Below are 56,519 nucleotides of genomic sequence, written 5' to 3' on the forward strand. Positions count from 1 at the left end.
AATGAATACATTAAGAATTTAGAAACACTTTGCAGTTGGATCCAAAAGGCAACTACAGTGCTAAATTACATCCTGCTAACACACGCCCACAATTTATGAGGAGGTAGTCCCCAGGATTCTCAAAATCTTAAACCACTCTCCTCGGGCAGCTGTCGTGAAACAGTTCTTAAATGCCATTTTAAGCCCAATGAGCTCAAGTCACCTCCAAGCTGCTATCTGAAATTAAGTTCTCATTACATGCAAAAGATGGGAGCTTTGGGAAGGGCTGGAGAAAAAGCATGAACCTCTAGGGTTGTGCTCCTACCAACCCCCTTGCTCTCTGCACCATGCCTGGCATCCAGTAAGCGCTCGACTGTGGGCTCAGGGAGTGAAGGATCTCCAACCCATGCTCGAGCAACTGCAGCTGAGCTCAGACCTCAAGCACCTTTCTGCTGCTGGGCCCCAGCGTGACCACGTGACATGCTCAGGCCAATGGGCGGGCCGCCCACGACTCGTCTCCTATAAAGGCGCCTGTCGCAAGCTGCCAGCCGCCGCCATTAGGGGGAGAGCTGGCGGCGACGGACCGTGGGGGAACCGCTGCCCTGCACCACTTCATCTCGTGCAAGCCAAAGGGGACGATCAGATAAGATCCTTTTGCAAGAGGTAATAGAGCTAATGCGGGGAGCACTGTCCTGGGATCTGGGCCCCTGGTGAGACCCTGGGTGGGGAACAACCGTTTTTCCCTCCCCTCCCCCACCAGCATCGTGAGAATGGCAAGGCAGTTAGGGAGGCCATCCCCGTGCCTGCCTAGAGCCCAGGTGAGCTGCCAGTTGCTTTCCTTTGGCCTTACCAACTGCAAGCTCATTGCCCCCAATGAATCCTTTAAAATTGGTGGAGGGGGCTTTTTTCTTAAACGTATGAGTTTGTGGGGTTTTTGTTTTGTTTGTAAGGAACGGGTGGGAAGAAAGAGGTTGGGGTGAGGGGTTGGGGGTCCATTTATGCAACCGCCTCCTTCTTGTCGAAAAACACTCACGGTCTTTGTAGTTCTCTTAGGTCTTGGATTGGTGGATCGCTGCTTGTACTGTTGTTTTGGGAATGCAGGAGAGAATATGGAGCTTTGGCTGTAGCTGGCATTTTTGATGTGTTTATTCTGGGCGTTATCATTCGGGGCAGGGAAATTCCCGTCCTTGATTCATGTATTTGTTCTGCTAACACGCCCTTGGAACATGCTTAACCCTCCCTTGGGTGTTGCAGATTTAGAGGTGGGCCTGACCTCAAGGCGCTAGCTTGTGTTACGTGAATTAAGATGAGGTATGTACGGGGTGCTTTGGGACCCGTGGGAAGGGCTTGGGTGGATGGAAGGGAGGGGGTTGGCTTCTGGGTAAAGGCGGTAACAACTATGTCTTGAGAGACAAAAAGAAGTTAGACTAAAGAGTGATGAGGGGGACACTGGTCAGGAGAATATATTCAGAGACATGGACATGTGGGAGCACAGAGTAGCCTGGTGCAGTGGAGAATGCAGTTTTTTCTTTCTGGCTAGCCCAGTGTTAGTAGTTGGGAGAGTAGCAAGAGATGAGTCTAGTGAGACAGACAAGGGGCCATAAAAGGGTTTGTATATTTGTATATCATGACAGGCAGTGGGTTGAACAGTATGATCTTAAATTGCTGAACATTTTGAACGCCATTGCATTAATTCAGATGGGAAGTGACAAGTGACTGAACAAAAGGAGTGGTTTGGGGGACGGAGAATGGGAAACACAGTAAGTATTCAGAATATGTAAGTTTATATTCAGGAGTCATTTGTGTAGCGGCATTTGATATCTTGGCAGTGGCTGAGATCTGCAATAGGGGAGTTTGTAGATGGAGTCAAGGAGTAAAATAAACAGGACAAAGGAAAAACAGTAAAATTAATGGAGTAACAGAAGATAAGATTATGAAGGCAATAACTTGGAATTCCACTCTGACCCTCCTATTTGTCCCTCTATTAACCCCTTGTTTTTACCTTTGGCACGTATCATGTTGTAATTGTCTATAAGTTTCTGTAAAGAGACTATCCCCAATTTCTAGCCCAGTGCTTGGCACCATTGTAGGTGTTTTATAAATATTTACTAAATGAACAAGTAGAACCTGGGTAAAAATGTATCCTGGAAACGAGAGGAGAGTTTCAAGAGTCACAATAGTCTAGTGACAGATGATATTGTTGAGAAGTCAAGTAAGATAGGATTCAAAAAGAATCCAATGGATTTAACAACTAGGCATGGTAAGTATTAACCTTAGAATAAAGAGAGTTTTAGAGGAATATCAAGAAAAGTCAAATGTGAGGTAGAGTATAAAGACAATGTCATTTTTAGGATGCTCTGGTGTGAGGTATAGAAAAGAGAAGATAAAAGCTACAAGAAGATGATAGGATCTAGAGAAGAATTTTATGGAGACTTGAGAAAGTTTAGATGGAGCATAAGCTAGTATAGAGAAATGTTGAAGAGAGCAAGGACCTTTAGGAGGGGGCATCATTATCCAGAGTACCTGAAAAGGGTTCTAGACAGGAAGGGTACGGCATTCTTAGATTGAAGGAGGAAGCAGGTGAGAAGATCGAATCACTGAAGAATATACATTTTCTACAGATTTCCTGTCTGATCTTAATTGAAGCCTGATTTTATTTTGAAGAAACCATTTTCTCGCTTGAATTGGAAACACCTTATTTGATGATGCAGGATTTGGAGTATTTAAGCTCATCACAGGGTAGCTTACTTTTGACCTTTCTAAGCCCTAGTGCTATCAGGTATCCAGAAACCAAACTGATTTTAGTTCTGTGTTGTACTGCTTCCCTGCATGTGTAAGATCTATTATGAAATCCAACCAGAAGTGACAGCACAAAGCAGAATAACTTTTCTGCCATTATTGAGGTGAATGAAAAATATTTTTTAAACCTTTACTCAAAGCTTCAAAGTTTAATTACATTTAAAATTGAGCCTTCTGGGCTCAAGCTATGTTAACTTATATTATTTTTGTTTTTAACCAGCTTGATTCTTTGAGACTTCCAGTGTGCATATAGGGCAACACAATTTAATACCTGCACCTCTGAGGTATTAATAATTGAGGAATTAAACACTTTTTCTTGTCAAATCCAAGAAACTAGTCCTGGTAGTTTTGAAAAGGGGAAACCTTTGCCAAAGAGGTTAGACTCTTCTCATATGACTGCATCCTTTGAATTAGAGGTGAACTATTATGTTTCATGTAACATTTTGGAAATAATTTTTAGCTCATTTTGGGAAGTCTGCTGTTTGTACATGTCAGGGATGACTTTGAAATATTTACAACCATCTCAAAGTCTCTCTTTTCCTTAGAAGTTTAACATTTTAGACTTATCCATTTTTGGTAGAAATATAAGTTGGAATAATCTCAGGAGTTGTTCCAACATCTAGCATACATCTAGCAAAATTTAAAAACACTGGTCCAGAAATTAATAGAAATATATCCAATAGGCCAGGCCAAATATATAGTAGGTATTGGCATATATATGCAGTGATGTATCTGTGAAGATACTTGTAACGTTGTATGTAATATCCATATGTCTTTATCCGTATGACACATGCAGCCATTAAAAGGAGGTCTGCTCTGGGACATTTTTTAAGGTGAATTAAGGTCTGATAATTATCAGAGCTCTTCTATAAAAAGTAGATCATTTGCATAAGAAATTGGTAACAGTAAGGAGGGAGTTTGGTTGCCTGGGGACAAGAACAGGAAAGGAAACTTTGTTGTATACTATTTTCATCAAAATTTTATGCTACATGATGTTAAAATTCAAATAAACTTCTTTATTTTTAATAAATCCATTATGACTCATCTTTAAGACTTTCTCAAGATTATTTTGTAATGAGCTATTGAGTAGGCAAGGAGATCTGATTTTCAGGCAACTTATTCATGGAACCACAGAATGATTTGACAAGGCGATGCTACATTATTATGTGATTATATTCAAAACAAACAGGAACTTTTCTAAATCATCTATGATACATAGTTTGAGTAATTGTAACCGGTGATTATATAACATTCAGTTCTTACTGACATAATATTCATCTGTCCATGCCATCTTTTTTTTTTTTTTTTAGAACTATCCATGGGTAAAAATTGTTTTGAAAGCATAAATAAAACAACAACCCAACCACCATACATTACAAACAACAGTGGACTTAGAGAGGATAGGCTACAGGTTATATGTAGTTGCCAGTATATTTGTAACTCCATACTTTAGCATGTTGGAGTGTTAAGTAATTTTAGAGAAAACCTCGAAACAAGCTATTTAAATGACAAGGTATTTCTGACACCTTATAACTGATTCTGACTCGCCATTATGCCATGAGAAGGTGAAAATCTCCAGTGTATTGCTGGGTCCTCATGCTAACATTTTGTTTTCTATTAATAATAAAAGTTAACGAAAAAGCTTTAGAGAAAATAAAAACTAGTGAAATGGGCAACTAATACAGAAATTTACTTAGTATCATAAAAAGCCACATAAGCTTTAAAATTGTTTTAAAAATAAACAGAAGACTAAAATACTCTGAACAATAAGACTGAGGTTATTACAAAGAATATTTTGTAAAGAGGTGAATCTGTAGTTCTCTTGCTGAACAGAGAATGTTACCTCACTCTAGAAACCAGAGCCTCCAGCCAAGCAATGAAGATCATTTACTCCTGAGACTGTCAGACCATTAATATTACATATTCTTTTTCCCAATGTTAGTTACTTTGCCCATGGTCAGTCTGTTTGCAGCTCTCAATCATAGTGCACTTTATTAAAATTTTTAACATGGAAAAACAAAACAGTACAAAGAGTACTATGTATCAACAATTGTCAACATTTTGCCATGTTTGCTTGTCTAGTTTTCTCTAAAACCATTTAAACATACTTTACAGATATGACTATTCAGCACCAAATATTTCGAGCATACATTTAAACATTTTTCCTGAATAATCACCATACTATTCTTATGCCTATCAAAATGAACAATTTACCAAATTCCCTCTCCCCCAAAATATATATTTAGTCATTTATATCAAAGATCTGATATAGAATGATAAGTTGAGTTTGGTTATAACTGTCTAGAGCGGTTTCTTCTTAGTGGAGCATATACATAATCTGTGACCCAACAATTTCACTCCTGGGTTTATAGCCAACAATGTGTACACCTGTATGTTACCAGCATGTTCATAACAGCACAATTTGCCATAGTCAAAAACTGCAAAGAACACAAAAGTCCAAAGAGGAACTGATAATTACGGTATGATTCTATAGTAGAACATAACAATGAAAATGAACAACATAGTCAAGAACATGGATAAATCTCACAAATATAATATGATGAAAGGAGGTCAGACAATGTAATACATAGTAAAACTATATGTAAAATTCAAAATAGTCATTAAACAAATCTATGATGAAAGAAGTCATTGTAGTGTTATCCTTGTGAAGATAGTGATTCTTTGAGGATGTAGTGATTGGGACACTCAAAAAGTAGGCCAGCTTTAATTATAAAGCAAAGCCATGATCAGAGCCATTTTCTTTTGTAACACTCTAGAATATCTTTGTTCTCAATGGTTTTTTAAGAGTTCTAGATCATATATATATCACATGAGAAGAAAAATGAAATCTTGAGATGAAGTAAATTATAAGATTGGGAATCGCCTCCCAAGTTAATACATTTAAATGTAGTGGTTCTTAAGCCTGGCTGCACATCAGAAGCACCAAGGAACTTTAAAAAGCCAACAAACAAACCTGATTCCAAAGCCCTAACTCCAGAGGTCGGGACCTGGGCATTGCTATTTTAAAAATGATACACTTTCATTAGAAGTGAGCTGAATATGTTTATTTAAGTGTTTTTCCACAACAAAAAAATAAAAATGACCACAATACATCACACCCATTAGGATGACTACTTTTAAACAAAACCCAGAAAATACCAAGTGGTGTGTGGGCATGGAGAAACGAACCCTATAGACTGCAAGTGAGAATGTAAAATGGCACTGCCACTATGGAAAACAGTTTGGGATTCCTCAAAAAAATTAAAAATAGAATTACCATATGACCTATAATTCCAATTCTGTACTTATGGGGATATAGCCTTAAGAACTAAAAGCAGAATCTTAAATATTTGTACACCCATGTTCTCAACACTTCACAATAGCCAAGAGGTAGACTAAAGTGCCCATCAATGAATGGGTAAACCAAATGTGGTATATACATATAGAGGAATATCACTTAACTTTATAAAATGAAGGAGATTCTGATGTGTGTGCTACAATATGTATGAAACTTGAGAGCATTATATTAAGACAAGGCAGTCACAAAATGACAAGTACTGTATAATACTACTTATATGAGATACCTAGAATTGTCACAGAAACAACAGATAGAATGGTGGTTGCTGGGGGCTGGGGAGAGGGGAGAATAAGAAGTATAGAGTTTCAGTTTTGCAAGATGAAAAAGTTCTGGAGATTAGTATGCTCAAAAATATGAATATTCTTAACACTACTGAACTCTATGCTTAAAAATGGTTCAGATAGTAAATTTTATATTTATATATATTTTATATATTTTACCACTATTAAAAAGATCTGCAAATGATTAATTAATATGCAAAAAGTTGAGAACTAACACTGCTTTAATGCAAACAAGATATATTGGTTAAATGTAACACTGACCTCTAAAAATGAATAATTTGATAATCATACTCTTCATTGGCTGATGTACTTGGTTGTACCATTGTTCTTTTATCTTTAAAATAATGCTATCTAGTTATGTTAGATGCTGTCTTTTTTAAATACTTGTGAAGTTTTAAAGTATTTTTCTTAGTGTAGTAATATACACTAAAGAGTAGTATTTTAACATGTCATTTTTCTTATATTTGTCTTAAAATAAACCATTTTATTCACATTAGCCAGAAAAAGCCTTTATTTTGCCTTTCTCTCTTCATCAAATTAATAATTGAAGACTAACTAGATACTAATATAATCTTTAACATTCCCTGTTATTTTTTTAACCAGGAACTTAACAGACTTCCTACCAGACTTCAATTTGTGTTTTAGAAAAGCAGAAGGTAATACTGTGAAAGACTGAAATAACTTAAATCATCCAAAACTAAGGGAAACAATGAAACAACTTTTAGTACTTGTATAGAAAAAGGTTTGTATTTGTTTAAAAATGAATTCACTTATCATTTGGCTTTTAAAAAACCATAATGTGCTTTAAAATGCGGTTTTCTTGAAATAACACTTTTCAGTTCCTGTAGGTACCATTTTAAAAGTATTTTGAAGGTAACTCAGTTTTGTTTTGTTTTGTTTTTTCTTTTAGGATATATACTCGTAGAAAACATTAGAATATCAGGATTTGAAGCAGTTAAGAATGTCTCTGCCAAGTAGACAAACAGCTATTGTTAACCCTCCACCACCAGAGTACATAAATACTAAGAAAAATGGGCGATTGACAAATCAACTACAGTATCTACAAAAAGTTGTCCTGAAGGCTTTATGGAAGCATAGTTTTTCCTGGCCTTTTCAGCAGCCTGTGGATGCAATGAAACTTAAATTGCCTGTAAGTGTGTCTTAAAATTATATTAGTTAAAATAAGAAAAAGAAAACCCTGTAAAACTCTAAAAGAAATAAACTAGTCTTTAATATTATACAATATATTTAATAAACACCTAATTTATTCGGTACCACTGAAGAATATTCTAATGAGTATTTTTTCCTAAACAATGAAACTCATTCTTCTGAGGACTGAAATTCTTATTTTAACAATGTGTGGTAAATTGTGGTTTCTTGTTATAGCTTATGTCACTTGACCTTTTAATGCAGGGTTGCCTGTCATGAATGTCACCTTCTCCATGGAGTCACTCTTGATACTTCCTGACAGACTTAGTTGCATCATACACAGAATTCAACTTTGGGTCTTAGGTTAGGTCTTAGCCATCTGATAACAGTATCACTAAGTAATTTGTAATATAGCTATTAAACCGTGGAGTTAAATTGTACTCTGGATCTGTCAAATTCCATAAGTACTAGTTTATTTTTCTTCATATCCTTCATTTTTTATTTTCCAGGATGGTTCTATTCTTATAATCTTGTGTTTTCCTTCCTTTGTCCTTCCTTCCTTCCTTCCTTCCTTCCTTCCTTCCTTCCTTCCTTCCTTCCTTCCTTCCTTCCTTCCTTCCGCTCTGAAAAATAATGCTATGGTGTTCAGCTAGGTTTCTCATTATTAATGGTTTTGGTTTCCAGATTATGGCTTTTGAAAGGTAACCAATTGTTCTCTCTAGTTACAGGTGTATAGTTTCTTAATTTTTTTGTGTGTGCCAATACTAACATTTATAATGTCTTCTTGAAAACCATAGGATTATTATACCATTATAAAAAACCCAATGGATTTAAGTACAATTAAGAAGCGCTTGGAACATAAATATTATGTGCAGGCTTCAGAATGTATAGAAGACTTCAATATGATGTTCTCAAATTGTTATTTGTACAACAAGGTATGTAAGCCTTATGTTATACTTGCTAATTCTATGCTGTTACCTGTAGGAGGCATGTATAAACAGGGGTGCCGATTTCAGATTTCAAGTCTTGATTTGGGGTATTTTAATACTTCTAAGGATAATGTTTTTTCACCAAATTTCATAATTTTCGTATGTCAATATTTATTCATTCTATTTGTTGCATTTTTGCCTGATAGCTATAATGACTTACTATGTTTTAGAAAATGAAATACCAATGATAGCTGGTTTCTGAGTAAAGAATCATTTCAAAATGTTCCCTATAGTACTTCTACCATTTTAGTTATAAGATGATAAACCTATTATACACTAATCTTCCTTAGGTTTTCATGGTACAGATCCCAGGTCATAACCTAAGAAGCTGAACACATTTCATACTTCTGAACTATAAAACAAGCTAATTTAAAGATCAGGCATATTATCTGTTATATCCCAGTAGTAGTATTTGCATTTGTGCTAGTGCACTAGCCTGTATGATAATGTATGTGGCCATTTTGAACATAATTTTCATATTTGCTTTCATCCAAAAAATTGGATTTTAGTATTCAATTTTTCTCCATGTAATATTTCTTTTCCAGGAATAATGCATCCTTTTCAGGCTCTTCTATGATATCTAAACATTTAAAAACTTATATCCCATTTATTTTTTTTAGTTCCCAAGGTAATTAATTTAATTTAGTTCCCAAGATAATCAGTGCCCCTATATGTGTGTGTGGGTGTGTATATACACACATATAATTTAAGACATATTAGCCAATGTGAATTTTTAAATAATCAGAACCAATGGTACTCTCAAAGTACCATTGGCCTCTTCCTTCTAATTTAACAATTCCAAAGGGTCCTTTCACATTTAATATTTTAAAGTTCAGTAATTTTTTTGAACTACCTCACTTAGAAATGTGTTCTCTGTTTTATGCCTTTGCTTTATAATTTACTTAGTTTTTTTGTTTTTTTTTGTTTGTTTGTTTTTCTTAGTAGTAAAGTAAAGCAAAGGAAGACCTCTAAGCAGGTAGTTATGATTTTGAAATTTAGTTAGTTCTGTAGTGTCATTTAATAGCTTAGTTAACTGAAAATTGAATCAGGTCAAATCAAACTATGAAGGTATTTTGCATATCCATGAATAAGTTTTGTTTCAACCTATTTGTGAAGTAGAAAGTCTAATTTCTAATGCTTTTTGTTTTATAGTAGAATTGGTTGGATTGTAACTCTTGAATGCTTAGAAGGCACCTCGAGTCCTTTTTAGAAGTTAAAGGGGTAGGATGCTAGAATTTAAAATGTGAGCTGTGTCACTATTTTCTAAACTTAATTTAGAAGAGTTAAATACTGTTTAATAAATACTGTCTAAGAAGTACTATGTTCTAAGTTAATGCTTTCTGTAAGATAGCCTCAATTGTAGAAACTTGGTACAATGACCATGCTGTGTAACCTTACGGTATATTTTATATATTTTCTAGCCTGGAGATGACATCGTTCTCATGGCACAAGCTCTAGAGAAGTTGTTTAGGCAGAAATTATCTCAAATGCCACAAGAAGAGCAAGTTGTGGGTGGTAAGGAAAGAATAAAGAAAGGTAAGCCAGAAAAGGTTTATGTTGGTTTGCTTTTGGACCACAGCTGTAGACCCTTGGTTAAGTCCTTTACCATTCCACCATTCCATGTTCATTTTATCATCTGCAATGTCAGAAAAATATTTAGCTTTCATGGTTGTAAATATAAAGTATATAGTTAAGTGACTGGGATATAGGAAACTTGTAGTGGGGTGATGGTAGAGATTGTTTCTTTTAAATTTTTATTGAATTTAGTTAGTTAAATTTTTTAAAAAGTTCACCCATTTCTCCTGTCTTGCCTCTTAGCACCACCAATCTGCTCTTTGTATGTATGAACTTGTTTTTGTTTTGTTTTGTTTTGTTTAGATTCCACATATATGAGAGATCATATGGGATTTGTCTTTCTCTGTCTGATTTCACTTAGCATAATGCTCTCAGGGTCCATCCATGTTGTTACAAATGGCAAGATTTTATTCTTTTTTATGGCTGAATAATATTCCCTTGTATATAAATGTAGCACAATTTCCTTATTCATTCATTCATCCATGGAGACTTAGGTTGTTTCCGTATGTTGGATTTTGTAAATAATGCTTCAGTGAATGTGGGGGTGCATGTATCTTTTTGAATTAGTGTTTTTGTTTTCTTTGGATAAGTATCCAGAAATGGAATTGCTAGATCATATGGTAGTTCTATTTTTAATTTTTTGAGAAACTTCCATGTTCTCTTCCATATTGGTTGCACCAACTTACATTCCCACAAATAGTGCATGAGGATTCCTTTTCCTCCACATGCTTACTAACACTTGTTTCTTGTCTTTTTGATAATAGCCATTTTGACAGGTGTGAGGTGATATCTCACTGTGGTTTTGATTTGCTTTTCCCTGATGATTGATGACACTGAACATTTTTTCATGTACCTGTTGGCCATCTGTATGTCTTCTTTGGAAAAATGTCTATTTGAATCTTCTGCCCATTTTCCCCCTCTTTAATCCCCCCCACCAACTTCTACCCTTGACCCATGGATGTTGCCATTTCCCCTTAAGAACTGGATCTCTGAAGGTGGGGCGACCCCTCTCACACGCTCATGGTGTGCACCCGGGGCCTGGCACCCCCAGTGCACTCGAGGGGCCTGGTGCACCCAGGGTATGGTCCATGGCTCCACCTGGGGTGCAAAATCAGGACCTTCTGCGTGCAAAGCAGACATGCTAACCACTACACTGTGGTTAGCCACCCCTATCTTCTGCCCATTTTTAAATTGGATTGTTTATTTTTACTATTGAGTTCTACAAGTTTTTTACATATATTTCCAATATTGGCCCCTTATCAGATATATGATTTGCAGTTATTTTCTCCCATTCAGTAGGTTGCCTTTTCATTGTTTGATGGTTTCCTTTGCTGTGCAAAGGCTTTTTAGTTTGGTGTAGTCCCACTAGTTTAATTTTGCTTTTGTCGCTTTTGCTTTTTGTCAGATTCAAAAAATCATTGCCAAGATCTATGTCAAGGAGCTTTTCACCTATTCTAGGAGCTTTATTGTTTTAAATCCTATATTCAAGTCTTTAATCCATTTTGAGTTATTTTTGTGTGTGGTGTAAGACAGTGGTCCAGTGACATCTTTTTTTGCATGCAGCTCTCACATTTTCTCAGCACCAGTTATTGAAGAGACTGTTCTTTCTCTATTACATATTTTTGGCTCTTTGTCATAAATTAATTGACCATATATGCATGGGTTTATTTCTGGGCTCTATTCTATTCCACTGATCTATGTGTCTGTTTTTATGCTGGTAACATACTGTTTTAATTATTGTGGCTTTGCAATATAGTTTGAAATGAAGAAGCATGAAGCCTCTAGCTTTCTTTTTATTTCTCAAGATTCCTTTTGTGGCTTCATATAATTTTTAGAATTTTTTGTTCTATTTCTGTCAAAATGCTGTTGGTATTTTGATATGGGTTGCATTGAATCTGCATAATGCTTTGGGTAGTATGGACATTTTAACAATATTAATTCTTCCAATTCATGAGGATGAAATATCTTTCTTTCATTAATGCTTTTTAGTTTTTTGATATATAGATCTTTTATCTCCATGGCAAAATTTATTCCTAGGTATTTTTTTATTTTTGATGCAATTGTAAATGGGATAATTTTCTTAATTTCTCTTTTTGATAGTTCATTATTAGTTTAAAGAAATGCAACAGATTTTTGAGTATTAATTTTGTATCTTACAACACTGTTGAATTTGCTTATTTGTTCGAACACTTTTTTTGGTGGGGTGTTTGAGATTTTTTATGTGTAATGTCATGTCATCTGCTAATCATGACAGTTTTACTACTTTTCCTATTTGAGCGACTTTTATTTCTTTTTCTTGATTAATACTGTCTAGGACTTCCAATATTGTGTTAAATAGAAGTGATGAGAGTGAGCAACCTTGATTTGTTTCTGATCTTAGATGAAAAGCTTTCAGCTTTTCACCATTGAGTATAATGTTAACTATAGACTTATCATATATAGCCTTTATTATATTCAGATGCATTCTTTCTATAACTCACTTTGTTGAGATTATTTTTAAATCATAAATGGCTGTTCAATTTTATCAGATTCTTTTTCTATATCTATCGAGATACCTATGATTTTTATCTTTCATTTTGTTAATGTGGTAGATCACATCGATTTGCGGATGTTGACTCATCCTTGCATCTCTGGAATAAACCCTACTTGATAATGTTTTATGATTCTTTTAATGTATTTTTTATTTGGTTTGCTAATATTTTGTTGAGAATTTTTTCATCTATGTCCATCAGGGATATTGACTTGTAGTGTGTGTGTGTGTGTGTGTGTGTGTGTGTGTGTGTGTGTGTGTCTGGCATCCTTGTCTGGTATTAGTATTAAGGTAATGCCAACCTCATAAAGTATATTGCCAGATTTTGCCCCCTCTTTTATTTTTTGGAAGAGTTTGAGAAGAATCATATTTTTGTTTTGTTTTGTTTTGTTTTGTTCTGTTTTGTTTTTAACGTTTGATAGAATTCACCAGGGAAATCTGGTCCTGGATTTTGGTTGGGAGGTTTTTGATTACTGATTCAATCTCCTTTCTAGTAATCAATCTGTTCGGATTTTTTATTTCATCATGATTCAGTCTTGGTAGGTTGTATGCTTTTAGGAATTTATCCATTTCTCTAGGTTCTTCAATTTGTTAGTAGTCTCTCATGATCTTTTGTATTTCTGTGGTATCACTTATAACATCTCTTTTTGATTTGATTTATTGGAGTCCTCTCTCTTTTTCTTGCTGAGTCTAGCTAAAAGTTTGTCAGTTTTATCTTTTCAAAGAACCAGCTCTTATTTTCATTGATTTTTCTATTGTCTTTTTAGTCTCTATTTCATTTATTTCTGCTCCAATATTTGTTATTTGCTTCCTTCTAAGTTTAAGCTTCCTTTGTTCTTTTTCCAATTTCTTGAGGTGTAAAGTTAGATTGATTAAGACTTTTCTTGTTTCTTGAGGGTAGGCATTTATCGCTATGAACTTCCCTCTTAGAACTGCTTTTGCTGCATCCCATAGATTTTGTTTTTTTTCATATCAATTTTCATTTGTCTTAAGGGTTTTTTGATTTTTTTAAATTTCCTTTTTGATCCATTAGTTGTTCAGCAGTATATTGTTTAATCTCTACATATATGTGAATTTTCTAGTTTTCTAGTTTCATACCGTTGTGGTTGGAAAAGATGTTTGATATGATTTCAATCCTCTTAAATTTATTAGGTCTTATTTTGTAGCCTAACACGTCATCTGTTTTGGAAAATGTTCATGCGCACTTGAGAAGAATGTATTCTGTTGCTTTCGAATATACTGTTTTGTAAATATCTGTAAGTTCATTTGGTCTAACATCATTTAACGCCGGTTTCCATATTTATTTTTTGTCTGGATGGTCTGTCCTTGATATAAGTGGATTATAAAGATTCTTACAATTATGGTATTGTCTATTTCTCCCTTTATGTTTGTTAATATTTGCCTTATAGATTCAAGTGCTCTTATGTTGGGGGCATAAATATTTACAAATTCTATTTTCTCTTTTTAGTTTATTCCTTCATCATATGTAATAGCCTTCTTTGTTTCTTATTACAGTCTTTGCTTTAAATTACAGGTAGTTAGAAATAAAACTTATTAAAAATAATAAGACAATATATTATGATAAACATCGGGTGAAATTACACATAGTATGTGGTATGGTTCAAAAGAATGAGAAATTGATTTGTGCTGAAAAAGCTGGGAAAGGCTTTAGAGGTGATAGAATTTGAGTTTGGCTTTGAATGGTATGTAAGAATTGGCTTAGAAGTGAAGGTCTAGGCTTGTACATTACTTTTTGTAGAAGCATTCCACTGCTTGAGTTTATGCATAGTGGTAGGGAAACTGTCATATGATGGTAGTCTAAATATTGTGGTTACATATTGGTCATTCTATGGCAAAGAAAAATTTAAATTTAGTATGTTAAAATTGGTATTGATTTATTGATTCAACAAATATTCGAGTACCTCTTACCAGCCATTGGGATATGTCAATGACAAAAAAACAAAATCTTTTGTTATCTTGGAGTTTACTTTAGTAAGGAGAGAGAGACAAACAAACATGATGGGTTCAAAGTACATCTCATTGAGAAATTGAGATATGTACAAAGAACATTCCAGGCAGAGGGATCACTAAGGCAAAGGCCTATATAACAAGATGTTATAGCAAGTGGAGACCAAAACAGAGTCCCCTTCCCCTCACAGAGCTTTTTATCCTACTTGAGGAAATAAATAAAATTAAGTAATGTAAGTATTCCTTATTACGTATCTGTTTAGCTCCTGAGTTCAAAGAGCAACAGTTGGGAAGATATCAAAAAATATGAGGATGTCTGAATCTTTTTCATTCTTAAGATTTAGTTAGTAAGTAGTGAGAACTCATATTGAGGCATACCAGCCCTATGTTAAAATATATTCAAATCTATCTAGTTCTTTAGTTTGTTTAGCAAGAATTTGGAGTCAAGGATACCTTTATACTGTATGTCAAATGTGATAAAGGTGTGGTAAAAAATAAGAATAAGAGAACTAGAAAGTGGTGGGAGTAGAAAAAAAGGGTTGTTTTATGTGGGCTGGTTTGAGAAGGTGACATTTGAGTAAAGGCATAAAGGATATGTTGGAAAACCATGAAGATATGTGCTTCCAGGCAGAGCAAACAGCCTGCTGCTTATGCTTACCAGATCTGAGGACAGCAAGGCCAGTAGGTTGGAGTGAAATTAGTGGAGAGGTGGGGAAAGTGATAAGGAAGTGAGGTTGGAAAGATGGCAGATGTAGGAAGAAGACCGAGAAATCATACAGGGATTTATAAGTTATTGGCGTTTACTTGGAGAAAAGATTAGAAGTCAGTAGGCATTGAGCAGAAATGTCATAATCTGATTTGAATTTTAAAAGATCACTTTGATTATTTTGAGAATAGATTATTGGATGAAAAAGGAGAAGGAAAGCCTCTTAGGATGAAATTGTAATATTCCAGTTGAAAAGTGATGATCCTGAACCAGGGTGATTGCTATTTGTAAGGAGTGTAAAGCTGGATTTTAGATACAACGATAGAGCCAGAAGGGTTTACTGAAGGATTGATATTGAGTTTGAGAGAAAATGGAGTCAAAGATAACTCCAAGTTTTTGGCTAAGCAATTAGAAGAATGGGGTTGCCTTGGTAAAAGAATAGACTTTTGAAATAATAAATTTCAGAGTGATATGATCCAAATATCATAGCATTCTCTGGGAATATACAGGACAGAGCATGCATAATTGTTCTTTTGACAGAATCGTCCAAGGGATGTATTGGTAAGAGAATCGCATTCAGACCTGTGTCAACTAGTGATAGACTATCCGTAACAATATTGAAGCCCTTTGATATTTATAGAGTATTCTGAAGACCTCATATAGTACTATATAGTTTGTCTCCAGAGTGTCTGAAATTTTTGCTTATGTCTACACTACCTGTTTGTTAGAAGCCTACCATTAGTAACAGGTTTTAAAGTCTTCAATATTATACCTAAATTGGTCCAACACTATCAACAAGTGTATGTGAAAGGATTTCAAAGGGGAATGGGAGTCTACCATGTTTATATTACTAAAAAACTGAACTAAATGAATTAAAATAGAATACTAAGAAAAGTGTGTTAGTTTTATATTTTACTCAAATGTTGACTCTGGTTCACACTTTACTAGGCACTCAACAGAATGTAGCAGTTTCTTCTGTTAAAGAAAAACAGTCCCCTAAAGCATCAGAAAAAGTATTTAAGCAGCAAGTGATTCCCTCTTTATTTCCTGAAACATCTGTTTCTCCTTTAAGTATGACACGCGGTGCTCCACCCAGCTGTACCTCACAAACAATTACCCAGGTAAGTCTGCTGTAGCTTTAAAATATTTCAATGTAAGTTGGGTTGTTGTGATGTCTATACATTAAGTTGATATGAAAATTGGTCTTCAGCATGCCGCAGTCAATCTTTTTGTCTATATACATTTTGTGAACAGAGACTTAGGATGTGAACTAAATTTTAGATTTCTTAGGTAGACTTTGAACTGGTTTATTATCTTTGTAGTTGTTTTTTTCTTCCTTCCTTCCTTCCTTCCTTTCTCTTTCTTTCTTTCTTTCTTTCTTTCTTTCTTTCTTTCTTTCTTTCTTTCTTTCTTTCTTTCTGCGACATAACTTGTATTGACTCACAATTTGGTGGGTCAACAACATTTTAAATTTGTGTAGCCTAGCTGACTTCAGCTATTCAAAAACTTTTTTTGGTATAACCATGCTGGGTCCCCCCCCCCCCACTGGGGTATGCAAGCAAAAGAAAATATTTGAACTATTTATTTTACCTTAAAAGAGAAATTAACTATACAAATGTTTAATATGTGGAAGACTTGATGATAGGAATCCTTTCCTTGTTTTTTTAAGCAATTAAAGTAATGATCGAAAAGCTTTGAAAACTGTTGCTCTGAATGTCACATTAATTGTAGATTTTGTTGTTGTTGAATTATTTGGGTTTAGGTTACAAGGGGTGTGAAGAGGAAAGCAGATACAACAACTCCTACAACTTCAATAGTCAAAGCAAGTGGTGAATATTCCCCAGCACTTACAGAAAAAAAATCAGCAAAAATGCCACCTATAAAAGAAACTGTGCTGAAGAATGTTTTGCCGGATCCTCAGCAACAACATAAAGTTGTAAAGAGTGGTAAAGTAACTGAACAATTAAGGCACTGTAGTGAGATTCTTAAAGAAATGCTTGCAAAGAAACACTTTTCATATGCATGGCCCTTTTATAATCCTGTTGATGTTAATGCATTGGGACTCCATAACTACTATGATATTGTGAAAAATCCAATGGATCTTGGAACTATCAAGGTAAATGCTGTCTTAATAGAAGGGTCTTCTTTTCTTCATTATAAAAGTAATTTTGTCCTTGTAAAGAAATTTAAAATTCATAAAATGATAAAGAAGAAAATTGAAATCAGCAGTAGTCATACCACCTGGAGTATATCATGGGGACATTTAAAAATGTGCCTTTTTATTTTCTTCAAACACATCCATGATTCTTTACCACAATATTTGAGTTACAGTATTTATAACTTTATACCATGAATTTTCACATAATATGTTGTGGACAATTTCTCATATATTCAAGAATATTTTTTTAAAAATACACACTTCTAATGTAAAAAATATTTTTTTAAAGACATTTATGCAGTTTCTAACCCTCTCTGTATTTTTGTTTGTTTTCTGCTGGATTGGTAAATTTTCTGATTTGGAAGCTTTACATTATTGGCAAAATTTATTTTTGTATGTTAACTTTAAAGGAAGCTAGTAAAAGTACCATAGCATTTACAAAATTATTATTAGTCTTCCTAGTGAATGACTACACATTGTACTCTATATCCTTTTTTATTGTCTGAAAGTTCGATTCTTCTAAACAGTTTTGTTTTATTTTTTATCATTAACATTGTTTGTTAAAATGTGCTCACTCTCATTTCTTTCATCTGACTTTTTCCCTTGTTTTGTTTTTCTTTTTGCTGAAGTACAAACTTTGTGGCTCTCCCATGAGCGCTTATGTGTCTGTATTTCATCTTTATTCTCAACTCTGTTCTTGAATGATTCTTTAACTGACTGGAATTTTAGAATGACAGTTATTTGCTTCAGAGCTAGGAAGATATCTTCTGGCAACTATTGTTGCTGATAAGAAGTCTGCTGTCAGTCTACTTCTCATCCCTTTGTAGGTAATCTGTCTTTCCTCTCTCTAGTTGTACATTTAATTTTATTCACTTTGATTGGAAATTAGCCCTTACGAGCTGAAGCTCATGTTTAAAGTTCTTAAAAAAAAACTTTAACTATTATCTCTTCAAAATATGCTTTTCTACTTTTCCCTGTATACTAACAGACTGAGAGGTCATGAAATAGTACCTGGACTAGGTATACCTGAACTGAGTATTAAAGGGTAAATAGGATTTAGTAAATTATAGGACATTCCAGGCAAGGGAAGCAACTTGGAAGGCCTTGAGGTGAGGAAAGCATACTCAGAATACTATATTTAGTCCAACATAGAACATGGAAAATCTGAAGCAATGAGTAGGGGAAAATTGAGACTGGAAGGAAATGGGTTTGAACATGCAAGACCCTAATTGTAAAGAGGCCAAGAGCGTCCATTAAACATGAAAATTATGTCCTCATATTTGGTTCTTAGAATGATTTCTTTAGCAGCAATGTGGAGACTGGTTAGGAGACTATTATTCAATTCCAAGGGTAAAAGGTTGGTGACTTTAATTTAGTTCTCTGAAATCATTCCTAATTATGTTTCATGTTTTAGTTTGCATTACTTTAATTACAAATGAGAGGTCTGTCATGTTGCATTTGTTGGTTGGCCTTTTTTATTTGTTTATTTATGAATTATCCATCAAGATACACTTTTTGCTCTGTGGTCTATAGCAGGAATCCCTAACCCCTGGGCTGTGGACTGGTACAGTCTGTGGTCTGCACAGCAGGAAGGTGAGCAGCCTGCCTGAGCTAAGCTTCATTTGCAGCAGCTCCCCAGGGCTGTCATCACTGCCTCCGCTCCACCTTAGCTCATCTGCCATTAGATTATCATAGGAGCACTGGTCCCTGGTGCCAAAAGGTTGGGGACCATCGGTCCATAGTATTTTCTTGTCTGTTTGCTTGTTTTACTTTTTATAGTGTTTGCCTAACTGGCTATCCTACATCCCATTTTTCTATCTGCTTTATATGCAGCTACCTAAAAATGTAACCTATGCTGATATTTCTTTTCTGTTCAATTTTTAATGTTTTTTCTTTCCCAGAAGAATTTTAATATAAATCTTACATTGAGGTGTTCAGTGTTGGTTTGAGTTATCTTTTCATTGCTTTCCTATGATCAAACTTGTCTATCCAAGATTATCTGGAAACATCCTGTTTTCTTGCTTTTGTGATTTTTTTTTTTTACTTGGAATGCTTTCCCTTATCTCTACTTGTCAGAATTCATTAGGCTATTTCAAAGTCTAAAAATATGAAACAGCAGAATTTTAACATTTGTCAAATCTCTGTGATGGGTCCCTGTTTTGGTATTATTCGTATTCTTCGATATGTTTGAATTCATACTATAAACACTTAATATAATGCTTAATTAATTATTGAACTATATTGTTTGTGAATCCTGTATTTTTCCTTAATTTAGAGAAAAATGGACAACCAAGAATATAAGGATGCATATGAATTTGCTGCAGATGTTAGATTAATGTTTGTGAATTGCTACAAATACAATCCTCCAGATCATGAAGTAGTGGCAATGGCAAGAATGCTCCAGGTGAGTTGTTACGTGTGCTCTGAAAGTGAATTTCCTCTGATCATAATTTAGAAATTTTAGAACCATAATTCAAGAAATAAAGAATAACACCTCTCCCCCCACGTAGTAAAGCACAATTTATAAATTATACTCTTAAAATTGAGGGGGGGGTGGTATTTGTTTTTTGGAGGTATAGCATCATTTAGTAGCTACATGAAATAAAAAATGCAGAAAACCTTCACAGTCTAATTTTCCATTATAGGATGTTTTTGAAATGCATTTTGCAAAGATCCCAGATGAACCCACTGAGAATATGCCTGTGTGTAATATCAAAACGGATACCACAAAAACCCTTGGTAGAGAAAGCAGTAGTGAAGCTTCCTCTGAAGATAACTCTTCTGGTGATTCTGAAGATGAACGAGTTCAGCGTCTTGCAAAGCTTCAGGAGCAGGTAGCTAATTGTATTATAAGTTTTTATATTCTTTCTATAAGCTGTTACTGCTGATCTATTATAAAATCCTTTTTGTAGAGTAAAAGCTGTTTTATTTAGATCATTTAGAAACATAGCTTTATTTACATATTGGTACATTTATACTGTTTAATAGTCTTTCCTACTAAAAATTCTATTTCCTAAAATTCTTTTATATTCCTAACCACAATTAGTTGATTTTATTGATTGAATATTTGCTACTTTTTGTGATAACATGTTAACCTAAGCTCAAGCTCAAAAAATCAACAATTAAAAACTTACGAGTGCCTGGAAATGTTCATTATTCTTGGTCTGGTTTTAGATGAATACTTAAGTTTATGGGTTGAGCACATGAGGGTGTTTGTAATTTAATGTATGCCCTTCAAAATAATGAATTTGTGAAATCAAATAAGAATCTGAAGGAAATGTAACATGAAATGAATTTCTCAAAGGACACTCTTGACTTTTAAGTGTGTCATTTTTTTTTTAGTATCTTTATTTATTTAGAACCATGATGTTTAAAGAATTTTCCCTTTATCAGCTTAAAGCTGTTCATCAACAACTACAGGTTCTGTCCCAAGTACCTTTTCATAAGCTAAAGAAAAAGAATGAGAAATCTAAAAAGGAAAAGAGAAAAGAAAAGTTTAACAACAGAGATGAAAATACAAGAAAAAAGTTTAAGCAACCGAAATTAAAACCCAAGAGCAAGTAAGTATCTTTTATGATGTCTTATTAAAATAACAGTATTATCTAAAATAAATTCGACTAATTTAATTTCTGTTACAGTCAGCCAAAGAAGAGTGTACAACAGCCCTTTGCTCTGAAATCTGAGGATGATAATGTTAAACCTATGAACTATGATGAGAAAAGGCAGTTGAGTTTGGATATAAACAAACTCCCTGGAGATAAACTTGGGAGAGTTGTTCATATAATACAATCAAGAGAGCCTTCATTGAGAAATTCCAACCCTGATGAGATAGAGATAGACTTTGAAACACTGAAAGCAACAACACTAAGAGAACTAGAAAAATATGTGGCTGCATGTCTAAGAAAAAGACCACTAAAACCTCAGGGTATGTATTTCTGTATGTTAGTAGAAATTGATCTGATATTCATTAGTTTTGAGTTATATTCACTCTTTTTTTGTCCTAAATCACACAGGTAAGAAAATAATGAAGTCCAAAGAAGAACTTCATTCACAGAAAAAACAGGAGTTGGAAAAGCGGTTACTGGATGTCAATAATCAGTTAAATTCCAGAAAACGTCAAATAAAACGTAGGTGGCATTTTTCAAATGTTCCTGTGACTATTTAATTCTTTTGGCATTTTAATGTGTTTCCCTATTTCGTAGCTGAGAAAACTCCGTTATCCAAGGCTGTTGGAAGTGGTTCCCGATTGAGTGAAAGCAGCAGCAGCAGCAGCAGCAGCAGCTCATCAGAGTCTGCAACTAGTAGCAGTGATTCAAGTTCTTCAGACAGCAGTGATTCTGAATCAGGTTAGCTGTCTGTCCCCTTAAGTTCACCTCCGTTTGTGGGAAAACATTTCCTGTAATATTGAGATTTACATTTTGAAGAAATGTTTGTTACTTACCCAGAACCTATGGCTTGGATGCCTCACTTATTATTTAATTGCATGTTGATGATCTCACTAGTTTCCTTAAAAGAAATACTGTGTAAAATGAAACTTCATATTATATACATATGTCACTTATAGGCTTGTAATGTCTAAAATTATTTTACTAAAGGTGAGATAGTCTCTTAATATATAATAGCAGATCATAATACCAGAAAATATCAAATAATACAATGCTGATCTTTTTATAAAAGATTTTTCGAGGACATCTTTCACTTTACTCTTCATGTTAGATCATTCTAATGTTGCAAAGTATGTCTTGTTGTGACAATATATTCTGAATTGAATAACATTTTCAATTAAGAAATCGGTCATTCTAGAAACTGTAAAGCAGATTTTTTTCACGTTTATGTTTTCTTCGCTGTAGAATATTACCCTCCATTAATGGAAAAGTATACTTTAAATTCAGACTCAGTTATGCTAAAGTACCATATAACCTTGTATATAGTTTATTGTCGGCTGTATCAAACTTAACTCATTCATGTTTTCTTAGTGCTGTTTCATTGATGGTTATATAGTTGACAGGTAATCACTGTCCCAATGACACTGACTTGACAGTGGCATTCTATCGTTGTTCACCAAAAGGCAAATTCAGAGTATAGAGCACTTTCGTGCCTAAAACGTTGCCTTATTTTGAATGAGATGTTTCTTCTTTGTCATGAAATTCAGTTCTCTTTTTTAAAAAGCATCCACACAGAATTTTGTCACATCAGGATTTCTAACTATTTGTAAGAATATCTTTCTTATTTCAGTCTGGTAGTAAGGGTCTGCTGGCTGGCACTACCTTCTGTTCTCACTTTTGTTTCTGTTTAGTTTGCATTTATGTGGTGCTGATTACTGCATTTTGTTTTTATGTTTATAAAGTACATCGTGGTAAACGTTTTTGTTAGAATAAACAGAACTTTGAAATTTGTTGAAATTTCTCATACTAGAAAAATTTTAAATTAATTTAGGGCTCTGATTATACATTATTTTCTTATATTTGACTTTTAAGCTTGAAACAATGCTGGAAAAACTAAGCTGCATTTAGTATTTTAAATTGTAATTAGCATTTGTAATTTCATCTAATAAAGCATTTGTGGCCTAATAAGTTAGAGCACTTTGTCTTTTATTTGTAGGATAAAACTCTTTATTACTGACATTCTTGTTTAATGTCATCTTTTTCAAGTAATGGGCTGCTTTTTAAACCATTATTGTTAAAATCCAAGTAGCAAATTTTTATATTTCAACCTACATTATGATGGTATATAGGTTTGTGGCACTTAATAAAATAAATGAGTAAATGAAGCAAAAAGGTCAGTTTGTTTTCTAATATGACAGCACAAGTTATCCTTTCTCGTCGATATTTTCATTGTTTTATGAACATTCAAACTATACTTCATTGGAAAAGCACTGTATATGTATATTATAAATTGCAAATGCAATGCCTAACAATGGAGAAAAACAATTATATTTTTGCTTAATAAAATAAATTAGTAAATGAAGCAATAAGATCTTTTGTCCTAAATATTAACTTTAGGTGTACTCATTAAAATACTCTAAGGCTCTTAATTTCTAGGGTGTAAGCTACAAGCATTTTTTATTTTCCTGAGAACAATAAAAACTATAAATAAATGGATTATGAATTATGAAAAATAATTGTCAGACCATATCAATAATAGTAACTATTGTAAAAATAAGTAAAGCATCTACCATTCAAATGAATTATGCATTTGACATTCTAGAGGAGCAGATGACCAATCCCAAACTTGAGTTTCAAGGTAGGGGAAAGTGGGGCTATTTACTGAGAAAATGTAATTTTTGAGAATTAGATATTAGCAAAAACTTTATTACATTGGTAAAAATTAACTGAAAATATAAATTAGATTTTCCAGCTTTAAAATTTATTATAATTTCAGTTATCAGGAATAGGGCTTTAAATTAACTTTTTAAAATTCCTTGATATTATTGACTCTTAAGGTTTTTCTTACAGCTATCCTGTATTATGAGTTACTCTCTCTTTACTGTAATATCATTTTGTTTAGGTGTACCAAAATGTTTTAAGGGTAAAATCTATGAAAAAGATTTAAGTGTTGTACATAGGGTTAGAACTGTTAATTCCACATTACTTAAATACTTATCTTCTATGTATTCTCAGACCTTATTTAGTGCATCTTTAAGAAGCATGGACTTAATTCTGCTTTGTTAAATATAATAAATTAGTGGCAGAGTGGTGATTTCCAAAGAAAGTTTCATATAAAAAAATTCTTGATCATTTCAAACAAGATATTGTCAGTTCCAAGATAAAGTTGTAATGAAATCCCAAATCTTGAAAAATTTAAATTAGAAATCTGTGGGCTGGAAGCAGTACTTAATTGCAAACTTCACTGTGATTTGATCTTATATTTAAATTATATTCTTGACTGATAGCATATGCAAATTGTCATGTGCAGATAAGTCAAGAAAATTTATTAAACATTGGTGTAAATACAAAACCTTTCTAAACTATTTTTCATAGCCATCAAAAACTAATTAAATGTCAGATCAAAGATGTAAATGAGGCTTGCTAGTCGGTGCTAGTACGTACACATAAGCTCTGGAGAGTTTTCTAATGCTCAACAAACTTGGCTATGTTGAGTGATGTAATAGGGAGGAATATAATTAGTAGATTTAATCCTGTGACTAATAATATTACTGAGAAACAAATAAAGCAGTTCATTGGTAGTACTTTTTAATTTTTTTTATTCAATTAGAGTCAACATTCAATATTATTTTATATTCGTTTCAGATGCATAGCATAATAGTTAGACATTTATATAGGGTAATAGTGCTTTTGATTGAAACTTTATAGGAAATTACTTCAGAAACTGTCTAAATGTAAGCTCAGTACTTGATTAGTGTGGAATAGAATATTTTTCAGGAATATATATAATTTCAATTGCTAAACCATTACACACAAAGAAATTAAATGATTACAGCATCAGTTCTTTACCTGGTTAAGACAAAGTGAATTTGTCACTTATACTTTGGACTTTTTGAAATTTTTTTTAAATAATTTTTTTTTTAGTTATAGGTGAGAGGGTAAAAGAAAATAAAAATTTCTCCTTTTAGTACTACAATCTAGGTTTACTGTAGATATGACAAGGATGTGATTTTTTTTTTTTCATACAAGGGAAAAAGAGAAAAAGGGCAAACATCATTTGAGTCTAGATTTTGTTTTACCTTTTTAGGGAATAAGAAAGGACAGTTTTGAAGTAATTTTTGCCTTTCAAGCTAGAAAGTTTAAGAGAATGATTAGATTTCATCATTTACAAATTTTAAACTTTTATTAGGTTCTCATCAAAGTGTTTTCAAAGCACCAAAAGGATAAATTCAGGCTTGAGCCACGAGTCATATAAATTGTGATGGATCAATCCTAATGTGCTGCCATGTTTAAGAACTATCAGTCTAGGTTTATTTCTTTTGTTTGTTTCCACTTTCTAGCTCCAGTTAAGATGACCTTGGTAAAAGGAATGGGTAGTGTTACAATCAGTTTGTTCTTCTATACTAAAATAAGCACCTAGCAATTCAATGAAAATTGCTAAAAAATTCTTTAAATGGAGCAAATTTTTTCAGTTCAAAAACAAATCGCTGATTTTAATCAGTAGAACATAGCTTAGGTGACAAGGTTGGGCAAATCATTTAACATCTCTGGACATCTTTTCCTATAAAATAAGGTAGCAGAACCAGGTAGTGACTTCCAATCACTTTTTTATACCCTGTCCTATATAAGCATGATTTGTTTTTCTAATTTAAAAATCTTCAGTTATTTTTTCTGCTATATATGGCATTACATTCTGGTTTTGCATTATAGTATTATGTTCATTTTCAATTTATCTAATTTTTATGTCCATATTGATTTGCTGGTAATATTTGGTATATCTGGAGCATTTATCTCAGTGCTTTGATAGGTGATGGGTATTGAACAAGCCCTTTAATCAAACATCTGTTTCTAGCTCTTTATTTAATTCTTTGATTAAATTTTTTGCCTTAGTTTAAAATGAGAACTTTCCAATTAAAATTTTATATTGGGGCTTGGGGAAAATGTGAGAATAGAACACATTACATAATCTGTATAATATGGGTTTATTTAGTAGTTCACATATATCCAATATATCCTCATAAGGTAGGTATGCATGCTATCACATGTCCCTGGAGAATGTAGTTGACACAGTATATGTTGTTACTGTAACACTCAGTTTTGTTTATGTTTGCAAGACCTGTAGGGCTTCTTTGCTAATTGAAATGTGATTTAAACTTGGTAGTGAAAATGTGTGTTTGCCTTTTAATTTCAAAGGCCAAGAACTCATAAATAAAGAAACATGCAGTTTTATGTTACCATGTTTCTGAAGAGTCACCCATGTAAAAATAGGATGAGAAGCACAATGCTAAGTTTTAGGCTATCATTATTCACCTATCTATAGTCTGTAAGACTTTTATGATACATACTGTATTAAGTGACTCTAACTTTTTTAATCAAAAAAATTTTAATCTAGTGTCTTCAGGTTTTGAGGTGCTATTTTTAATAACAATTTGGAGCTTTAGTTTTATATGTCAGAAAACTAAGATAATGCCCTTGAATTTTTTAGCAGAACACTCAACGTGGTATGTCATATTTTTATTGTACTTAAGACTTTTTATCATAATGTAGTTTAGATACATATTTGAATAATTTAGATATATAGATGTGCATATATTATATGATAATATTAATGAAGTCTGTTTTTCTTTGTTCAAAGATGAAACCATAATTTCTCCCCTAAATATGAAAGCTACCTGGATCTATACCCTCAATCCTTGCAGTCTATATTCTCTTCTCCTTCTACCTAACTCCCAACACTTAAATAATACTTAGTGGAGTTCCATTAATATGGTTCATGTCATTTTAAATACTTGAATTCTTTAAATTAAAGCACGTTATTAAGTGGCATTTAGCAATTTTAACAATGTCCAGCATCAAACATTTTAGGAAAGGAAAGAACAGTAACACATCCAGTGGAAACTGATGGCATTTCAGGAGGCAGAAGGTAATTATTAAAATTAGAATGTTTTAAGTTTGAATAAGATTTGGTGTTGACCAGCCTTGGTGTCCTGGAGCCTGAAGCAAATAATGCCCAGGGTGCTCATGAAAGCTGGCCTGGAGAGATGGATCAGGGCATTAACCAGTCTGATGCTTTCCCACACTGACCTAGGACTGTGATTGGGGAGGATAGTGCCAGAATCAATTTTAGGGTACAGAAAGAGGAACCTATGAGCACCGTGTCAGAGAGATCTCTTTTTATACTTATTCTACCAGTTCAGCAATAAAGGTATTTGTAAAGGTAAAGGAATTCCTATAAAACCTATTTGTTGCCACACAATTGAGGCTACCAAATAGCTTAGAAGTAACTAGAGTATTAATTAGATGGGATCTTTATTATAATGCTTAGGCACCAGAGCAGACTTTTTTTGTTCAAATAGCTTCACTTTTAATAAAAGACTGTATCCTGTTAGATTAATAACATACCCTTCTCTTATAGTAAATTATTATTTTAATTAAACCCCTATGGCTATATTTATGGCTACTTGGTAAAAGGTGATTTAGTATAACTGGTACTACTTGTTTGAAACATTTCTTTGTTACTTGTTCCTTTTTCAACTATCACTTATTCAAGCTCTTTACTCTAAAGTAACACTCTGTTCTTTTTTGCCTAAATGAAACAAATTGAAATTTGTGAGTGGACATTTATTCCATTATGTGGAAAAGAACATATCCTCTTAAAAGCAAGTATTCCTTTAGAAATTTTGACTGATTAAAAGAGGGCAAAAACCCAGTAACTATAAGAGCCTCTTGATTTAAGAGGTTGGTGTTAAAGGCATTTTATCAAGATTACCATTTTATTTCTAATATGAAAAAAATTGTAATTTAGATGTAATTTCAAGCTGACAAACATTGAAATATTTATTTATATACATTTGCAGAAATGTTACCTAAATTTACTGAAGTTAAAAAGAATGATTCTCCTTCTAAAGAGAAAGTAAAGGTAAGTTAATCCTTCATTTTATCTTAGAATATAAAAATTATGTTATAACTCACTGGTATAGTAGTAGATTTATATACAGTAAGGTAGAATTTCTCAAAAAAGGTAGAAAGGGAATGGTAGTTAGGGTTTCTGAAGATAAAGCTTATAATTACCAGCTATTTTAGCACACCTATGTTACATGGGTGATATGCTTTGAAAAGGATACAAGTGATTTTATTTTATCTTTTTACTAATCTGGATTATTATCCTCCTAAAACTTTTAATCCTTTGTACCCATCCCAAATACAGAATTGCAGGCATATGCCTTTATTAAATTATAAACTTATTTAATAACACCTAACTAGGTTAGGAGAGTACAACATAAATGACACTGTCTTGAGGAGCTTGTAAGAGATTGTATGATTATTGTTATAATCTATATTCATAATTTATTGAGAAAATTAAGAAGGAATATATACATATATATGCTTAAAATGGGTTTTAAATCACGGAAAGGGAAGAAATGGTTTGTATACTGACATATAGATGAGTATATTGTTAGTATATTGACTTATAGGTGGTAAGTAGCCTGAAGAGAAGCAAAAAGGAGCAGGAGGTGGTGTGTTCAGGGAAATAGGCAGCAGAACTATTTGTGAGGCATTAGCTGGCTTGAGAGATATAATAGGGAGGGCTTTGAACATGTAGGTAAAGGATTAATAATATTTAATTTGATAGGCAGTAGTGAACTCAAAGGTTTTTGAGCAGGAAAAAAATACAGATGGTCTGTCTTGCCGTAGGTACTAGCAGAATCAGAAAGTTATATCAAGTCATAAATGAACTTTGGAAGCATTCTCAGTACATGGCATGTAGAATGCTACCTTTATCTATTTGTGGCCAGAATTTTTTCAGTGTCACTCACTGAAAAACAAATGCCCATTTATGATATAAGAGGAATATATTTATAGGATCCCGAATGAATATATGTGTGTGTGTGTGTGTGTGTGTGTGTGTGTGTGTGTTTCAGAAAGTGATTGTTTTGCTGATTTAAACCTCAGCATTTGACTTCAAGCTTTGGGCTTGGGTCTACATTATTTTGGGGATGAATATTCTGATGGCATGACTCTTTCAAGTTATAGGTATTCATACATTTGCCTTATCTCTAACCCCTTTATTAGAAGAAAAAGACTGTCTTATACTATCTACAACTTAAAGCTTAGATGAAGTACCTGGGCTTTGGTACCATAACTTAGCTTGTCACTGAATAGATGTGAGATTTTAGGGAGGTTACTTTCATTATATTTAAGTCCTATAACTGTAAATGAGGATAATAATTATACTGAACTCATAGGATTATTGTGAGAATTAAAGAACTTTAAAGGGCTTACCCTGGTGCCTTGCATATTGTAAACATTAAGTAAGAGTTAGCTATTATAATAGAACTTTTACCTAATAGTTACCTGAGTAATGAATCAGAATTTGTTGATAGTCTTATGGGTCAACCATCGTGTGATTTTTAACCCTCCTGCTCCCAGCTTATATCTATAATTCAGTAAGGAAAAGGAAGCAAAAGTGGATTTGTTTCTTGATTTGGTATAAGTCTGTGTGTACTAGTAACTAAAATTGTAGGCTTTGACTGCTTCTACTTAGAAGCTATGTGATTACCAAGGCATTTAATCTCTCTAAACTTTAATTTTCTCATTTATAATATAGGAATAATTATGCCCTGTAAGTTTGTGTGACTTAAATAAATAATATCATATTCAAAGATAATATTAAATTATATCTTTTCTTCTTGTGTTTCTGTTTTCTTGGTTATATTTCTTGTGTGGTTAAAACTCTGAAAGCTACTTTCATTTAACTTTGTCTTAACAGAGACAGTCTTCTATGCAAGATACACTCTCTTGTTCTGCTACCCTTGTTCATCAGACTACACATTTAAGTCGAACACCACCAAATCACCACCAATTAGCATTTAATTACCAAGAATTAGAACATTTACACAGTGTGAAAAACATTTCACCTTCACAAATCCTGCCTCCCTCAGGTAAGAAATCAACAAATAAATGACCACAATTGAGAAACTGACTTCTAAGTCTGTATATGAAAATGCTAAGGTCATCTCAATTGTTATGTATCTGAGATACTGAAAATCATAACTAGTAAATTCCAGGTGAGAAATAATCACTGAAGCACATTGTTAGATTATCCGCTTTATACCCAAAAGTACTCTTTTCATGTGAATGAAAAATTATTTCTACAGTTCACATGCATTTTACTTTCATATACATTATATACATTGGCATGTGGGCCATATATTGAAATCTATCCCTGCAAGAACCCATACTATCAAGTTCTGAGCATACTTGGGAAATGTTCAGTTTTCCATGATGCCCATGTTTATATATGGGTTGGAAAGATGGAATAAGGACAAGATATTTAGAGATTCCATAGATAGAAAAATGAAATTATATACATTAGAAATAGTTTACAGTTAAGGAAACTTGGGCTAGAAATATACCCATTCCTCAATTTACACGGATCATCTGTTCCATGCATCTTTTTTTTACACTGAAGAAAACCGTGTAAAAGAGTCCACTAGTACGGAAAAAACAAAAAACAAAAAAACTAAAGAATAGGGAGGATGATAAAAAATAGAAGTCTATGAAGAGGAGTTTTTAAAAGAAAATTATTGAGAGTATCATATACCACAAAACATTAAAGTAGATGAAGAATGAAGAGAGAGAATTAAAATTGGCAATGTGAGATTTTTTGCTTTTGCAAAAAGCTTTTTTAGTGGCCATTGTAATTGTGGCAGAAGCCAGGTTGTTGTAAACTGAGAAGTAATGGAATCTGAATATAAACCAATCTTTCAAGAAAGTTTGTTGGTGAAAAAGATAAGATGGGAATATGACTGTGGCTTTAACACTAAGATTGTGTGTGTGGTGGCGGGGGAGGGGGGGAGGATGTAAAACTGGGAGAACTTGTTTTGTTTTGAGTTTTTGAATTGGAGAGATTTGAACATATTCGAAGGTTGATAGGAAAGAACAAGGGTAGAGAAAAGTTTGTTTTCATTAGAGCGAGTTCATAAAAGAATGGTAGGGATAGCCATGAAGAACAAAGACAATGGAAAAAATGGAAAAAAATGTAGTCAAAATGGTGTTCTGTTTAAGAAAACAGCTTATCTATGAAAAGTCAGGCTTTAAATATATGTCTTCAGTCGTGATCAGTTTATTGTATTTCTTCCATTTCTGTTTATATTAGTATGAGTAAAATAATGTGTAAAGGGAAAGTTTAGAGTGGCTGGCTTCTCTAATGCATTACCAAGTTTTTCAGAAGCAAAGTAGTTTGCATTTGCCAACTGTAGGTGGCACTATGCCCAAGGGAAACTGTAAATGTGTATAAGCTATAACATGTATATAGAATTTTACTTTCCTGGAGTTTAATCTTGATGAAAATAAATTTATTTTGGTTAAAAGTTTAAACAATAAAAATAAAAAAATTGTTTACTGAAGTCTTCTTACTGAAAAAAAACAATAAAATATTAAAGTAAAAGATTTTAAAAATTGAATTTTAAGTGTTACCAGTTTTCTTCAAAAACTCTGTCATTATCTCTACATAAACTGAAAGATGTCTCATTTTTTTCCTTAAAATAAGTTGAAGTTTTTAGCCACAAAAGATTACTACCTTATCCTTGTAACTTACCCTTTAACCAGCTCATAACAAAATCTTCACTTGATTGTATTAAGAATTTTGTTTAAAACAAATACTTATGCCGTCATATAAATGTGAATTACCATGGCAAGTGAAAAGGTAAATCAAGAAGTTTATGATATAGTAGGAGAAATAAATGACTGGAATATAAACAAATTAATATGCCCTAAAAGAAGCAAAAATAAAATTCAAGGAGGTGAGAAAGGCAGTTACCTGATCTCTTCAGCAGATGTGTATTTTACAGAGTAAGTAGCATTCAAATTGGATGCCGTATAGAAAAATAAGACTTATCTGTGTATATCCAGGATTGGAAAGCATTTTGTATGGTGGAAACAACATGAATGAAGGTATTTAGACAACCAATAATTCAATGTGATTAAAGCTTTGGTCGAATAAACAGGAATACAAGGAAATAAATTTAGAAAAGTAGACCACGTACAGGTCATAAAGAACCTTGATAGCTAGAGACTTTGGACATAATGGTAATGATATAGTTGATAGGGAGCCAATAAAATTTTTTTGAACAAACAGCGTGCTTCACGGTAATTAATCTGCCAATATTATGTAGGTCAGTTGGATGAATGGGGCACAGAGACCAGAGAAGGTGAAAACCAACTGGGCTGGTGCAGTAGTCAGAAGAAAAACTGAAATAAAAGGATGGAAGGAAAGAAAAGGGGAAGTTGAAAGAATTATAAGAGTAGAATGAGCAGTCCTGCAAAAGATGAATATGTTAAGTTTCAATAACAAAGGAATATAGCTATGGTGGCTCAGAGGATACTAACTGGGTACTGGTCCAGGTTGATAGACCTGGAACACAGATATCTGAGGAAAGATGAGTTTTATAGTGTTTTGAGGTACCAGAGAGTCATTCACGTGAACTTTTTCAGAGAGTTGGACTCTTGACATACTTCTATGTTCCTGTGACACTGTTCTGTTGACCATTCCATTCCTGAATGTTCCTTACAGATGCTTCTATTTACCTACTTTTAAATGTTGATAATACTCTAAGCCACATCATTAAGCATTAAATCTTTTTACTTTACTCCAGGGCTTTCCAGCCATGTTCCAAAGCATAGGTTTACTAAGCCAGTGATTCTCTTAGCTCTCATAGCAATAGGCTTGGAGGCAACTTCCTTTTTACTCAGGTGTGCCATACATTAATTATTTTTTACTTATTATGACATGTAAAAGGTTGGAAAGCAGTGATATATATATTATTCCTGAGTGATCTCCTTGGTGTCTATGACTTCTAGTCTCATTTTTACAACTCGAGCGTCTAACCTTAGGCATGTTAATACAACTCTACTAAACATCTATTCTTAAACATCACATAGGCATGTCAAACACAGCATGTCAAAACTGAATTTGTACTTTTTAATTCCCACATTTAAATTTTTCCTCTTTAATTCTTGATAATAGCACTGCCAACACTTACCAACTTAGAGTCAGCAAACTTAAGTATTTTGTGTTTACTTTTCTTGACATACACACACTTTCTACTTCTTTAAATAATATCTGGCCGCAAGCAGAGAAGGGATGTAGTTCTGTACTTATAGCTTTTCTCCCTATTTTTCCATTCCTTGTTGAACTGAGAAAACATAGGTTCATTGGGCCATGTAGAAACATACAAATTTAAACTCTGTTCTTTCATTCATACATCCTTTGGCAGTATTTTGTCTCACCCTCCTATGTTCATTTCTATCCCTAATGTTCCTCTCTTTTTCAAGCCTCAACTTCAGCTAGTGTGATTTACCCAAAGAATCAGTCAAGGGATTGATGGGTGGTAGAATTTTAAATGTGAGTTCCTACAGTATGTAAGTAGCCAGGATTTTATGAGCTTGAGTCAATTAACAAAGATAGTAATTCGGTTTTCATTTGTCCCCGCTGTCCTTTGCTGCTAGTTAGGACTTATAGATAAGAACTAGAGGGAATTGAAACAAATAACCAATTAAATTTCCTGCATCAGGATGCTCTTGGTCAGAAATAACAGAAAACACAGCTTGAATTGGCCTATACAATAAGGAATTTTGTTAGCGTACATAACCAATAGTCCCAAGGAAGGTCAGTTGTTTTAGGCACAGTTTAACCAATGCTCAAGCTCTTTCTGTACTTAATTTTCACCCATAATAAATGAAATATTTGCAGGAAAACTTAATAATTAACAGAATTGAATAGTTTGTTCTCTTCACCTCAAGAGTCAAACCTACCTTTTGCATTTCTTACTCCTGTCCCTTCACTAACTATTATAGGTATCTGGTGTTTTACTTCTTTCATCCTTTGTATTTTCTTTGTTTTCAATTTGGTCACCAGTGTGGATCTTTCCCTGGAGGTCCTACATTGCTTAGGCCTTCTCCTTCCCAAATGACTCACTGGCATGAGTGTAGGATTACCATGATTGGCTTGCCCTAACGAAGACTGATCTTTGGAGCTGAGGTCAGTGTACACACTGGAGGACTGCTGTACCATGGGGACAGATAAAGTAGATTTTGGTAGGTGAGCCACAATGTCACCTATACTTTGCTGACATCCCACCACCACTACCCAAAAAAATAAAAGAGAGCAGATAAAAGAAAAATAGAGGAGATAAATTTCAATTAAGAAGCATCAAAAAATTAGTCATTTTATTTTCATAGTTTCTGACCTATAGAGAGGAAAAAGTCAAATTCTGAACAAGCAAGGTGAAATATCTTGATTATACTATTATAAAAATGTGTGCATTTAGGTGATTCTGAACAACGCTTGAATGGCCTAACTGTGATGTATCAGTCTGGTGATGACAAAGTGGTGTTAGAACCTGAAAGTCAAGTTCCTGTGCAGAAGGTAAGAGTAATGTTATTTTTTCTCACAAATCTTGAAGGGATTTAAAGTCAAATGTGGAAGTGGCACAATAGGTATTTTAAGCCCTAACTTGAATGAAATTTTGGATCTCTAAACCTAATTTTTGCTTTTTTTTTTTTTTTTTAAAGCAACACCCTTTTCCTATCTTCTACCATCAGTTCCCATGATTGTATTTAATTGTAAATTCTATAATGCTGGTATTTGCCAGCTATCCTGATTTTAAAGCATGTTATAAAACTATCTTTTAGATCCTATTGTTGGGGATTTCCCAATGAAATCTTTTGTGCACTTAATCTCAGACCACACACTGATCATTCTTTCAACAAGGATACATGTTTGGGGTATTTAGATACATCAGGTACTATTCAAGGCATTTGAGTATAATTCTCAGAAACTGACTATGAAGATCTTTACATATTCCCTCTTTTTCCTCCCCTCCCTCCCTGTCTTCCACCTTTATTCCCTTCCTTTCTTTTATCTTTGTAGGTACTTCAGAGAACAAATCTTATTGTTTGGGGACATTTAGGAATATCTAATATTTCACCATGAGGAACATTCACTTTGGCCCTTGTGTTTCTTAGTACTTTTTATTTTCTTAGATAATCCTCTGCTAATAATCATTATCATCAAAGATTAATGGTTTGAGTGTTTTGTTATTGGTAAGAACCATTTAAAAAGTGCCTTTTCTAATAGCCAGCATTAATGTATTCTTTTTTTTTTGTTTTAACAGAAGTGTCATCCATCCTCATTAAGATAACAAGAAATGCTGCAGTCTAAATTTAATATTAATTTAAAATTAATATTAAATATGTGCTATAATCTTTGTTTCTAATTTACCAAAACTGTAATTTTGACTGACCCAAAACAAAGTGTGAAAACAATAAGAAATTTTCTAGAAGGACAAAGAGATTACAGCAAAAATTGGCAGCTAAATATCAAGTATATAGCAAGTATATACCAGTATATAATGTCAAGTATATGCCAGTGAAGTTTGTACTATAGGTAAAAGTGACATAAATCTACTCTGTTTATTCCCAATGTCTATCATGTAATAAAAACTAAAATATATTGAAATGAAAGTCGAAGGACAAATGGGATTGTGTGGCTTGTTCTCTTCATAACAAACTGTTTCCATTCTTGATATTATTTCTTGCCTTTGCTTCCTCACCATCGGCAGTACATTCACTTTTTGAAAAGAGAGGCTCCAGAATTTTGGTGCTAGAAGAGATCTTTGAGAATTAATCTTTATAAATAAGCTGGCCCAGATGGTTCAAGCATGTTGCCCAAATAAGAGCTAGGATTAAAACAAAACATTTCAATTCTCAACCTCTTATCTTTTTACTCAGAAGTCCTAGCTTTGCTGTTCTTCTCACTTATTTCTGCCTCAAGAAAAGGTATACTTTTTTGCCAAGACCAATTCATCTATCTCTGTTCTCAGTTTTCTTTCATTCAGCATTTACTGTGGAGCTTGCCTATTATCTCTATAATTGTTCCTTTTGTCTTATTTTTCCACTACATGTTTACACCTTAAACCAGGGTTTCTTAACTGTAGCACTATTGACATTTTGGGTTGGATAAGTATTTGTTGGGGGTAGGCCTGTGCCTTGTAGGATGCTTAACAGGGACCTAAACCTCTACCCATGAGATGCTAGTAACACCCTTTTCCCTGCTCGCATATGACAACCAAAAATGGCTATTGACATTGCCATATGTCTTCCCTGGGCAGAGGAGAGTAACACACAGTTGAGAACCAACACCTTAATTTTACCTAGCTTCTAGCTGCTCTCCTATCCTTGTAATTTGCCCTATCAGAGGAACTAATGGCCTAAAATTGCTGCCTCCCTCCCAAAGTCATTATAGGGCGATAACCAGGGACTTCTGCTATATCTCCCCAATTGAACATCCACTATGGTGATCTCAGTTATAGTCTCAAATTTATATCTCTAAACCTTACCTCCTGTAAGTTTTTATTATTTTTGACTCTCAGTCCCCTGCAGCCAGAGTTGCTAAATTCTTTGGGTTTTACTTTAAAGATGTCTCCTTTTTTACTCCTTCCTTGTAAACCAGGCCTTATTGCCTTCAATCTGAGCTCTTAACATTTATAGCTATTCCAACTAACTTGAAACCTTCTTCATTCTAATCCATTCCACTTTTAACATTCTCACATTGTTCCTCTTCATGTATTGCTCTTATCGTATTACTCATCTATGTGAAACCTTCAGTAGTTTCCAACTTTGACACCAAAATGAAGATTAAACACAGTTACATTATGACTCCAACCTAGCTCTTTAGTCTTAGCTATATGCCTTGTAATTCATTGAAATGGAACTTGTTTCTTGCCAGCCACATCTAGTAATACATTCAATCATGTTCTTTCTTTAGTGAGGAATGCTTTTCATCCTCATCTCTGCCTGTCAAAGTCATTTTATTCCCCTCTGGGATACCTGAAAATCTTCCCTGTATTCCAAACCTACATATGAACTTTCCTCTTTTAGGGTTTGCCAAAATTTCATTCCAAATAAACAAATTTCAAGCACAAAGCCAAAGACCAGGGTTTCATCCTCCCTTTATTTCCTATTAAATATACTATCAAGTAATATCTGTTCTGTTTCAAAGCTCTTATCTGAAGATGAGATTTTTTAACGGACTTGAGTAGTCAAATGAACTCTGGAATGTCTGTTTAGCCCATTCCATGGCTAGGAACAAAAACAGGTTATTTTTGACAACATATAGAAATGATTTCATAAGCAAAATTACATGACTACTGATGAAGGTCTTTGTATGTATAACAGGGGGGAGGGAGGGATGTTTTGACTCCATTTATTATTTCAGGCTAGAAATTAAAGCCCTGTGGATATATCTAGTAAATTTTCTTTTGCCTTATCTGGGACCCTGGACAAGTTTCTCTCTAATATTTCATGGAAATATATGAAAAGGGTGATCAAGTATAATTATTAAGGAGACAATAATCAAAAAAAATTTTCAACAGGTGTATAGGTACTGCATAATCTTACTACAGTTAGGTTAAGTTTTTTTATTTTTGAGATAAAACTGACATACAATATTATATTAGTTTCAGGTGTACAACATAATGACTCGATATTTGTATATATTGTGAATGATCACCATGATAGTTAACAGCCATCTCCACACATAGCTACAAACTTTTTTCTTGATGAGAACTTTTAAGATTTCATCTCTGGCCAACTTGTAAATATAGAATGCAGTATTATTAATTATAGTTACCACACTGAACTTATTTGTTGCCCCAGGACTTATTTGTTTTATAACTAGAAGTTTGTATCGTTCGACCTCCTTCACCTATTTCACCTACTCCTCAAACCCCTCTGTAAACCACTAGATCCGTGAATTTGGTTTTTTGGGTTTCTTTTGACTTTTTCGTTTATTTGTTTTTTTAGATTCAACATATAAGTGAGATCACATGATGTTTGTCTTGCTCTGTCTGACTTATTTCACTTAGCATAATGCCCTCAAGGTTCATCCATGTTGTCACAAATGGCAATATTTCCTTTTTAATGGTTACATAGTATTCCATTGTGTATATATACTACATTTTCTTTATCCATTCATCGATCAATAGATGCTTAGGTTGTTTCCCAATTTTGAGTATTGTGAATAATGTTGCAATGAATATGGGAGTGCAGGTACCTCTTCAAGATCCTGATTTTATTTCCTTTGTCTATATACCTAGAAGTGGGAATGCTATATCATATGGTAGTTCTATTTTTAAGTTTTTTGAGGATTCTAGAAACCGTTTAATACTGATTTGCATTTCTCTAATGATTAGTGATGTTGAGCACCTTTTCATGTACCTGTTGGCCATCTATCTATATGTCTTCTTTGGAAAAAAGTCTATTCAAATCCTCTGCCCATTCATTTTTCAGATTGATTTTTTTCTTTTTTTGCTATTGAGTTGTATGAGTTATTTGTATTTTTGATATTAACCCCTTATCAGACATGCTTTTCCCATTGAGTACGTTGCCTTTACATTTTGTTGATGATTTCCTTTGATGTAGTCCCACTTATTTATTTTTGTTTTTGTTACCTTTGTTTTTGGTGTCGAATCCAAAAAATTACCACCAAGATCAACATCAAGGGGCTTACCACTTATATTTTCTTCTAGGAGTTTTATTGTTTCAAGTCTTTCATTCAAGTTTTTAATCCAGTTTGAGTTAATTTTTATGTGGTGTAAGACAGTGATCCAGATTCATTTCTTTGCATGTGTCTGTCCAGTTTTCCCAATTTTATTTTGATTACTATAGCTTTATAATAAAGTTTGAAATCAGGGTGTAGATGCCTCCAGCTTTGTTCTTAAGATTGTTTTTCCTATTCATGGTCTTTTGTGATTCCATTACAAATTTTAGGGTTGTCCTATTTCTTTTATACCATTTAATTTTTTATAGAGATTGCATTGAATCTATATAGTGCTTTGGATAGTATGGAGATTTTAACGATATTAATTCTTCTAATCCATGAATGTGGAATACCTTTTCATTTATTTGTATTCTTCCCCTTCTTTCATCGGTGTTATAATTTTCAGTGTACAGATCTTTCACCTCCTTGGTTAAGTTTATTCCTAGATATTTTATTCTTTTGGGTAGAATTGTAAATGAGTTATTTTTTAATTTTTCTTTCTGAGAATTTGTTATTAGTATATATAAATGAAATGGGTTTTCGTATATTGATTTTATATCCTATAACACCACTGAATTTATTTCTAACAACTTTTTGGTAGTCTTTAAGGTTTTCTACATACAATTGACCCTTGAACAACATGGGTTTGAATTGAGCAGGTGCACTTACACATGGATTTTTTACAATCGATCTATGCTATTCTATATATCTGTACCATTCAAGCCCTGTTGTTTAAGGGTCAACTTCCAATACTATGTTGAATAGAAATGGCAAGAGTGAGTATCCTTGTCTTGTTCTTGATCTTAAAGGAAAAGACTTTCAGCTTTTCACTTTTGAGTATGATGTTAGCTGTGAGTTTGTCATTTATGGCCTTCCTCATGTCCAGATACATTCTCTCTATACCCACTTTGTTGAGATTTTTAATCATATTTCTGGCTATTGAATTTGGTCAAATGCTTTTTCTGCATGTATTGAGATGATATGATTTTTATCCTTTATTTTGTTAATGTGGTATATAACATAGACTAATTCGTGGATGTTAAACCATTCTTGCAACATCACTGGGATAAAGCCAACTTGATCATAGTGTATAATGTAATGTTTTTAATGTATTGTTGAATTTGACTTGCTAATATTTTGTTGAGTATTTTTGCAGCTATGTTCATCAGGCATATTGACCTATAATTTTCTCTTCTTGTGGTGTCTCTATCTTGTTTTGGTATCAGGGTAATAGCTGGCTTCATAAAATGAGTTTGGAAATATTTTGTCCTCTTCTATTTTTTGGAAAAGTTTGAGAAGGATTGGTATTAACTCTTTTTTAAATGTTTAGTAGAATTCACCAGTGAAGCCACCTGGTCCTGGACTTCTGTTTGTTGGGAGGGTTTTGATTACTGACTCAGTGTCTTCACTAGTGATCAGTCTGTACAGATTTTCTATTTCTTCATGTGTCAGTCTTGGTAAGGTGTACATTTCTAGGAATTATCCATTTCTTCTAGGGTGTCCAGCTTTTTGGTGTATAATTGTTCATAGTAGTCTCTTCTGAGTCTTTGTATTTCTGTAGTATCAGTCAAAACATCTCTTTCATTTCTGTTTTTGAGTTCTGTCCTTTTTTCTGGAGTCTAGCTAAAGGTTTGTCTATTTTACTTATCTTTTCAAAAAACCAGCTTCAATTTATTGATTTTTTTCTATTGTCCTTTTAGTCTTGATTTCATTTATTTCTACTCTATCTGTTATTTCTTCCTTCTAACTTTGGGCTTCATTTGTTTTTCTTTTTCTAGTTCCTTGAGGTGCATGGTTGAGTTGTTTATGTGAGATTTTTCTAGTTTATTGATGTGTAGGCATTTATCACTGTGAACATCCATCTTAAAGTTGCTTTTGCCACATCTCATACATTTCGATATATTGTCTTTCCATTTCATTTGTCCCAAAGGTACTTTATTTCTCTTTTTTCTTCTTTGGCCCATTAGCTGTCTAGTAGCATGTTGTTTAACCTCCACATATTTGTGAATTTTCCAATTTTCTCTTAATTTATTTCTATTTTCATACCATGGCAGTCAGGAAAGATACTTGATATAATTTCAATCTTAGATTTATTATAACTTCTCTTTTGGTGTAATGTATGATCTGTCCTGGAGAATGTGGCACTCAAAAAAGGGCCATCAAGTCTTAATGCCCAATGTCGAACACAGTAACCACTAACCACATATCGTTATTGAGCCTTGCAATATGGGTAGAGCACCTGAGGAACTAAGTTTCAAAACTTGTTTTTAATTAATTTAAATTTAAAAATTGATACCCAGTTATTGGGAAACTTTATGTTTGAAACAGCTTGATCATGCGCAGCTATTTTTTTCAAATTTTATGAAATCTGATTACAAATCAATTTAGTATTTCAATCCAGATGTCTTATTAAGGTAAATGAACACCAATTTTGAAAATTTATTATGAAAAAATATAAAATTATTTTCACTCTTTTATATTGATTACCTGTTAATATCGTTTTGGGTATTTTGGGTTAAAATAAAATATCAACATTTTAATTCTAAAAAAACTTTTTAATGTAGTACTGGAAGATTTTAAACTACATCTATTTCTACTGGACACCACTGATCTAGACTGTGGTATATCTTATTTAAGAAGAGTTGTCACAATCGCTTAATTTACTCTTCATACCAAAGAAAGGAAAAATAACTATCTCAGAGGGTTCTCAGCATATACTGTGCCATTCTTATGGCACCATCTTACTTTGCCTCTTACAATAATTTGTATATTTGCTTTATTTTGCCTATAGAATCATAAATATCTTCATTACAATGCCCAGTTTATTTTTATATTCTTTGCAGATGTCATACCCTTAATATCTGTTTTACATTAAATTGAAGTAATTGTCAAGCTTACGTTATTTTAATTTGGTCTTAGATAATTAAATTTAGCTTAATCTGTTTTTTATATTTTTATATTTTTTCTGACTTTAGTAACCTTTAACTTTATAAGTTTAGTAAAATCACATGAAGTTTTTGGAGTTTTAATTTGATCTATTACTATAGCAAAAATTGTGTTTTTTTCCAAATTTAGTTAACATTTTTGATATAGACTGAATTACATATTTGTTTTAGGATATAAAGATCAAGAATGCAGACTCTTGGAAAAGTTTAGGCAAACCAGTCAAAACTGCAGGTGTAATGAAATCCTCAGATGAGCTCTTCAACCAATTTAGAAAAGCAGCAATAGAAAAGGAAGTTAAAGCTCGAACACAGGAACTAATACGGAAACATCTGGAACAGAATACAAAGGAGCCAAAAGTATTTCAAGAAAATCAGAGGTCTATAATTTACTGGATTAAAGGGGGCCTTTGGGAGATCTAGACATATATTTAAAATATGCTAAATTTCTAAATTGATAGTTTGCTTTGAAGAGGACAGAAATAATCAAGCTATTGATTAGGCTATTAAAGATACTAATATCATTAAATTATAAAGATATCAAGGTTTTCTAGAAATGTCTTTATATTGTTTCCATATATATAAGAAGGTAATGGTGTACATCGGTCAAAGTTTTCCAAAACCTTCTCTTTAGTATAGATTTCCCTGTGTAAAATTCGACATAAAAAATACAGTTTATAAATAATGTTATAACATATGAAAAGGGGTATATAGAACACTGCTTTATAGATGTCACTTAATGACATCTTTGTAATAACTTTTAAGGAATTTGAAATTTATTTTGAGCTCTATTGTTTCTTGCAGGGACTCTGGCTTCACTCTAGAATCTTTCTCAAATAAGATGGAAAACAAGTGCCTTGGAGAGGAGCAGAAAGAACATCAACAGTCATTGGAAGCTCAAGACAAGTGTAAACTCTGGCTTCTCAAAGACCGTAATTTAGCAAGAGAGAAAGAGCAAGAGCGGAGGAGGAGAGAAGCAGTAAGTTAATTTTAGTTTATTCAATCTAACAAGGAAAGGTTTAACAGAGCAGTGTCTTCCCATGTTCAAAGATTATTTGAGGTAGTTTTTCAGTGACAGTGGAATTACCTCTTTAGTGAGGATCAGGTTCTAAAATCAGGGCCTAAAATAAAATTTTCATAGTCAAAAGGCCTCTCTGTGCCTCACTTTTATTATCTACAAAGTGGGAATAATAATGCCTATTGCGAAGATGAAATGAATTTATATGTATTAAGCGCATAGGAAAATGCCTAGCACAGAAGTAAAATCATTTATCACTTACTGTTATTGCTCTTGAAAAATTTATAAACCAACTATGAATCGTGGTTAAAAGATATGCCGTCTATCCCAGGTTAGTATTTCTTTAGCTGAACACTAGCTGAAGAAGTTGACTTGAACGCATTATGTCAAATATATTTTAATAAGACCGGAAAGAAAAATAAATTGACTTGTATTTAGGAGTCTTAATATACAAAAAATGTTTTAAAAACTAGAATTGTTTCCTTCTTTTATCCATGGATTATTTTTAGAAGTGTGTTATTTAACTAAATAGTTTCCAATAATTTGAGTATTTTCTGACTAGTGATTTCTAATTGAATTCTGTTGTGTCAGACAACATACAATGTCTGTCTTGAATTTTTGAAAATTCATTGAGATGTGTTTTAATGACCCATATAATGGTCTGCCTTGGTAAATATTCTGTGTACACTTGAGAAGAATGTATATTCTGCTGCTGATGAGTAGCGTATTAAACAGGCCAAGTTGGTTGATAGTGATGTTCAAGTCTACTATATTCTTGCTGATTTTCTGCCTGTATGTTCTTTCAAATATTGAGAGAGGGGTATTGGCATCTATGATTATATAATTAAACCTGTTTTTTTATCCATGAAATTCTATCAATTTTATGTTACATATTTTGAAGCTCTGTTATTAGGTGTCTAAACATTTAGGATTGTTATGTCCTCTTGATTAATTGATCCTTTTTCATTCTAAAATGATCTTCTTTATTCCTGGTAATATTATTTACTTTGAAATATAACCACTTCACCTTTTATCACTAGTGTTGGCATAGCATAAAATTTTTTCCCATCCTTTTACTTTTAACCCATGTTTTTATACTTAAAGTGAGTTTTTGCAGGCAAGATGTAGTGAGGTCTTGCTTTTTTAAAAGAAAAACAAATCTGCCTTTTATAAAAGTGTTTACACAATTAAATTAAAAATGATTATTAAAATCTTAAGTTTGAATCCTTCATCTTGACATTTTTTTTCTCATCTGTTCTTGTTATCTATTTTCTGCGTTCTTTTAGATTATTTTTTATGATTCCATTTTATTTCCTTCATTGGTTTATTATTAGTAACTGTTTCGTTATTTTAATGGTTGCTTTAGGTTTATAGTATATACTTTAGCTTATTGCAGTCTTCCTTTGAGTTATGTTATTCCACTTCATGTTTAGTAAATGGCTTCCCAAAGGTGTACTTCTGTTTCTGATTCCCAGACTTTATTGCTATTATTTAAGCAGTCAAATTATCTCTAAAAATTTTAATGATAAGAAACTTACCCATATAGTTACCATTTCCAGTGCTCTTCATTCATTTATTTAGATACAGATTTCCAAATGGTATAATTTTCCTTTTCTCTTAAAAACTTTCTTTTAACATTTCTTGTAGTATGAGTCAGCTGATGATTAATTCTTTCAGCTTTTGTATATCTGAGAATATCATTATTTGGCCTTTTTTTAATTAAAAGACTTTACTTTTTTTTAAGTTTTATATTCAGAGCAAAATTGAATTGAAAATAAAAAGAGTTCCCACATATTCCTCTTCTCCCCTCCATCAACATACAACCTCCTCCACCATCAGCATCCCACATTACTTACGAAATCTGTGAACTAACATTGACACATCATTGTCAACCATAGTTTATGAGGCAAAGTCCATAATTTACATTAGGGTCCATTCTTTGTGTTATACTTTTTATGGGTTTTGACAAATGTCTAATGATATAATGGCATACATCAATCATTATAGCACCATCAGAATAATTTCCCTTTCCTAAAAGTCCCTTATGCTTCTTCACTTGCTCTCCTGAACCCCTGCTTTCTCCATAGTTTCGCCTTTCCAGAATGTCCTATAATTGGAATCATATAATATATAGCCTTTTCAGATAGGCTTCTTTCACTTAGTAATCTGCATTTAAGGTTCCTCTGTGTCTTTTTCTTGCTTGATAGTTCAGTTCCTTTTTGTAATAAGAATCCACTGTATGGATGTACTCCAGCCTATCCATTCACTTATTAATAGCTGTCTTGATTGCTTCCAAGATGTTATAAAATTGGTTGCTTAAAGCAAGTATAATAAAGTTGCTTTGAACATTGGTGTGCAGTGTTTTGTGTGACGTGTTTTCAACTTACCTTCATTTTATAAAATATGTTTTTGCTGGATGTAAGATTCTAGATTGTTAGTAATTTTTCAATGCTTTAAAGATGTCCCTTCACTGTGTTTCTTGCTTTGTATCCCATGAGAAATTTGATGTCTTTGTTTCTCTGTATAAAATATGCCTTTCCTTTGGCCACTTTTAACAGTTTTATTTATCATTGGTTTCAGCAATTGTTTTCTTCATGTTTCTTGTCCTTTGTTAATCATACTGGAGATGTATGTTTATAGTTTCCATCAAACTTGGAAAAATTGGAGGGATTATTTCTTTTTTTTGTTTGTTTTTTCTTTTGTTCCTTTCATTGACTCCAGTTACTTGTGTATTAGGCCACTTGAAGTTGTCCCACAGCTCAGTGATGCTCTTTTAATTTTTAAATTCTTTTTTCCCTCTGCCATTCATTTTGGATAAATTCATTAATCTTTTCTTCAGTGTCTGCTATATTTTTTCTATCCAGAGTATTTTTTCATTTCAGACATTGTAGTTGTCATTTCTTGAGCTTAATTTGGATCTTTTTAATATTTTTTGTTATCTCTATTAAACTTTTGAATAAATGGAATACAGTTATCAAGATTGTTTTAATGGGCTTCTCTGCTAATTCTGACATCTATGTCAGTTTCAGGTTGGTTTCAATTGATTAATTAGTCTCCTCTTTATGAATCATATTTTTCTGCTTTCTTGCTTACCTGGTAATCATTGACACCAGATGCTGTGAATACAACCTTGTTGGGTGCCAGGTATTTTTGTAATTCTGAGAAAGACGTGAATTCCTAGGACATATAAGAACACTACTTTGTGAAGAAAAGCCATTGGCTTTGGCTGTAGTATTGATTATAACACAAATGAATTTCCTAGGAAATAATGTACAAACATTTTGTCAGCTTATTTTATAATACTAAGGTAGAAACAACTTGAAATTAGTGGTGTTGTAACATATGGCAGAGCCTCATAGAACCTTCTACAATGATAGAAATGTTCCTTTCTGCACAGATATAGTAGGAACTAGTCACATATGGCTACAGAGCACTTGAAATGTGGCTAATAAATTTTACTTAATTTTAATTAATTTAAACAGCAAATTTTTACTTTTTCTTTTTTATAATGGTTTCTAGGAGCCTTTTATTAAAGTTTCATTAGCACTTTACTAGAAGTCTTTCTGTAATGACCCAGGAATTTACCTGTTGGTATTCACAAGGGCTTGGATTCAGTCATCCATAAATGATTTCTCAGCAACCTACTTGCCACCTAACAACCTAACTAGGTAATCTGGTATAATTTCTAATATCCTAAGCACTTTACTGAAACTTGACAAACCTGGAACCCACCGAAAGTTGACTAATAATGCCACATCTAGCAGCTCGATAACTACCATTTTGACAGCCTGAACTCTTATGTTATTACTACTTGACAGAACCATACTCTAAAAAGCCGCAATAACTTGAAACCTAGCAAGGCTCCCAAGAGTTTACCTCATGCCAGTTCCTTTGACCAAATTTTTTTAATCTTAAATTTGAATGGTTGAAGTATATATAGGACCACTGAGAAAGGAATATCCAGGTTATGGTATCAGCTGCAGACATTAGTATTTAAATCATGTATCTAAGGTTAATTGGTATAGAGAATAACCAGTTCCATATCAGTAGTTCCACAAGTGCAGATTATAGTCAGGATAGCAGACATTTATATAACTTAGGATCATCCAATAAAATCTAGTACTCATCTGACACCATACATAGTTATTACAATATTATTGACTATGTTCCCTATGCTACACTTTACATCCACATGACTATTTTGTAACTACCAATTTGTACTTCTTAATCCCTTCCCCCTTTCACCCATTCCCCAACCTCTCTCCCATCTGGTGACCATCAAAATGTTTTCTGAGTTTGTTTCTGTTTTATTTGTTTGTTTTGCTGTTTAGATTTCATATAAGTTGAAATCATATATTTGTCTTTCTCTGTTGGACTTATTTCACTTAGCATAATATATTTTAGATTATTTTTAATGGCTTCTTAACATTTAATAAACGTCATTTTGCGGAGTGTTATACATGCAATCTGGTTTGAGGTTCACAAATATCTACATATAAAATAAACTTGGTTAAATAATTTGCCTTCGGTTACACAGTTAGTGGCAGAATCAAGAAAAGCCCATAGCTTTAACATTACATGTTATAGTTCTCTCACACAGGTAAGATATTGGTTTATTAAGAAAATAATTTTATGTGTCTAGCACCATGTTGGTTACAGAGATATATGAAACAATGTACTCCAGTTCATGTTCTTATTAGCACTGTTAACACTGAAAGTTTCCTCTCACTTGGAAAGAAAGGTTAAACCTGTTTGTAGTGTTGTTTTAATTTTTATTTATCATATGAACACTATTTAACAATCAGTATATGCAGAAATAAAATATTATATACAATCTTGTTATGTTAAATAAGTTGCATTCATATTGTATATGATCTGTTCCAAATGTTGCAAAATCATGTTTATATAGATGTAATAAAGGCATACTTTTTAAAGTAATATTTAAATTTTCTTTCCTACAGATGGCTGGTACCATTGATATGACTCTGCAAAGCGACATTATGACAATGTTTGAAAACAACTTTGATTAAAACTGTTTTTAAATTAAACAACTTAAAATGAATAATATAAAAGATTAAAATGCATATGGAAAAATGATTGCATTCAGACACCAAGATACAAATCTTATGCTGTATTTTGACTGCTCTAAAATGATTAAACAATTTTCACTTTACATTTCTTAACAGGTATATGTTCATTTTTTAATGAAATGATTTACAGGAAATTTTTTAATATTGGATCCCTAAAAATTTAATAAGTTCCCAGATGTTATTTGTTTTATAAATAATTGTCTGCTGTGTATTATAGGCCCTGTCGTAGCAATGAAAATCCAAAAGAAATAGTCCCTGCTTGTTTAAAAATGAAGAATATATAAAGAATATACAAAAAAAAGTTCCTGTTGAGTTTTTAATTTTTAAACAAATATTTGTCTGCCTTCAAAAATATTTAGAACCTGTAACAAATAATACTTGGTTTCTTTGAGTGTCAGGTTACATTAGATTTTCTGCTGGTTTTATATCCAAAATTTATATTGAAATTTAGTTTAAAGAAGATATTACTTATGGTTTGAAAGATGTTGAATTTGAGGCAAAGTAACTAACAGTAAGTTATGTAAGTTTCTGTAGGAAATTATACAGCATTTCTTATGTATATGTGATAGCAATGAATGTTTAAATCTTTACTTAATTATAGTAAGTCTTTTTTAAATTTCAATCTATAAAATATTTTTGTTTACTCATTCTCAAGTTGCTATTATATATAAATTGTGGGTATCAGCTTCATGTATTTTAACTTTTTGGACTCTTGAAGTGGAACATGATTCAGGCACTATTCTGATGCTATCTAAAGTAAAAACCCAAAGTATGTATGTATTCTAGAGAGAAAGAAAAAAGTTTCCTTGACTTCATTTATTTTTATAATCAATACAATTTTTTTAAAACATCATTAAACTATCAGCCGTTTAAAAAATATGATTAATAACTAAAATGATGGTGCTACCTTCATGAAACATAGCCAGCCAGAATTAAAGTGATAGTCATACATATTCAATTATATCTATTTTTAACCAAGAAATTTGTATGTATATATTAAACAGTATGCATTATGTTGTTTTTTGTAAAAGATCATAGATAGATGAAGTATCTATATACACACACATTAGATTATAAATATATATAATATATAATCATAGAAAGATACATCTGAAATAGTGGTTACCTCTAGGTGATAGGATTACAAGGATTTTTTTTTCATTTTCTTTATACTTTTCAGTATTTTCTGGTTCTTTTTAATATTGATTATGTAATACTTTTAAGATCCATAAGAAATTTTCCATTTTGAAGAGAAAGAATGATAACAGTAAATATGAATTTACTTTTGTCAAATACACATATTCTATTTATCTTTAATAAAACTGATCACTCAATGGTCTTTGTCTACATCTAAAAAAAGAAAGTCCAGATTTTTAACATAATGGCTTTCTTGGGGTTTTTCCTATAAACATTTGGAGCAGCCCTTAGCTATGATACAGTTATAAGCGTTTAGTTTAACCAACTTGACTTTTTACCTTTGTTCAGTCTGTACTGGGCCTGGCACATTGTAGATGCTCAACAAACTTTTGGTAAGTTGGTTGAAGTCAGGTTAGCAGGCAAAAATATCCGTTTATAGCCGATCCTTCCTATATTATGATCTATTTATTTAAATAAATAATTGACTTACTTTAACTTTTTCCATGTAGTTTATTTTTGATAACTTCGTGCATGAATATTGCATGTACCTTATTTGCTCCAACTAAATCTCATTTCATAAGGACCTCTTCTCTGTCCCCATCTCTCCTCTCCATCTTCTAAGGCTTTTTCTTTGTCTTTTCTGAGATTCATAATCAGTCATCAACAACATTCCCTATATAATCAACCTTTTTGCTTGTTTCTTTCCTCTTTTTGTTCTTTAGTTCTGGAAGTGTGGTACTTGGACCAGCTGCATCACTTCATGTGGGAATGTTTTAGAAATGCAAATTCTCAGACTTACTAATTCAGAAACTTTTGAGTGTGGAGTCCAACCGTCTAGAGTTGAACAAGCCCTCCAAATGATTCTGATACACACTAAAATGTGAGGGCCACTACTCTAACTGAATGCTGGCTTTCTCTCACAGGCTCTCATTTATAATGCTCTTAATATCTAATCAACCTTAGCTACTCCTTTTTCATTACCAATAACTAAAAGTCTTCCTTGGTCTCAATTTCAAGCACTCTTGGTCTCTCACTCCTGCCTCCTCTCCTTTTCTAGCTTACTCCCTTCACTCCAGCAATCATTAGACCTTACCAGGACCTACAATTCATCAAATCCTAATGCCTTTCCACAGCACCTCTTCCTTCATGACCGCAGTGCTCTCCTTATCTGAATGTTATAGCACATTATCATTTATCATCATTCCCTTGCACACATTCTCAACTCCATTGCTCCTTTCTCTGTTGCAGTCTCTTGGCAAAACACAAATCCTTATGAAATCTGATTGCCTGCACTGCACCCATATAATCATGGTTAGAGAAAGAAATGCAGCCACGATAACCAGTCTCACTTGAAATTTGTGAGCATAAACTCAATTAGTCTTAATGCTGCCCAGAAATCTTACACCATTTCAATAGTGCATTCACTCTTCCTAGGCAGTTTCTTCATCTTCATTGTGTTCAGACCTCCAATCAATACCACCTCCCCCATCATCAATCTATGATCTATTTCTTCTTTTTCACTAAGATAACAGACGGTCTGAGAATTTCCACAAGCTTCCACTGCCATATCTAAAAGCATCACTGTTCATATGCTCTGTTCTCTTTTACTATAGATGAATTGTCCATGCTCTCAGTTAAGGCAAATCTCATACTACTTTTCTTACTTCCCCAGGAACATTGCTTCAGCAGTTCTGGTTTCCACCATCAATGATCCCTCCTCTAGGTATTTATCAGTACAAAACTGGTTTTTCTGGAGAATGAAACTTGGTTTTCTTCTTTAAGCTCCTCAAACTTTTGGTCCATTAAAAAAGTTTTCATTATAGGAATTTCAAAAATTATTAAGATAGAATTCACCTTTCAAAGTAAATTCAGTGGTTTTTAGTGTAGTCACTTTATGAAAATTCATGTTTCTTTTTCTTTATAGTTCACATATTCTGGATGTTAACATTTTGTGTTATAAATATTGTCTCTAATTGTCACTGTCAATTAATTTGTACATAATTGTGTAGAAGTCAACAGTTGAGGTCAATTTGTCAGTCTAAAAATCATGTTACTAGTCATGCATACATGGATATTATATTTATGAATTTTATAATTTCTCATTTTTTAATTACTAAGCTTTTACATATGATTTAAAGATAATGTGTAGAGATAATAAGTTTCTCTCCTCCTCACCCCAACTATTGAGAAATTAAAACTTATGTATTTTTCAGTCTTCTTTGTGTTTATCCACATACGGACATGTACAGGCTTTGAGGGGCTTATTTTTACAAAAGCTTGATCATTTATACATGTTATTTGGCAACTGATTTTTCATAATGTATCATGAGCATCTGTCTAGGTCTTTAGGTGGATAGAGACTAGTTCATTCTTTTTTAAAAGGTTGAACAGCATTCCTTACAATAGCTATATCATATTGATTCAGTTTGATTCCAGCCTTTATACCATGAACAATGCTGAATTAAATACCCTGTTTATATAGTCATACATAATCATGCTTCTATTTCTAAAAAGTAAAACTTCTAAAACAGGTCAGAAGTTATAGTCAACGGGAGTATGTAGTTTTAATTTTAATAGATGTTGCCAGATGCTGTTCCAAAACAACATTAGAGCAGGTCATATTCTTTTAAGTTTGAAAGTAACACTTACCCATTATCCTCACTAGCATCAGATATTACTGCCCTCGTATTCTTCGATAATCTGAATGAAGAAATTATAATCAATTCCTTTAATTTGCATTTCCCAGACTACAGTGGGGTTGACCATCTTATATTTGTTAGCCATGTGACTTGTGTAGTCACTAAAATCCTTTAGTCATTATCCTTTTGGTTTGTTTTTCTTATTAATCTGTAGCCTCTTCATTTTTCTTTTAGATGTTGGATTTTTGTTTAGAAGCATTTTTTCACAATCTATTATTTGTCTTTTGAGAATTGTTATCTTTTTTTCATTAAAATTTTAAATTTTATATAGTCATATGCCTGTATTTTCCTTATAGTGTCTGAAAATTGTGGCTTGTTTTGGAATGTATCCCCCATATCAACATGATAAAATATTTGTATACATTTTTGCACTTAAAATCCATATGTAATTAATTTTTATGCTAAAATTTCAGATGGATTAAAGATGTTTTTATGTATGGTATGAGGTAGAGAACCAGGCTGATTTTTTCTAGATGAACTTTCAATTATGCTGCCACAATTTACTTAACTGAACCTCTGAATTACAATAGCTGTCACTCAATAAGAAATTTATAATCACTTTAATTTATAAAAGTTAATGATATTAAACACAGTAGTGTTTTAGACTTAAATTTAGAGACCTATCAATTTTGTTTATAGTATTACAAATGTGTCCTGTATGGTACCTAATATTTGAAGCATTGCAAGTCTCAAAGAGGCAGGGAAGTTCTCTCAGGATCCCCACCCCACAATTAGTTGGGAGCAGAGCAAGAGCAGGCTGGGATGGTAGGGCTTCTTTGACATCAGATGCAGAGTGTTGTTATGCTAATTGTGCATGGACTAATGGTGAGGTCATAAAATTGGGGGAAGATCTTCAAGAGGCTGATAAGGGGCTGCTTCTGCAGCCACCACTGCAGCTTCTCTCCCAGGCTCCTCTGGGTGAGTACTTCCGTTTTGAGAGCCAGGCATCGTGCAGGATATGCCAGGAGCAGCGGCTGCAGGATGAGGTGGTAGCCTTCGACTACCAGTCCAAAATGCTGGCTTTAAAATGTCCCTCTTCCAGTGGAAAGCGCAACCATGCAGACATCTTGCTCATAAACTGATAGTATGTTTCAGAAGTGGGAATAATGACCAAACAGAAACCCCTTCTCACCTAGCTTCACTCAATGTTAGGAAGCTTGCCAGCAAAGCTTTGTCCACTGGACAGAGGAGAAGCTGAGCCAGGTGTATGCAGTCAGTACTGGTATTTCCCTAGAGGGCCAGCAGCTCTTCCAGACCATTCACAAGACCATTAAATACTGTAAATGGCAAGAAAAAAAAAACATCACAGTCATGAAAGAAATTCTTGCACTCCCATATCAAGTAGGAAACTGCAAAGGCAGAGGGGAGTACACTGAGCCATGTATGCAAAACGGTTAAAAAACATTTTAAAGATGTGGAAAGCCAAAAGATACTGCAGCGTTCACAAGCCCAGCAACCACAGAAAGAGGCTGCCCTGTCATCCTGAGTCCATACACATGGAGGACTCTTCCAGCATCCAGCCAAGGAGGTGATGGCAGTGTCTTCAGCAGAGACAGGCTGGAGTAGAAAAGGGATCCTGTATTTCCTGTTAGCTATTGTTAACAAAGGGTCAGTATTTCCACATCTTAGACGTGAACAAACAAAACACAACAAAAAAGAACGAGAGACTAAAAAAATATTTTTAATAAAAGAGGTTGACAAAATTCCAGGCTGGCCATAGGCAGAAGCAAGATCACTACAAATTAAGGTAAAGAAATTAGCTCATGATCAAAGATGAATGATAGAAAAAAGCAAGACACAATGAGTGAGAGTCGACAGAAACAACAACAAATGAAGGTTAATACTTCGTCTCCCTCTTTCAGCACTGCAGGAGAATAGCTTTTTGTAAAATGTTTAAAGAAATAAAATTTTCAAATGGGCAGATTTGGAAAAAAATGAGACGTCTAGAAAGTGTTGAAATAAAATCTCAGTTGGATGGGTTAAAACAGTTAAGTAACAGCTAAAGAGAAAATTGGTGAGCTAGAAAATATATCCAATTAAATATACCAGGATACAGCACAGACAAAAAGGAAAATCAAAAGATCTTTCTTCATATTGCATACACACAGACCAATGAACATAATCTGAAACCTGTAGTAAGCAGTGAAGTGCATACAGCTTTTCCCTTTGCCACCCTGCCCCCACCTCCAAAAAAAAATTTAACCACACAAACTTAGAATCTAATCAAAATGCAAAAATGTTAAGAGCTCTAAAGTAAGGGTTGGCAAACTACAGCCCACAGGTCAAATCCAGTTTGCCTGTTTTTAGTTTATTGGAACAGACATATCTGTTTATTTACGTACTGCCTGTGGCAGCTTTTGTGCTGTAATGGCAGAATTCAGTTGGCATCACAGACGGTGGCCCTGAACGCCTAAGATATTTACTATTTACTATCTGATCTCTTACTGAGAAAGTTTGTCAACTCCAATCTAGAGGATAAATTGAAAAGGTCTAACATATCTAATCAAAGTCCTTGGAACCAAAGAAAAGAATAAGGAGGGTCATTATTAGAGGGGACAATAATTGTGAGTTCTTAAAATTATGTAAATTGAATCTTTTTATCCTAGACATACAACATCATAAGCAGGGTAAATAGATCCATATCTAAGACATTTTTCAGTGGCCTGCACAACATCATAAGCAAAGCAGCCAAAGAAGAGACGTTATCACCAAATAGAAATATGAATGAGTTACCAGCAACAACGACCACCAGAAACAGTAGAATTAAATCTTCAAGATTTTGAGAGAAAAATAACTGTCCCCTTGAAATGTGGAGAAATTTTGGAGGACTGTAATTTTCCAGTATTAAACATGTATGTGCTGGTCTTTATCTTCTCATTGTGTATGTATGTATAGCTTTTCTCTGCAGCACAAATTCTCTTGATACTGCCCCTTAGGACACAACTGGTTACCAGTAATGATATATCTTAATCATTAAGGCCGCTTCTGTGTTTTCATTAACAAAGTCGTACATAATGTTAGCATCTAGTTTTAGTGAACTGTCATATGTCTGAATCATTTGTCACATGAGAGTGTAGATTGATTAGTTTCTAAGTTTGTGTGGTTAAATTTGGGGGCAGCAGCAAAGGAAAAATTGTATGCACTTCACTAACTGCAGGTTTCAGATTATATTCATTGGTCTGTGTGTATGCAATATGAAGAATGATCTGAAGTAATTGTAGCAAACCAAATCCCACGAAAAGAATTATACACCATAACTAAGTGTGGTTTATTCCAGGTGTGAAAGACTGGTTCAAAATTTGAAAATTAATTAGTTTCATTTATCATATCAACAAGCTAAAGAAAAAAAAGCATGATCATATTAGTTGACAGAAAAAGCATTTGACAAAATCCTACTCACATTCATGATTTAAAAAACTCATCATTAGAAATACAGGAAAATTACTTTAATTTGATAAGGAGTATCTACAAAAAATCTACAGCTAATGTTATACTTAATGGTGAAAGATTTAAAGCTTTCCCCTACATTTAGAAATAAGACGAGAACGTCCACTATTACCATTCTTTTTCAACATAGTACCAGAAATTTAAGCCAATGTAATAAAGCAGGAAAAACAAAAGTCATACAGATTGGAAATGAATAAAATTGTCTCTACTTTTGTTTTTGGTGGTTTTATTTATTTATTTCATTAGCCAGCCATGATTTTTCAAAATAACATTAAATAATGGAAACAACATAAATCATTCTTTCTTATTTCAGATTCCAAAGCCAATGGCTACAGGATTTCACCACAGGCTATGGTTTTGTTTTTGTCTTTTTGTTTTTTTGTTCATTTGTTTGTTTGTTTGTTGTATTTGGTTTGGTAACTAATGTTTAAGCAGTTTCTGAGTTAATTTCACTTTAAGGAATAGCTGCTAATTTCTCATCAAAATAATACTTTTTATCGTAAAGAGGTAAGGTACAGGTTAGAAGAAAATATTTGCAAACTACATATCTGATAAACAGCATATACAATATATAAAAAACTCTCAAAACTCAGTAAAAAATAAATAATTTAACTAGAAAATAGGCAAACAACATGAACAAAATTTCACCAAAGAGGATATACATACAGCAAATACATATATGAAAGCATGTTCACCACCATTAGCCATCAGTGACATGTAAATTTAAGTAATGAGATATCACTGCATGCCTATCAGAAAGGTTAAAAAATAGTGACGACATAAAATGCTGACAAGGATGCGGAGAACTGGATCACTCACACATTGCTGGTGGTAATGTAAAATGGTACAGCCACTCTAGAAATCGGTTGGCAGTTTCTTATAAACAAAACATTCAAAACTGTATGACCCAGCAATTGTACTCTTGGGCATTTATCCCAGATAAATGAAAACTTACATTCACACAAAAACCTATACATAACAGCCCAAAACTGGAAACAATCCAGATGTTCTACAACAGGTGAATGGTTAAACAAATCGTAGTATATATATACTATATAGTCCTACCCAGTAATAAAAGGAATAAACTACTGATACATGCAATAACTTGAATTTATAGGGAATACGACGAGTTAAAAAAAAAATCCCAAAATGTTATATACTATACTTTTCATTTATATAACATTTTTGAAATGACAAAAAATTGGAAACAGAACAGATTAGTGGTTGCCAGGAGTTAGAGACAAGATGTGTGAGTTGTTATAAAAGGGCAATATGAAGGATCCTAGTGGTTATAAAGCTGTTCTGTATTCTTGACTTTGTTGGTGGATGGATGAGACTACATATACGATAAAGTTATAAAGTATAAAGTACATTGGACAAACTATACACAGGTTCTCTATTACTTCTCTTATGATTGCATATAAATTTATAATAATCCTATTAAAAATTCAATTATAAAAGGAAATATTCAAAACTAACAAAAAGGT

The 56,519-nt window shown here is 33.1% G+C and overlaps 1 protein-coding gene and 1 pseudogene across 2 annotated transcripts; both read left to right on the plus strand.

Annotated features, from left to right (window-relative positions):
- The first annotated feature begins 548 nt into the window (after nucleotides 1-548).
- Nucleotides 549-48,976, plus strand: BRDT (bromodomain testis associated). Of its 2 annotated transcripts, none has more exons than XM_016134287.2 (19): nucleotides 549-642; nucleotides 7,021-7,159; nucleotides 7,328-7,567; nucleotides 8,364-8,501; nucleotides 9,977-10,091; nucleotides 16,283-16,455; nucleotides 17,097-17,450; nucleotides 19,768-19,896; nucleotides 20,138-20,326; nucleotides 20,886-21,052; nucleotides 21,131-21,417; nucleotides 21,506-21,619; nucleotides 21,695-21,838; nucleotides 27,955-28,016; nucleotides 29,868-30,039; nucleotides 34,429-34,526; nucleotides 41,816-42,021; nucleotides 42,446-42,620; nucleotides 47,621-48,976. In XM_016134287.2, exons 3-19 carry the CDS (start codon nucleotides 7,379-7,381, stop codon nucleotides 47,687-47,689), a joined length of 2,781 nt encoding a protein of 926 aa, XP_015989773.1. In that variant the 5' UTR covers nucleotides 549-642; nucleotides 7,021-7,159; nucleotides 7,328-7,378; the 3' UTR covers nucleotides 47,690-48,976. The 2 variants fall into 2 exon arrangements, with proteins under 2 accessions (XP_015989773.1, XP_015989774.1); XM_016134288.2 differs by lacking the exon at nucleotides 549-642 and adding an exon at nucleotides 1,608-1,739.
- A 2,446-nt stretch (nucleotides 48,977-51,422) lies between these two features.
- Nucleotides 51,423-53,071, plus strand: LOC107504741 (annotated as a pseudogene).
- Nucleotides 53,072-56,519: the final 3,448 nt, after the last annotated feature.

Source organism: Rousettus aegyptiacus, unplaced genomic scaffold (assembly GCF_014176215.1).
Source record: "Rousettus aegyptiacus isolate mRouAeg1 unplaced genomic scaffold, mRouAeg1.p scaffold_m13_p_1, whole genome shotgun sequence".
Taxonomy (NCBI): domain Eukaryota; kingdom Metazoa; phylum Chordata; class Mammalia; order Chiroptera; family Pteropodidae; genus Rousettus; species Rousettus aegyptiacus.

Excerpts from the sequence above, each read along its gene's own strand:
- BRDT (XM_016134287.2), top strand. The coding sequence starts at position 7,379 with ATGTCTCTGCCAAGTAGACAAACAGCTATTGTTAACCCTCCACCACCA. Across the intron at positions 8,502-9,976 it reads ATTGTTATTTGTACAACAAG|CCTGGAGATGACATCGTTCT; the intron begins GTATGTAAGCCT and ends TATATTTTCTAG. Across the intron at positions 34,527-41,815 it reads GTCAAGTTCCTGTGCAGAAG|GATATAAAGATCAAGAATGC; the intron begins GTAAGAGTAATG and ends TATTTGTTTTAG.